The sequence below is a fragment of the Agelaius phoeniceus genome, chromosome 9 (assembly GCF_051311805.1).
Source record: "Agelaius phoeniceus isolate bAgePho1 chromosome 9, bAgePho1.hap1, whole genome shotgun sequence".
NCBI lineage: Eukaryota > Metazoa > Chordata > Aves > Passeriformes > Icteridae > Agelaius > Agelaius phoeniceus.
This window is the reverse complement of record NC_135273.1, coordinates 1,192,389-1,260,734: the sequence shown is the minus strand read 5'-3', so window position 1 is coordinate 1,260,734 and position 68,346 is coordinate 1,192,389. Positions and strand designations below refer to the sequence as shown.

At 47.6% G+C, this 68,346-nt stretch overlaps 2 protein-coding genes across 12 annotated transcripts; one reads left to right on the top strand and one right to left on the bottom strand.

The window, feature by feature from the left end:
- Positions 1 to 6: 6 nt before the first annotated feature.
- Positions 7 to 17,981, bottom strand: C9H10orf143 (chromosome 9 C10orf143 homolog). Of its 10 annotated transcripts, none has more exons than XM_077182764.1 (5): positions 17,842 to 17,981; positions 13,989 to 14,129; positions 13,057 to 13,122; positions 12,150 to 12,375; positions 7 to 1,569 (listed from the first exon to the last, which is right to left on the bottom strand). In XM_077182764.1, exons 1-4 carry the CDS (start codon positions 17,908 to 17,910, stop codon positions 12,346 to 12,348), a joined length of 306 nt encoding a protein of 101 aa, XP_077038879.1. In that variant the 5' UTR covers positions 17,911 to 17,981; the 3' UTR covers positions 7 to 1,569; positions 12,150 to 12,345. The 10 variants fall into 10 exon arrangements, with proteins under 10 accessions (XP_077038879.1, XP_077038876.1, XP_077038878.1 ...); XM_077182761.1 differs by lacking the exon at positions 7 to 1,569 and adding an exon at positions 3,244 to 4,088 and having other exon boundaries at positions 12,045 to 12,375; XM_077182763.1 differs by lacking the exon at positions 7 to 1,569 and adding an exon at positions 3,244 to 4,088.
- A 3,210-nt stretch (positions 17,982 to 21,191) lies between these two features.
- GLRX3 (glutaredoxin 3) lies at positions 21,192 to 37,438 on the top strand. Of its 2 annotated transcripts, XM_054637689.2 has the most exons (11): positions 21,197 to 21,359; positions 24,787 to 24,895; positions 27,607 to 27,681; positions 29,839 to 30,046; positions 30,816 to 30,988; positions 31,085 to 31,146; positions 32,487 to 32,544; positions 33,216 to 33,268; positions 33,988 to 34,027; positions 35,261 to 35,353; positions 37,208 to 37,438. In XM_054637689.2, exons 1-11 carry the CDS (start codon positions 21,292 to 21,294, stop codon positions 37,256 to 37,258), a joined length of 990 nt encoding a protein of 329 aa, XP_054493664.1. In that variant the 5' UTR covers positions 21,197 to 21,291; the 3' UTR covers positions 37,259 to 37,438. The 2 variants fall into 2 exon arrangements, with proteins under 2 accessions (XP_077038870.1, XP_054493664.1); XM_077182755.1 differs by lacking the exon at positions 35,261 to 35,353 and having other exon boundaries at positions 21,192 to 21,359.
- Positions 37,439 to 68,346: the final 30,908 nt, after the last annotated feature.

Here is a 68,346-nt window from a genome sequence, read left to right as displayed (position 1 = left end):
TCTGGAACCAGCCTGGGAACGCAGCCCATGCCCAGGTCCCTGCAGCCCTTTAGTCCTGGGGGGTTCAGGGCACAGTGACTCCCTGGACACCGTTCCAGGACACTCTGGGTGTCCCCTCAGCCAGCCCTGGGCCAGCTGGGTGGTCACTCAGGTGTGTTCCTTAAACAATGTCATTTCCTTACTGGTGTCACACACCTTCCCAGCAGGAGTGGGGATCTGGGGTGGGCAGCTCTGCCCAGCCCTGGGTCCTGCCCCCTCCCCTGGCCACAGGGATGAGCAAGTGCAGCCCCAGACCTTCAAAAGAACAGAATCTGACCCTCAATGTTCTTTTGATGAGTTTTTTGTATGCAAATAGGGTTTAATTTGAGAACTTTGAGCAGTTTGCAGGTGAGTTTATCAGGGTTGTGTTATTCATTTTGTACTCCTGGGTCAGCTCCAGGCATTGGGAAAGCACAGCAAACATTATCTACATTGTTAAACAAAGTCAAGGAATTCAGGCATCTGCTAGTGGCCAGGAAAACAGACAATCAAAAGAAAGCCACGTTTGTAATCATGCTCAGCAGTCTTTTTAGGAGAGGTAATTACTGAAATAATCGACAGGCATGGATGGGATTATTGATGACACCACAGCCTGGAATATCCATGCCTCCCTTGCACAGAGCAGCTGGGGGTGGAATGAGCAGCTCTGGGGCTGCTCACATCTGCATTTTGTGTCTCAGCTGAGGAGATCTGAGGGGAGCAGTACCAGCCCTGCTGCTGCCTGGGCCGGGTGGGGATTCTGAACCCAGCACTCTCCTATCCCATGCACTGATTTTGCTCTTGCTGCTCTGAAGAAACTAAATGTAAGTTATTAATTAATTCCTTTTAATATGAGCATTTATATGCATAGAGCTGGGGAAACTCAGACTAAGGTGGAAAACATCCAGGCTGCATTACCACAGGGATGGGACACTGAGATGGGTACGAGTGGGGGGCTGCACAGGCTTCCCTGGGCCCAGGCTGGCACCCAGTGCCTGGAGGGACAGGGCTTGGACAGCCTGGGACAGTGGGAGCTGTCCCTGCCATGGCAGGGGTGGCACTGGCTGGGATTTGAGGTCCTTTTGCAGTCAAACCACTCTGGGATTCTGTGACATCGTTGGTGATGCTCACTATGCTCCGCAGAGCTTACCCAGCCCCACCTGCCAAAATGATGAGGTGCAAAGCTGTTTTAGAGAGAAAACAGAGCTACAGACACACACCAGGTCCAGCTGCAGCTCCCGAGCCCCGCTGGGTCTTCATTCAGGGCCAGGCTCTGCGCTGGGAGCCAAGGGAGGAGAGCAGGACTGGGAGGAGGTGGGAGCAAACCCCTTCCTCGCTTCTGGAACAGGAGCAGCGGGAATAAAGTGCCACTTTTCTGGCACTAATGAACGTGTGGCAGTGCAGGAATAGCTCTGTGCCCATAGGAAGTCTGGATTTTCAGCTACTGTTTAAGTTCCTTTTCTTCCAAAAGGGCTGGTGAGGCTCAGTCCTGTCATCCACTTCCTCTTACAACCGCCGCCGACTTCAAAGGAAATCCTGCTGGCAAAATAGCTACAGAATTGTGTCAGGAGTTTATTTGCTCCCAAGATTAGATAATTAATGAAGATAGAATATTAAAATTACATTTACATAAAGCTAAGGGTAATCTTAAAGCGTTCTATTATTTTGTAAATGACCCGAAGTTTGTAGCGCATTTATAATGATGGATCGGGAGACGAGGCCTTTCAAATGAGGAAGTGCAATTTATAATCTCACTTTCCTTCATTATTTATTCATCCTGCTGTTGAATCATCTGCTCTTCAGAACCTGAAAAGCCACGGAGCTCCCTTTACCTGCCACTGTTGCTCTAGAAGGAAACCAAGTTTTGTGTTTGAGTCAGTCCCAACCACAGGGTGAGGGGATCCACACACAGATCCTCTTCTTGGGCCCAGTGAGTCTGAAATTCCTACAATTCCAGCCTGGTTTGGGCTGGAAGGGACCTCAAAGCTCATCTCATCCTACCCCTGCCATGGCAGGGACACCTCCCACTGTCCCAGGGGCTCCAGCCCCAGTGTCCAGCCTGGCCTTGGGCACTGCCAGGGATCCAGGGGCAGCCCCAGCTGCTCTGGGCACCTGTGCCAGGGCTGCCCACCCTGCCAGGGAACAATTCCTGCCCAGGGTCCCATCCATGTCCTTGAGCTGAAGGCCACAAATTCCAAAGAACTTCTGCCATCTGGCTTTCCCTTCAGGCTCTGACTTTGCTGCACCTGAATTGCTGAGGATGTAGTGATGGTAAAACCAGATATTTTCTACTTTCAGCATAAACCCAAGGAAACAGTGATTCCTTTCCACTCTGGTACTGTGTTTGTGGCAGTATGAACTCATAGCTCTGCTCCTTTCACACCAGCCTCTCACCCAGCAGAGCTTTATTGAACCCCACTGCCCATTCCTGGGTGCAGCAATTTCCCAAAGCTTGGGAGTGCCCAAGGCCAGGCTGGACACTGGGGCTGGAAGCACCTGGGACAGTGGGAGGTGTCCCTGCCATGGCAGGGGTGGGAATGGGGGGGATTTAGGGTCCTTTCCACCCAAACCATTCCAGAATTTTATCCCAAGTGTGCTGTGCTCTCAGTGGGCACCAAGGGCTCAGGAGGATCCCCCCAAGGGAATCAGGGCCTTAACCCAAGGGCTGCTCCAGGAGCATCCCCTCATCCCAAGCAGAGCAGTAAGACCCCACATTCCCTGCTCTAAAAGCTGGCACTGAACCCAACCCACCCCACTGCTCTCAGCACAGAGAGCAACGCTGGGCTCAAGAAATGACAGAAAATCTTCTCTCCCATGCCCTAAAGTCACTGTCCCAGCCTGGGGAAGGGATTTGCTGCACACAGGGACTGAGAAAGCAAACCTTGGACAGGGCAGGATTTTGTGACTCAGCTTTTGCCAGAACTGGAATTACTTCAACAGGATGCTCAGCACAAGTGGTGGAACCCTGGCCATAAATTCAGACAGAAAACCAAGAATGTCATTTACTAGCTACCCTAAATTAGCCAATCTTCAGTGAAATAGCCTCCCTTCACCAAATAACTCACACCAGCTATTTCCCTTTCCTTACAAACTCTGTTAAAAACTACTCAGAATTCTTTCCCTTCTCAGCTTTGCCCAGAAATGCACATTTGAAAGCTTCCCAGGCTTTTTCCTTGCTGAGCTACTGAGTCAGGGACTGAAGCATCTGGCGCTTGCTGGGAGGTGTTGAGTTCAGAGAACTTAACTTTTATTTAAAGGCTTTTAATGTTCAGGACTCCCTGCTGGTGCAGGGATTGGAGATGGATTCTTGCCCCTCTCCCTGTGGCTGTGAGGATGAGGGTGGTGAGGATGAAGGCTGGTGCTCAGGGAGGTGCTCACGAGCAGAGGGAGGGTTTGGGAGGCTCAGGGAGGATTTTAACTCTGTGATTTTGGCTGTGCTCTGCCCTGCTGGAATATTCACATTCCACTGAACTCTGGCTGTTCCCAGGGCATGGACAAGCCTGGCCTAGGGCACCACTGACAAAAGGAGAGGGGTGTTGACACTTCGTTATTAATTAAGGCCTAATTAATAAATTAGGATTCAAGTTGTGGCTGCCCCTGGATCCCTGGCAGTGCCCAAGGCCAGGTTGGAGCACCTGGGACAGTGGGAGGTGTCCCTGCCATGGTAGGGGTGGCACTGGGTGGTCTCTGAGGTCCCTGCAACCCAAACCAATTTGGGGTTCCATGTAATGGAGAGGTAAACATTAATGGTATGAAGGGAAAATCTTCCCAAGGAGCTGGATGGAGCTGGAGCATGGCTGGGCTTGGAGCAAGTGGAAAGGGGAAGGAGCTGGGTGTTCCAGTCCTGGCAGAATTCCATCAATCAGTGACCACGGGGCCTGCTCAGAGCCATCAGTGGCCAGCACAAGTGACAGCACAGCTGCTGGGGAGAGGTCCCAGGGGGATCTGCACCTGGGGACACCTCAGGCTGATGCCACAGGCCTGGAATCCTCCAGAGATGAGGAAAAAGCTCGGTGCTGCTGTAGGTCTGTGCTCCATCTGAGCCTTCCCGAAACTTCACAGGCCTCTCGCTGTGCAATTACAGGAGGATTTTAGTCTGATTATACATTAAAAACTCCCCTCTCCAAAGAAACTCAAAGATCAGAGACATTTCCTTTCAAGTATTACACTGAAATTTGAACACTCCTGCTGCTTATTACAAAATGTTTCTGCAAGGCACTGTGGAACTCTTCCACTCTATACTTTTATTGCCAGGATTGTTTTGTTTTCTCTATAAATCCCAGCATTTCGCTCCCATAGCCTTCTTTTTTACGGAAATGTTGTTAGGGAAGTTTTAGTCACAGCTTGAGCAGGATGCACAGTCACAAGCCACTGCTGTGGGTACATTAGCAGGACCATGAGAATCACAACCAAACACAAAATAAATGACATGTTTGTCCTTCAGCTGGGTGAAAATGGGAATGCAAAGTCTAGAGTCTTATTTTTCCTGATCCCCACGATTCTCTAATCTTATCAAATATACATTCCCATATTCCAAGGCAGCCTGGTAAAGCAGCTTGCTAGAAATAAGTTGCATTAGATTGTGTAGAGCACATTTTCCTGGGAAATCCAATTTCACAATCGTGTTCTGGTGACATTTAGCCATTGCTTAGTACAGCAAGGGTTCCTTGGGTATTTGAAATGCTGAGTCCTGTGGCAGCAGGGCCGGGGCAGGGATTGTCCCCCTGTGCCACCACAGGGACCTCGAGGGCTCAGTCCAGCTCTGGGTCCTCACTGCAGGACAGCCCTGGAGGGGCTGGAACATGGCCAGGGCAGGGAATGGAGCTGGAAAGGAGCTGGAGAATCCCTGAGGAGCTGGGCAGGGGCTGCAGAATCCCTGAGGAGCCGGGCAGGGGCTGCAGAATCCCTGAGGGAGCTGGGCAGGGGCTGCAGAATCCCTGAGGGAGCTGGGCAGGGGCTGCAGAATCCCTGAGGGAGCTGGGCAGGGGCTGCAGAATCCCTGAGGGAGCTGGGCAGGGGCTGCAGAATCCCTGAGGGAGCTGGGAAGGGGCTGCAGAATCCCTGAGGGAGCCGGGCAGGGGCTGCAGAATCCCTGAGGGAGCTGGGCAGGGGCTGCAGAATCCCTGAGGGAGCTGGGCAGGGGCTGCAGAATCCCTGAGGGAGCTGGGCAGGGGCTCAGCCTGGAGCAAAGGAGGCTCAGGGGCCCTTGTGGCTCTGCACAGCTCCTGCCAGGAGGGCACAGCCGGGGGGGGTCGGGCTCTGCTCCAGGGCACAGGGACAGGAGCAGAGGGAACGGCCTCAGGCTGGGCCAGGGCAGCTCAGGGTGGGCAGAGCAGGAATTTCCCCATGGAAAGGGGGCTCAGGAACTGCCCAGGGAGGGTTGCAGTGCCCATCCCTGCAGGTGGCACCTGGGGGTGGCACTCAGAGCTGGGGACAGGGTGGGGATGGGGCAGTGACAGGGTGGACTCAGGGGTCTGGGAGGTCCTGTCCTGTTGGGGAAGATGAAACAGGAAAGCCTTATCAATATGATTGCCTGGCAAAAGATGTTGAGAATATGGAAACTGTAAGTGAGATTGAAATGAAAGCAGCTTTGAGATCCCTCAGCTACTGAACAACTGGAAAACAATGGTGTGGCTGCTGAAGGTGATCCCCTTTTGATGGAACAACACCCTCTGCATGCAGACAGGCCCAAGGGTCAGAGCAGACCCTACAGCTTGGCAGAAGGGGCCCAAAGAGGAGTTTGTAGGGTTTAAAATGTAACCCAGGATGGTAATGTAATGATTCTTATGGGCTGTTTGTAAATGCTATAGGATTTGTATATTGCAGTAGATTGGTTAGTGAGAATCAGAATATTCAGCACAGAAGAAGATTTATGGTAGTGGAACAGGAACCTTGCTCTCTTACCTCTTGTCTCAGCTCTTGCCTTTTATGCTCTTACCCCTTTTACTCTCTTATGCTTTTGCTCTCTCACCCTCTCATCCTCTCTCCCCTTCTCTTCTCTCAGGCCTGCTCCAGCTGTGCCTGGCAGCTCCCAGCAGGGCCCTGCACCCAGGCCCTTTGCAATGAACCCCAAATCCCAAAAGGCCCCTGCACCCAGGCCCTTTGCAATGAACCCCAAATCCCAGCAGGCCCCTGCACCCAGGCCCTTTGCAATGAACCCCAAATCCCAGCAGGCCCCTGCACCCAGGCCCTTTGCAATAAACCCCAAATCCCAGCAGGCCCCTGCACCCAGGCCCTTTGCAATGAACCCCAAATTCCTGGCCTGGCTGCAGAGATCTCTGCTCTCCATCCATCCCCCCTGTCCTACCCTGTCCCAGCTCAGGGATCCTGTGCACTCCTTCCCCAGCCCCTGCTCTTCCCTGGCTTTACTCCCCCCACAGGCAGGGAAGGATCGCTGCCCCTCAATCCCACATTCCCAGCAAATCCCAGGTTCCAGGGGCTGCCTGGGCACGGCACAGCTGCAGAGGGAGCGGGGCTGTCCCTGTTTGTCTGGCAGTGGAGGTGCCTCCAGGTTCATAAATCTGTATGCAGTGGTAGGGGTTCTCTACCAGCAATTCATTTTAATTATGTGAGACATAAAAAGACCACCTACAGATGAGACAATACAGCTGTAAGATTCTCAAGGTTACTGTGGGGAATACTTCATAACTGAAGTATGTTTTCCCCGAGGAATTTGACTACCATTTGATTTAATTTTTAATTTTTACATTTTAATCAAAAATAGATCAAATGGTGGTGTTCTCCCCTGGGAACCATACTTCAGATATGAAGCAGTCCATGTTCCTTTTAAATATGTAAAGCTGCCATTTATGTATAACTCATGAATGACACCCTGTGTTGCAAGCAAATATCACGCGGCAATTTCGGGATCGCTGCAGCAACAACACCACAATCACACCAAAATATCCAAATATCCCCCAGCACCCGGCCTGCAGCACCCAGGGAGGCCCTGGGAGCCCATCCTGCCCATCCTCAGGGGAAGGCAGAGCCCCAAGGATGGAGGATGTGCCCGTGGAGGTTGTGGTGGTCCCTGTGGCGTGGAGAAGCTGCTCTGGGAGGGTCGGGAGCAGAGTTTGGGACATCAGAGCCAGGCACGGCTGCTCCAGGCTTGGGACAGGCTGGAGAGGGGCTGGGGACAAGGGTGGAGGGACAGGACCCAGGGAATGGAGGGACAGGAGCCAGGGAATGGCTCCCACTGCCAGGGAGTGGATGGGAGATTGGGAATTGGGAATTGTTCCCTGGCAGGGTGGGCAGCCCTGGCACAGGTGCCCAGAGCAGCTGGGGCTGCCCCTGGATCCCTGGCAGTGCCCAAGGCCAGGCTGGACCCTGGGGCTGGGAGCCCCTGGGTGTCCCTGCCATGGCAGGGCTGGGATGAGCTGAGCTTTGAGGTCCCTTCCAACCCAAACCAGGCTGGAATTCTGTGACAAGAAACAGCCTCGAGCTGTGCCAGGAGAGGTTCAGGATGGATCTTGGGAAAATTCCTTCCTGGAAAGGGCTGGAGTGCCCATCCCGGGAGGGTTTAACAGCCCTGTGGAGGTGGCACTTGGGGACATGGACGGTGGTGGCCTGGGCAGGGCTGGGAAAGGTTGGATTTGATGGGCTCAGAGCTTTTCCAACCTGAGCAATTCTGTTGTTTATGTGGGACTCTGAATCAGGGTATCACACCAAGCTCCCAGGAGAGGGCTGAGGCTTTAAGCAGCAAATTTAAACATAAACACCACGGATTTGAAATCTAGTCAATAAATTATAATATCTAAAATAAACAAAAATAAATATATTATAATATTTAGATATTAAATATCTAAAATTAACAAAAATATAATATATTAATATATACTATATATATATACACAGTTAACTATATATATATAACTATATATATATTTAAATATATTAACTGCATTTATTTCAACACATAAGTCTTGGCTTGTCAGATCTAAGTTGGCTTTAAACTCCACTTATCCCAATATTTTGATTTTTCATGATTTTTTGGCAGTCAGGATGCCAAGTGAACCTCTAATTGCCATCAAATTAATAAAGCGAACACCTAAACCTACTAAAAGGATTTTACATGACATAAATAATATATTTATTCTCCTAGTTCTTATTATTCTCATAATAATATATTTATTCTCCTCGTCAGAGGTTTTATTTACCTTTATTCCTCAGAAATCACTCATGGAATAACACAACCAGACAATTCCATGCTGCAGCCAAAGTGGTGTTTAATGCTTCTGCTTTTGTAAGGAACAATTTACAAAATACAAAGTTAAAAATAAGAATTAGATCATTTAAACCTGAATTAAAAACAGGCCAGGGGCCTTTCTCTCTATATACAGGTAAATAAAGCATCACTGGTTATTCTTTGTACAAACCACAGCAGCAGGAAATAGAAAATTTATATATATTTTTTTTTCATCAAGAAAACAAAATTTCAGAGTTCTACAAGGCATACAAAAATAACTCTGTGGTTCCACTGCAGATTTGACACAAATCTGCTTTAAAGGAATATTCACTGCCCCAGCCTGTGCCAGCTTAATGATCCTGGAAAATCCCAAAATAAATTACAAACACATCTATTTAAAAAAATATCACTATTAAAAGCCTTCAGTGGAGCAGACAATTAAATTCCAATTTGCTGGCTGATTTTAAAAAAGCACTCCTCGCCCTGTTGGAAAACAGGGAATCACATCTGAGAGGAAATGTTCACTTTGGAATTGATCCAGGAGCTTCTGCCTTCCAATTTGGGGAGAAAAACAGGGATAATGGGGAGTCTGAGAGGAGTTAGAGGTGATTTAATTCAGAGGAGAGTTTGGGAGGAGCCAGGGCAGCAGCTGCCCTGCCCTGGAACACCCGGATGTGAACCCCAGGGGTTCCAGGTGGGGAAGTTCCCCCAGGACAGAGCTGAAATGTGAATTTCTGCAGCCCCAGGTGGGCACAGGTGCCCAGAGCAGCTGGGGCTGCCCCTGCATCCCTGGCAGTGCCCAAGGCCAGGCTGGACACTGGGGCTGGAGCACCTGGGACAGTGGGAGGTGTCCCAGGTGGAGCTGGATGGGCTTTGAGGCCTTTTCCAGGCTGGAATCCTGCAGGGAAATGGGGATTGGGACAGCTGGAAATGAGGGCAGACTCCTTTCCACTGCCTGCTGTCCTGTTTGGGGCTCACTCCTAGCAGGAGAATGTATTTTATTTATTGATTGAAACATCCGACCTGACTCGCTCTGCTTTCCCCTCTGTGCTCCTGCAGGAAGCCCAGCACAGAGAGCCCTGTTTGAGATCAGGGCCCTCAGGGGAACACCTGGAATCCCCCATGTCCCTGCCAGTCCAGGCTGCACTGGGCATTTGGGACAGGGGAAGGACATCCCTGCTCACCCCGAGCCCAAAGCAGCATCAGGGGCTCCTGCTCTCCTCAGCAGTGCCCTGAATGAAATGCACAGAAACCCCTGCTCCCTGCCCAGTGACAGTGGGAAATGCTCATGAAATGGATGAGCAGCACACAAACACTGAGTTACTCAAGTAACACGTGAGGAAATAAATTTAAACCAGACCTGCGCTAAATAAGCATCCGTATTTTGGTTCAAAAAATAAAAGTTCCCAAAAATCCCATTAAAATTCTGCTGCAGCCAGCCCTAGGATTCACCATGGCGCTTCCAACAAATGCTGGAAAAGCAGGAGAATTTAAAAGGATTTCAAATTCTTGCCACAAACCCCACCAGGAGCAGAAGGAAAACCAGAAAGGAACCAGCTGGTTCTTGGCTTTACCCCAGATCCAAGTTGAAAGCAAACAGAGGAAATGTTGACACAGGTATCTGTGCACTCCTGAACACGATAAAACGGGAGTTATTTAAGGAAAAAACACTTTTTACTTTCATAATCCATGTTTTCCCTGTTTTAAACTTGATCCTGTATTTTGCCTGAGGAATTCTGGCAGAAAACTCTTCCATCACAGACTCTGAGTCCAGTTTTGGTATTCCCCTCTTTGAACACCTGAAATTTTGACCATATTTGACCAATTTTTGACCAGTCCTAATCATTACTTGTCACACCTGAGGTTTTGAGTGATTTTGCAAGAACTAAACCCTTTTAGCCCTTTACATTTACTCAGATATTTCAGCTTTTGCTGCACAGAAACTGCTGTCCATCCACCTTGTTTTTTAAATACTGCTTTGATTACCAGGATTTTTAAAAGACAAGGGTGGGGGATGCAAAAATGAATTCCCCACAAATTCTGACACCCCAGATCTTGGTATCAAGTATGGAAATACCAACTTGAAAGTATTTATTCTTGATTTAACTAAAACTTTTATTGGCTTGGAGGAAACTTATTTTTTAAACCAAAATCTGAGTGCCAATTAAGTGCAGGTCTGCTTTTAGATTTATTTCCTCATGTATTACTTAATTAAACTCAGTATTTATGTGATATTCATTTATTTAATGAGACTATCTCAACTCAGTGCTGACTCCAACTCCACACACAACATGGGAAGGATTCAAGGCCTGCAAAAAACCTTTGCCTGAGGATTTTGCAGCCTGATAACCCCCAAATTAACCTTTCAGAGGTTAATTAACCTGTCCTTAGATCTGTGCCAATAAAAGCCTGCTGGGTGACGAGGTCAAGCCTTTTTAAACAGATTTTTTTGAGATTTAGATGTAAGCTTCAATTGGATTTTTCCTGGACTTCACAGCTGCAAAGCCACTTAAAAATGAAAATCTGTGTCCTCCCATTGCTGCCTGTGGCCCTGCACAAGGAGGATTTTCCAAAGGAGCATTTTCCAAGGGGGTCAGGGCTGTTGGGAAAACCTTTGGAATCAACACGGGCTCTGGCCCAGTCCCAGGTGAAGCCTGGGCCCAAGGCCAGCTCAACTTAATCCATCTAAAACATTAAATTAGCCTTTGCTTGTCCTTTTAAAACAAATTCTGCACTACCTAAACATGAAATCTGCATTTTCTTGTCCTTTTTAGACTAATTCTGAGCTAAACAAGAAATCTGCATTTTCTTGGTTCTTGTACAACAAATTCTGAGCTACCTAAACATGAAATCTGCCTTTCCTTGTCCTTTTTAGACAAATTCTAAACTACTTAAACCTGAAATCAGCCTTTTCTTGTCCTTTATGAACAAATTCTGAGCTAAACATGAAATCCGCCTTCCCTTGTCCTTTGTAGACAAATTCTGAACTACCTAAACATGAAATCAGCCTTTGCTTGTCCTTTATGAACAAATTCTGAGCTAAATATAAAATCTGCCTTTCCCTGTCTTTTTTAGAGAAATTCTAAACTACCTATACAGGACATCTGTCTTTCCTTGTCCTTTTTAGAGAAATTCTGAGCTAAATATGAAATCAGCCATTTTTTGTCCTTTTAAAACAAATTCTGAGCTAAATATGAAATCAGCCCTTCCTTGTCCTTTTTAGACAAATTCTGAATTACCTAAACATGAAACCAGCCTTTTTTTGTCCTTTTAAAACAAATTCTGAATTACCTAAACATGAAATCAGCCTTTTTTTGTCCTTTTAAAATTAATTCTGAGCTAAACAAGAAATCTGCATTTTCTTGGTTCTTTTAGAACAAATTCTGAGCTACCTAAACATGAAATCTGCCTTTCCTTGTCCTTTTTAGACAAATTCTAAACTACTTAAACCTGAAATCAGCCTTTTCTTGTCCTTTATGAACAAATTCTGAGCTAAATATAAAATCTGCCTTTCCTTGTCTTTTTTAGACAAATTCTGAGCTAAATATGAAATCAGCCATTTTTTGTCCTTTTAAAACAAATTCTGAGCTACCTAAACATGAAACCAGCCTTTTTTTGTCCTTTTAAAATTAATTCTGAGCTAAACATGAAATCTGCATTTTCTTGGTTCTTTTAGAACAAATTCTGAACTACCTAATCATGAAATCAGCCTTTCCTTGTCCTTTATGAACAAATTCCGAGCTAAATATGAAATCTGCCTTTCCTTGTCTTTTTTAGACAAATTCTGAGCTAAATATGAAATCAGCCATTTCTTGTCTTTTTTAGACAAATTCTGAATTACCTAAACATGAAATCATCCTTTTCCTTGTCCTTTTTGGACAAATTCTGAGTTACCTAAACATGAAATCAGCCTTTCCTTGTCCTTTATGAACAAATTCTGAATTACCTAAACATGAAATCATCTTTTTCTTGTCCTTTTTGGACAAATTCTGAGCTCTCTGAGGAGCAGCAGCATTTTGGGCAGTGGCAGTGGCAGGGAATGGTGCCCAGGGTGGGGTGCTGAGGCAGGCAGGGCCCAGGAGCAGCTGCATCCTGGGGGTCCCAGCAGGAAATCAGAGCTGCTCCTCTGCTGCTCTCCTTTTCTAGAAGCCCAGGATGTGACTGAAGTGGCCCTGCAATGAGAGAATCTCAGGTCACTACAAAGGAGCTTGGCAAAAAGGCTTTTCCTCACTCTTCGTTTTCAAATTTTATTTGAATTTGCTGAGTACCACCACAAATATTCCCTTTTTTCTTTTTCTCCAGGGATGAGTGGAAATAAATTAACACAATCATTGTCACAGCTTCTGGTGGAAACTCTGATGGAAACTTTGCCTTTTGATTCCATAAATCCGAGATTTTGCTATGAACATCCAACATTCCCTCACACCTCTCCTCATTTTGGCTCTGGAAGGAGCAATATTTTCAATACTTTATCTATTCCTTAGAAAGGAAATATCCAATTACAGAAAATAAAGGAGATAGAATGAGATTCCTGAGTATTTTATTACAATCCAGTAAATCAAGGACAAGTAAAATTAGGTAGGGGAAGTGTTATGTTATTGTTTCCTTCAGTTACTTCCCAAATTCTGCTTTTTAGAGAGAATTTGAAAAATGTGTTGAGAATCTCCAGATTTTCCAACTGCTGCTGGAAATATTAATTTGTGCTCTGCTGAAATGCTAAATCCATCTCCTTTATTTTTAATTTCCACACTTTATTCGCAAGCAATGCAATTGTGGAGGTTCTTAACTTCATGTTTTAATGGGGAACAAGCCTCAGTCCTTTTTGTCCCAAAAAAGCAAATTGCCACACTTACAGATTCTCCAGCAACACATCTTGGGCAGGGCTGGGAAATGCCTTTGCTCCCATGGTTTTCCAAAATCTGAGGAACAAAACCAGACACAAATTAAATTCATCAAAATGAAGGGAAAGGGAAGGGAAGGGGAAGGGAAGGGGAAGGTGAAGGAGAAGGGGGAAAGGGGAAAGGGAAAGGGAAGGGGGAAAGGGAAAAGGGGAAAGGGGAAGGGGAAAGGGGAAGGGGAAAGGGGAAGGGGAAAGGGGAAGGGGAAGGGGAAAAGGGGAAAGGGGAAAGGGGAAAGGGGAAAGGGGAAAGGGGAAAGGGGAAAGGGGAAAGGGAAAAGGAAAGGGGAAAGGAAAGGGGAAAGGGGAAAGGGAAAGGGGAAAGGGAAAGGGGAAAGGGAAAGGGAAAGGGAAAAGGGGAAAGGGAAAAGGGGAAAGGGAAAAGGGGAAAGGGAAAAGGGGAAAGGGAAAAAGGGAAAGGGGAAAGGGAAAAGGGGAAAGGGAAAAAGGGGAAAGGGAAAAGGGGAAAGGGAAAAGGGGAAAGGGAAAAGGGGAAAGGGAAAAGGGGAAAGGGAAAAGGGGAAAGGGAAAAGGGGAAAGGGAAAAGGGGAAAGGGAAAAGGGGAAAGGGAAAAGGGGAAAGGGAAAAGGGGAAAGGGAAAAGGGGGAAGGGAAAAGGGGGAAGGGAAAAGGGGGAAGGGAAAAGGGGGAAGGGAAAAGGGGGAAGGGAAAAGGGGGAAGGGAAAAGGGGAAGGGAAAGGGAAGGGGAGGGAAGAGAAGAAAGAAAAGGGGTAAAAAAGAAAGAAAAGAAAGAAAAGGGAAAAAACTAAAGAAAAAGGGAAAAAAGAAAAAAAAAGAAGAAAACGAAGGCGGCAATTATTCACAGCTTTATGGTAAAATGCATTTGAGAAGTGATTTTGCAGCAAGCCCATGGACAGTGCTAACTTACCATGGAGTTCTGCTTTGCCTTTGCAGCCCAGGGAGCAGAGTCAGGGAGCAGTTTCTGCCTGGGCTCCAGGTCCATGGCACAGTCCACGAGCTGGGCAGCAGCCTCCCCTGGAATGGTGTCCAGCAGCCTGCAGAGCCGCTTCTGCAACAGCCAGAGGCCACATTCACATCTCTGTGCAGGCCCAAACCCTGGGGATGCTCCTGCCTGTGCCTCCCAAGGATCACACATCCAGTGGGAAGAACACCAGGACAACAATGGGGCATTAGGGCAGAACCCCCAGGTTTGGGGCTCCCAGTGCCCCTTGTGCTGGGAGAGCAGGAATTCTGTGTGTCACACCTCAGTGTGCCCCTGGGAGCAGGGATTCTGTGTGTCACACCCCTCTGTGCCCCTGGGAGCAGGAATTCTGTGTGTCACACCTCTCTGTGCCCTTGGGAGCAGGAATTCTGTGTGTCACACCCCTCTGTGCTCCTGGGAGCAGGAATTCTGTGTGTCACACCCCTCTGTGCTCCTGGGAGCAGGAATTCTGTGTGTCACACCTCAGTGTGCCCCTGGGAACAGGAATTCTGTGTGTCACACCCCTCTGTGCCCCTGGGAGCAGGAATTCTGTGTGTCACACCTCTCTGTGCCCCTGGGAGCAGGGATTCTGTGTGTCACACCCCTCTGTGCTCCTGGGAGCAGGAATTCTGTGTGTCACACCCCTCTGTGCTCCTGGGAGCAGGAATTCTGTGTGTCACACCCCTCTGTGCTCCTGGGAGCAGGAATTCTGTGTGTCACACCTCTCTGTGCCCCTGGGAGCAGGAATTCTGTGTGTCACACCTCAGTGTGCCCCTGGGAACAGGAATTCTGTGTGTCACACCTCTCTGTGCCCCTGGGAGCAGGAATTCTGTGTGTCACACCTCAGTGTGCCCCTGGGAACAGGAATTCTGTGTGTCACACCTCTCTGTGCCCCTGGGAGCAGGAATTCTGTGTGTCACACCCCTCTGTGCCCCTGAGAGCAGGAATTCTGTACCTGGGAGCAGGAATTCTGTGTGTCACACCCCTCTGTGCCCCTGGGAGCAGGAATTCTGTGTGTCACACCCCTCTCTGTGCCCCTGGGAGCAGGAATTCTGTACCTGGGAGCAGGAATTCTGTGTGTCACACCTCTCTGTGCCCCTGGGTGCAGGAATTCTGTACCTGGGAGCAGGAATTCTGTGTCTCACCCCTCTCTGTGCCCCAGTCCCCTGCAATCCCTGGCAAGAGGCATCCCTGAGCCTCCACCCCAGCAGGACGTGGCACGGGGCTGATCCAGGGATCCAAGGAATAGTGTAGAAGGAGTGATTAAACCCAGGAAACAGAAGGAAAAGTGATCCCAGTGACAGGAACACCCTTGGAGAGGGGATCAGTGTCTTCCCTGAACACTGGCACCTTTCCCCAGCTCTCCAGTGCTCTCCATGCACTCCCTCCTCCTGCAGCTGTGCCCTGAGCTGTGCCCAGCACTAAGGGAACCTCAGTTGGGCTGTCCTGGGAACCCAAGGGTTGGGCTGAGCCCTCCCAGGGCCCTGTGAGCCCTCCCAGGATCAGGGGCTCCCAAAAATGCTGCTCTGAGCAGCACGGTAGCCCTGGGCAGGTTAAACTGCAAACCCACAGAAAACACCACAGAAAACCCACACAACAGTGGAACCCTCCAGAACAACATCCCTGGCCTGAGAGAGCCCGTGGAAAGGGACCCCAGGGCTCCTTGGAACTGCCCAGCAAATTAATACAAGCATGGGAATTACAAAAGTGACCCAGATTTAGGGCCTGAATTCCAGAGGGACGCTCGCGCACTTGGGATGTTCTTCCCCAAACAAACTTTGTTTAAGGAATCCCAACATTCCATCTCTCTCTCCAGGGAGAGGATGTGCTGGCACAGAACTGACAGACTACTGAAGCACAGAAATGGAATTCAAAGCTGGAATAAGTTATGGAAAACCAAAAATGGATCAACGCACCAGGAACCTCAGCAGGAAAGAGCTGAGATGGGATCAGCAGGAAGGGAGGCAGGATAGCAGGAGGGGAAGGGAGTCCAAAAGTGAAATATGTACTGTAGTAAGAAAGAGAATAATGGGATAAAAGTCTGGGGAGGTCCTCTAAATCCTTGAGATTGGCTCCCATTGGGAAAATATCCTCTGCCTCTGCTGCTGCAGAACTCCTCCTTTATGGCAGGGAAAGGCCAAGCGCAGCAGCAAACTGGGAATCTGTGTGAGATGAGGGGGCAAAGGGAAAAATGACTCCATGCCCAGCACCAGAAGGAATTTGGCTGATTAAAAATAAACTCCAGGTATTGTTTTGGGAGGTTTGCTTGGTGTCAGTGCCAGGAATAGGAGTTCAGCACATGGAGGAGACAAACTTATCCCAGCAACGCCAGCCTGGGGAGCTCCTTGCCTCTGGAACCCTCTCCTGGGGAAGAGGCAGCCCTGGATCCTGTGACTGACAGGGACCCACCTGCTCCCAAGGCGAGCAGGGTCTGTTTGCTTGTGCCAGGGAATGCCCTGGCAGCTGGGAAATGAGCAGGACACGAGCAGGGGCAGGAGCACATCGCCCTGCAGGGCAGTCCCTCTCACTCCCTTGTCCAGCTGGAAGCCCTGGGAAATCCCACTCGTTTTCAGTGATGGGATAAAGACCTGAGAGAGGAAACCAAACTGCTGCCAAACCCAGCTCCACCAGACAGCCGACCTGAAGGAGTTGTAGGAGAAGTTCTGCTCATTTCTTGGGGTATTTTGGGTACAGTTTTAAAGATTTCCTCCAAGTTTAATGTGTTCTTGTTGTGCATTTTCTGCGTTTTGACCCCGTTTTTAAAGGCAGGCTGTCTCCTGTTTGGGATTGCACTCACCCTGTGCCACAGAGCCCAGCTCTCCCTGGATCCCTAAGGAATGATGGCCCTGGGGAGATGCTCCTTGCTTTTTGCCCTATGGAAACATGGCTGGGAAAGCAGAGGGAGTGTGAGATCCACCTGGGAAACTCTCCCTGAAGATCAATCCAAAACAGGACACACTGGGAGCTCTGGCCTTGAAAATCTGATATTCCTCTAAGTCCAGATGCCTTAAAATCCAACCTTCCAACCCAAACCAGGCTGGGATTCTGATTCCTCTCTCTGTCATCTTGGAGCCAGGAGAGCAGCAAGAGATGGAATTAGTGAGGCTGCCTGGCAAAGAGGGTTTCAGCCAGAAAGAAAGAAAAAAATTAAAAAAAGAAAAGAGGAACAAAAAAAAGGAAAAATACCAAAGAGGGGGAAAGGGAAAAAAAAAAAAAAGAAAAAAAGGGAAGAAAGGGGAAATAAGTGAAAAGAAAAAAAGGAAAAAGAAAAAAGGGAAAGAAAAAGGAGAAACAGTAATTAAAAAGGAATAAAGGAAAAGGAAGAAAGGGAAAAACGAGAAATTCAAAAGGAAAAAGGGAAAAAATGAGAAATTCAAAAGGAAAAAAGGAAAAACCAAGAAATTTAAAAGGAAAAAAAGGAAAAGCCAAGAAATTCAAAAGGAAAAAAAGGAAAAGCCAAGAAATTCAAAAGGAAAAAAGGAAAAGGAAGAAAGGGGAAAAGACATTAAAAAAAAAAAGAAAAGGGGGGAAATAAAACGCGAAAGAGAAAATGTGGAAAAAGAAACTATGGAAAAACAGGAAAAAAGAAGCGAAACCCTGGAGCCTGTTGAGCGCAGTCCCCGGCCCGGCTGTGCCCGCCCCCGAGCTGGCACCGCCCGCGACAGTCGCGACACGGCCCAGGCGGCGACGGGACCGGGACCGGGACTGGCACCGGGCCCTGCCCCAGCCTCTGCCCCATTCCCGTTCCCATTCCCGGTCCCGCTCCCGTTCCCGATTCCCATCCCCGTTCCCGACTCACACATTCCGGCTCCCCGGCTGCCCCCGGCCCGAGCGCCCCACGCCGGCCCCGCACCGGCACCGCGGCCATGGCGGCACCGGATCCGCCCCGGGACCGCCCCTGGAACCGGCACCGCCCCGGGATCCGCCCCTGGAACCGGCACCGCCCCGGGGCCGCCCCTGGAACCGGCACCGCCCCGGGACCTCCCCTGGAACCGGCACCGCCCCGGGATCCGCCCCCGGAACCTCCCCCCGGCACCGGCACCACCCAGGGAACCGGGATCAACCGGGATCCACCCCAGGGCCGCCCCTGTAACGCGGTCCCGCGAGGCGCTCCTGGAACCGCCCCTGGATCCAGCCCCGGAGCCTCCCCCGGCACCGGCACCGCCCCGGGATCCACCCCCGAGCCCGGGATCTGCCCCCGGAGCCTCCCCCGGCCCGGCCGGGGATGCGGCCCCGGTTCCCCGGTTCCAGCACCGAGCTGGGCCGACCGCGGCCGCTCCGCGTACATCGCGCAGCGCTGAGCCCGGCCCCGTCCGGATCACGGCATGGCCACACTTGGGAGGGACCCCAAACCCCCCCAGTGCCAGCCCTGCCATGGCAGGGACACCTCCCACTGTCCCAGGTGCTCCCAGCCCCAGTGTCCAGCCTGGCCTTGGGCACTGCCAGGGATCCAGGGGCAGCCCCAGCTGCTCTGGGCACCTGTGCCAGGGCTGCCCACCCTGCCAGGGAACAATTCCCAATCTCCTATCCAGCCCTGCCAGGGAACAATTCCCAATTCCCAATCTCCCATCTAAATTTACCCACTGTCAGCTTAAAGCCATTGCCCTTGTCCTGTCCCTCCATCTCTCAGCTCCTTCACACTCGGCTCACCCTGGATCCTTCTCCAGGCTGAACGACCCCGATTGTCCCAGCCCTTCTCACCGGGTGAAGCTCCCTCCATCCCTCTCTAATAAAGCACTTCCAGCTGCACCCAGCGGTTTTGCAGGAGAGGACACAGATTATTCCCTGGCATCCATCCCCTCTGGAGCTCTGGAACACTGCCTTGACCTGAGGCTGTGGAGAAGCTTCCAAAATGGAATGGCAGAACTGGGATTGTGGGTGTGGAGTTTGAGTAGAAGTGTGTGATATCACAGGCTGGGAAACTTGGAGTTTAATGGTTTAGAATACAGTAATATATATATCTAAGGTAAAATGGAGGGTTTAGGCTGGTCCTTCTTCTTCACCTTCTTCTTGACCTTCTTCTCCATGGGTTTGGGTGGTTTTGTGTAATTGGATAAAAAGCCCACACTGCAGATCACAGGTGGTTGGGTATTGGGTTAAAAGTAAAAATAATTGAGGTGTCATTTCTTAATTGGACAGTTTATTCTTAAAAGGCCTTGTAGAGAGAGAGAGATGGGGCTCTATTTCTAGTTTGTTGAAGTGCTGCAGAACTCAGCGTTTGTGAGACTGTGACAGAGATAAGAGCTAACAAACACCTGAGTCCCAACAAGAAATACCCTCTCACAATTTAATCCCAGCCTTGGCAGAAAGGAAACAAAGAATTCATTAGAAAGGGAACACAGGATTCTTTGGGAAAGCTGCTGGAAAACTGCAGTGGGATTTGGGAGCAGCTGGGAGCTCTCACCCAGCCTCTTCCCTCGGGGGTTTTCACCCCAGTTTGGGCTCCACATCCATCTCTCTTTGGGGCTGCAGGTGAGCAGGGCATCACCTGGCACTTGTCCCCCAGCCTGTTGTCACAGACACATTTTATGTAAAATCCATTCCTTAGGATTTTTCCTCCTGAGAAGCTGAGAGGCCTCAGGAACAAAATGTAAATAATAATTATTTGCTGCTGTGGAATGCAACAGGTGCATCTGGGATTGGTCTCATGTGGTTGTGTTTAATTAATGGCAATCACAGCCCAGCTGTCTCGGACTTGCTGGTCAGTCACAAGCTTTTATTATCATTCCAATTCTTTCCTTTGCTTTCAAGCTTGCTGATGAAATTTATTCTTCTATTCTTTTAGTATAGTTTTTTTAAAAAATATTATTATTATAGTTTTATATATTATTTATTATATTTATTTAGTTTAGCTTATATATTATTATATTTATTTATATATTATTATATTATTATAGTTTTATATTCTATATATTTTGTATAAATATATAACAATACATTTATAGATATACATAATATAATTTTATTTATGTTAGTATAGTTTCAAATATATATTAAAATATATAATATTAAAATATAAATATTAAATATAGTAAATGATAAATATTAAATATATGAAATATTAAATTATAATATTAAAATATTTTACATATAGTTTATTATATTTATTTAGATATTAATATTATTATAGTGCTATATGTAATACACATATATTATATACATATATAATAATATATTTATATTATTAGTATTTTAAAAATATCATATACATCATAAAATAATAAACCAGCCTTGTGAAACATGGAGTCAGATCCTCATCTCTTCCCTCTTCCTGGGGCCCCTGTGAACACGGCCACAGCCTGCTCCACCCCGAGTCCTTGAAGCTTCCCTGGGATGCTCCTGCCAAGGCTCCATATGGGATCCCAGAAATACAGCTGGATGGGAGGCAGATTTAGCTGTCCCCTGGCTCCAGGCCTATCCATTTGGAGCTGCAGTCCTCGCCTCTCCCTTCCCAAGGAGCCTGCAAAGGTCTCGGGGAGCTCTCTCAAGGCTGAGCTTTGATTTACAGGCAGAGCTGGAGCTGACGTGGGCCACAGAGGGAAGAGATTTATTTCCAGGGGTTCCATCTGTCCCACTCGGAGCGGAACCGTGGCTCAGAGCCTGGGCCTCCATCCCATAATGCCTGGGCCCAGAGCCTTGGGATTCCTTCTGCTGAATTCCTCCACAGCCCAAATCCAGCCCTGCTCTTTGGGAACCCACCAGGAATGGGACTGGGACAGGAATCCCAAAAAAGAGCCCTAAACCCAGGAAAGATTCAGGTGTCCTGTGGCTGCTATCTGACTGTGAGTCCTTTCTTTAAACAAGTATCCTACATAGCATCGTTTCTATTTTAACATTTTGTTATAACCTAAAACTATATTGAGCACACTGTGTAAGAAAATGCATACAGCATCACTTTCTAGCACAACACATATAATATTCATTTGAATATCTGTGAAAAGCCAATCATGAAATACGCATTTTTCACCGTTACCAACTATTTTACAACAGTTCCTGATCCATTTTTATCAATTGGAACGGCACGACCGCCACGGGGGACACGTCACACGCGGGACACGTGACACGGGGGCACGTGACACAGGGAGGGAGGAACACGTGACACGGGAAAGATACGTGACGCGGCGGGACACGTGACGCGGGCGGGACACGTGAGGCAGGAGGAAGCGCGTGCCCAGGGCGGACGCACGTGACCCGCGGTTGCCGCCACGTGACCGGCGGTGACCCCACGTGTCCCTGGCTGGGCCCGGCCATGGCGGGCGCGGTGGCGGCCGCGGGCTCCGTGGAGCAGTTCCAGAAGCTGCTGCAGCGCCCGGACAGGTGAGGGAGCAATGGGCCCGTCCCTGTGTCCCTGACCGTGGCTCCCGTCCCGCCGTGCCGTCCCTCAGTCTCCTCCGTGGGGGCCATCTCCGCCTGCCGTCCCTCCGTGCCATCCGTTGGGGCCATGCCGGTGTCACCTCTGTGGGGTCCAGCCCGGGTTCCCCATCCCGGTGTCTCCTCTTTGGGTCCCGTCCCTCGGTGCCATCCCGTTGTCCCCTCCCGGTCCCCGCAGGGCACAGCTCGGGACGGGCCGGTGCTGCCGCAGCGCCCGGTAAAAACTGCGAGGGGAAGATAAAAAAACCCCAAACTGGGGACAAACCGAGCCCCGAGCTGCTCAAAGGCTGGGCTTTGGCCTGGCTATGGACAGGCTTAGGCTTAGGCTTAGCTTAGGCTCGGGCTTAGGCCTGGCTTAGGCTTGGCTTTGGCCCGGTTTATGCTCGGGCTTTGGCCAGGCTTAGGCCCGGGCTTAGGCTCGGCTTTGGCTCGGCCTCTGCCAGCCCCGCGTTCCCCTGGCTCAGCTCTCGGAGGTGCCGCCCTATAGCAGGTCCTGCCGCAGGGAATTTGGGGCCAAATTGGGCGAATCGTCTGGAAAATCCCATTAACCAGAGCTGCCCTGAGAGCTGGGATTGTCCTCCAGCCGTGGGAGTGTCACCAAAACCGCCGGGACACTTCAGTGGGAACAGCAGTGACACTTCAATGGGAACAGCAGTGGAATTTCAATGGGAACAGCAGTGACATTGCAGTGGCACAGCAATGGGAACAGCAGTGGAATTTCAATGGGAACAGCAGTGGGAACAGCAGTGACATTGCAGTGGCACAGCAGTGACTTTGCAGTGGAAACAGCATTGACACTGCAGTGGGAGCAGCAGTGACCAACTATGCTGTGACCAATGTCACAGCAGTGACACTGCAGTGGGAGCACCATCATTTGGGTGTTTATTGACACAGAAGTGGCTCTGAATTATTCTTCTCCCACCCAGGGTCTCATTAAGCTGGTTTTGTGCTCTATGATTAATGACAGGGCTCTGCTTTTCCTACAACCCCAGCCTGCTCTGGGATCTGCAGGCCCATCCAGGGACACCTTGCAGTGTCCCAGGGTGCTCCCAGCCCTGTCCTGAGCAATCCCAGTGGTTTTATTCCAGTGCTCCATGCACGTGTTTAACTGTGGGAGGGGAGAGCTGCACTAAGCACCTCTGTAATTACAGATTTACAGTGATTTAAAGTGTGGGGGGATACCAGCATCAGTTCTGAGAGACAACCAAAGGAAATGCTGTTAAATGATGGTTCTGGGAAAAAGGAACAGAATTTCTTCCAGACTTGCTGTAGGACCTCCACTTTCCCTGCTGGAATTGTCCTTCAGCTGGATTGTTTTGTAGGGACATTGCAGAAGGAATTCGTGTGCCCAAAGTAAAGTGGCTTCAGGAACAAACACGATATTTTAAGGTTATTTAAAAAAACCCACCAGTAATTTTCTCATTGCCTTTGTCACAGAACATAATTCAGTTTTCTCTCTAAAGGAATTGATGATTTTATCCATGTTCTTGGACCCAAGATGAGCTGATAATTCTGATAACTCTTCTTCTGCTTCCTTTGAAAACAGCATTTATAATTACATGTTAATTTAATAGCATTTCCTGTTTCAGAAAATTAACATTTCTTGCATTAAGTTATCAGTAAGTTTGTGTTGTAGAATGAGTGTAAATCTTGATATTTAAGGAGAAAATTGTGGATTTGTCATAACCTTTTTGTCCCTGCCCTGTTTAATAGTGGAGCTTTTTTTTTTAACCTTGACTGAACACAGGGAACACTTTTTGTTAGGAGTTACTTAAGTGCTTCATTTTGCCAACTCTTTATTTTTTATCTCTCTTAATGTTTTCAAGTACTCTTTTTTTTTTTTTTAAAGTGAAATTGAAGTGCTCAGTGAGCAGTTTGGTTGCAAAATCTGAATTGTTTTGTGAATGAATTTTAAAAAAATCAAACAACTGAAACGATACCCTTAGTGCAATTGAATTTAAAATATGTTCTTCCTGAAGCTAAAAATGAATATATTGCAGCTGGATGTTGGTAAGGAAGGAGCAGGCTCTGGTGGGATAAGGATGAAATAATCCTGTGGTGATTTGCCCTGAGGCCCATCCCTGTGGCCAGGTGTGTCCTGCTGTGAGCACAGACTTAAACTGAGGACTTGTGGGGAAAGAAAAGTTGTTCTGTTGTTTTTCTGCCAGAATTTTCTAGAGTTTCACTGAAAAATCGAGTTTGTGAAAGCATCCAGGGTGTGTGACCAGGTCACAGGAACTGCTCCAGCAGGGATCTTGTGCTGCCCACGCAGCTGCTACAATTTACAATGAATTTCCATTATTTAGGGATAAAAGGCATGAAGTGGCTGCTGTTGGATGGGTGACTTGATTTCTCTATTTTTCTAGAGTAAATTAGTACTAGTACATTGTATCTTTAATTCCTTATTCCCATTCTCTGGGAGTGCAGAGGGTTTGACCTCTGCAAAGATGGAGAATGGAGTTGAAAATTCCAATATCTTCTCACTGCTGCCGTCCCAGGTGTTTAAGCCCATGGGAGCTGGTACCCAGTGGGATGGGATTTCTGCTCACACCTTTAAATGCTGTGTAGAACCAATCCCAAACATCCCAGCAAACCTGCAATAAGAAGTTGGAGCTAATGCAAGCAGAAAAATAACATTGCAGTGTGACAGGCTCTGTACTGCATGGCCTCAGCACTGCTGCCTGGGCTCGGAATGGTCCCTTGGAAAGGAAACTCCTGGCTGTGCTTTAAAGGGGTTTTTTTATCTCAGGTGATGCCTCAGGTTTGGCTTTTCTATTTTCCCATTCTGTGCTGCTTTAGTGTGCAGGTCTGAGCTTCACATCAGGGGATGCTGAGCTCTGTGCACAGAGCAGGGACACAAAACAATTCCTGCTCCAGCTGGGCACCAAGGACAAATGATCCAAATCTCAGCCCAGGAGCACAAACCCCGTGGGCTGGAGAGAGAAAAACAAGCAGGGTGGGACTGCAGGGGCTAAAGCTGGAATGGGACAATGAACTGCAAGGTGCAAATGGAGCAGAACTGATCCCAGGGACAGAGCCCGTGCCCGGCCGTGCATTTTGGGGCCATTTTGGTTCATCTTGGGTGCAGCCCTGGCTGGGCTCTGGTGCTGCCCAAGGTGGATCCATGGAGGGGATGCTTTGAATAAATCCCTGCTTTATTCTGGAGCTCTGCCCAGCATCTCTAGGGCAGCAGGTGGTGGGGATTGATGGGTTTTCATAGAGTGCCCATCCCTGGAGGGGGCACTCTGGGCTCTGGGGACAAGGTGGCTGTCGGGGCCCTGGATGGTGATTCTGGAGGCCTCTCCCAGGCTCAGGGGTTCCATGGTGCAGGTGTTTTTTGGCAGCTGTCCCCAGCAGTGCTGTTTCTCCCCAGGTCCCTGGTGGTGGTGCACTTCTGGGCACCATGGGCTCCGCAGTGCGCGCAGATGAACGAGGTGATGGCAGCGCTGGCACGGGAGCACAGCCAGGTCACCTTTGTGCAGGTGAGCACAGGGACAGCCCTGGGGCAGGGAAATGTTCCACAGCAGGGGCAGCTTCCTCTTGGGCTGCCTCTGGGGCCTCACATTTCCAATGCCCCTCTCACATCTGGTGTCCCAGAGGTGCTGCTGCTCTCAGGGATGGCTCAGACTGGGAGTCCTGGAATGCCTTGGGTGGGAAGGGACCCCAAAGCCCATCCAGTGTTATCCTAGAGGTGCTGCTCTCAGGGATGGTCAGACTGGGAATCCTGGAATGCCTTGGGTGGGAAGGGACCCCAAAGCCCATCCAGTGTTATCCCAAAGTGCTGCTGCTGTCAGGGATGGCTCAGACAGGGAATCCTGGAATGCCTTGGGTGGGAAGGGACCCCAAAGCCCATCCAGTGTTACCCTAGAGGTGCTGCTGCTGTCAGGGATGGCTCAGACTGGGAATCCTGGAATGCCTTGGGTGGGAAGGGACCCCAAAGCCCATCCAGTGTTACCCTAGAGGTGCTGCTGCTGTCATGCATGGCTCAGACTGGGAATCCTGGAATGCCTTGGGTGGGAAGGACCCCAAAGCCCATCCAGTGTTATCCCAAAGTGCTGCTGCTGTCATGCATGGCTCAGACAGGGAATCCTGGAATGCCTTGGGTGGGAAGGGACCCCAAAGCCCATCCAGTGTTATCCCAAAGGTGCTGGTGTCATGGATGGCTCAGACTGGGAATCCTGGAATGCCTTGGGTGGGAAGGGACCCCAAAGCCCATCCAGTGTTACCCTAGAGGTGCTGCTGCTGTCATGCATGGCTCAGACTGGGAATCCTGGAATGCCTTGGGTGGGAAGGGACCCCAAAGCCCACCCAGTGCCTCCCCTGCCATGGCAGGGACACCTCCCACTGTCCCAGGGTGTCCAGCCCTGGGGATGTTCCTGGTTAAGGGATCTCAGGGTTCCCAGAGGATTCCTGTGGCACTGAAATGACACTTCAGGAAAGTGAGCTCACTCCCTGCAGGGCTGTCACTCTGCTCTGTGAGACCCTCTGCACATCTCCTGGGATCCAGGGGAAGGAGGAAGGAATTCCCTTCACGTGCTGTTGGTTTTAAACCAAATTTCTCTGGTTAATGAGACACTTGTGGGATGATGAGGGCAGGGAGCAGTGGAGCAGCCAGCTGTGTGTGAGTATTTTAATGTGATTTTTACAGCCTTTAGGATGTGTGTATGGGTTTTTTTAATGATTCCTCTCAGTTGGTATTTGTAAAACAGGTCAGAATTATTTTAATGGTATTTTATGACTTAAAGCTCCAAAAGACTAATTTTCGACATATTGCAAATTCAAGATGCTTACATTTATCTAAAGTTTAGTAGCTTTTACTCAGCCCAACAAAGTCTGCAATCTCTCAATTGCCTTTTTATTATTCCTATATCATTTATTTATGACCTTTATTATTCAGCTGTAATTTATATTTTAATAACAAGGTTCCAAAGTCATCCAGGGCTGTGAAACCAAGGTGGTGGCACATCCTTTCCCCATCTTCCCTCCTCCCAGCAATTTTAATATTACTGGTGTTCTTGCTCAGAGAAAATAAGCTGATGAAAATTCTTGGGTGAATTTTACTGATACATTTTGGAGGGAGGAGCTCCTCCAGAGGAATATATTTGATTTTGGCAGTCCTTGGTGGGATTTTTGTGTTCCAGAATATCCAGCCTGCCTTTGAATTGGCAAGCACCTGTTACCTCCCGAGATGTTTGGTTGAAATGAATGTGTTCATATCCCAGAGTGCTCACAAACAACATTTAGGGAAGCTGTGTCAATGAGAGCAAGTTCCTGAAATATGAAATGAAATCTGTTCTGTGTTATATGGAACAGAAATATCCAGCAGGAAATTTTGCTGGGAAAGAAAATGAGTATTAGACATGGAAGTCATCATTTGCCCCTGGAAAAAGAATCAATAATTGGAATTACCTATTCTCTTTCAATTATGTACAAGCTTTCAGTTCAATTTCAGTTGGATGTAAGCTTTCCTTTTCTAGCTGTAGTTTTCCAGTTGGTTCTCCTGGAGTGGTGATTTCCAGGAGGAGGCTGGGGCTCACTTCTGATGCTCCTGCTTTGCCTCTCTAATTAGTGGCTTCATTAGGAGCCCGTGTGGCTGGAGCAGCTCGAAATCTGAGCCAGTGAAGATAAATTTTCATAGCAAATGCCTCTGTGATGGAAGTGGGAGCAGGAATCCCAGGCTGGGCACTCAGCAGCCTTGCAGGAGTTAAAAATCAAGTTCAAAATCACCCTCAGCTGAAGGAGCAGCTCCTTTTCCCTTGCTAATTTGCAGGGGGCTGCAGATGGCAGGGGTGATGCAGAGCCCCCCAAGGGGGCACAAAAGCACCTCTGTGGTGGTGACATCACTGGGGCCAGTGATTTATGGCTTCCAATATAGCAGGAGCTGCACAGCATTGAGAATTTACTGGGTCAGGAGTGCACCAAAAATTTTATTCGCAGCCTCCGGGCGTCTTTTGAAATGTGCAACAAAATAAAAACCTCTGAACCTGTTCTGACACCGTGGAGGTTCAGCGGGTGCCATGCAGCCCAGAGAGTCTCATTTAAATGCAAATGTCTCCCAGACTTCAGCAGCAGATCCTGCTTAAATGTATAAAATGCCAGGGAGAACATTCCAGGATTGACACTTGCAGTGAAACTTTAAAGAAGATTATGAAAATAATCCAGTTCTTTTTTTTTTTTTTGGTTTGGTTTTTAGCTGGAAGCTGAGGCTGTGCCTGAAGTGTCTGAAAAATATGGAATTAGTTCTGTTCCAACGTTCTTGTTCTTTAAGGTAAGAGGAAATGGATTTAAGAGGAGATGAATTTAAGAAAAGTGGATTTAAGGGAAAATAGAATCCATGTGGACTCTTAATACTTATACTTTTGTAATACTCTACCAGAACCTTAGGAGCTTTCTCAGTGAGGAAACACCTCTGTAACTGATTGAATTCTATGCAGTGGAACCTAAAAATGGAAATAGATATGGTTTTTGCACTTTATGTGGAATAGTTCAGGGCTTCCTTAAGTGCTTCGGGACTCATACATAGTTTTTATTTCACTTGTTGTACTTGGGTCAAAAAATTTACAGCAACATTTCCTTGTGTTGTAGTGGGGGAAAAGACCCAAGTAAATATGGTAATAACAGAAATAACAATTCTGTTTGGGTGCTATTTGCCTGTGATGATAAAATGGATAATATTTTATGAAATAAGTATTTCTAGAGGCAAACTTGGTGCTGTTACTGAGGCCTTGCAGTGGCTGCCCAGAACAGAGGCTAGACAAGGTTGGGAGGATAAAGTGGGTATTTATTAAAGGCCTTCCACAGGTGCACCTTGGGCACTCAGAGCCTCAGAGCTACACCAGGATGAGCCATGGGTTTGTCAGGCAGATGTGAGTTTGGGCTATTTACATAGCAGGGGTTCATCCTCCAGTTCAGCTTCAGGTGATGAAGTTATTCACCCCCAGTTTGCTCCTCCCAATTCACTTTAGTTTATTCTTTTCAGGACCTGAGGCTGTAGGGTGTCCTGAGTTTCAGGCCTGGAGGGATTGTTTAGTCTGACCAAAATGTGAAGACACTTAACTACACTTTGTATGGAGTTCAGAGTTAGGCACTAATGCAGCATAGGATCTGAAAAACACAAAAGCTGAAATCCCTGAGGCATCATTAGTGCCAGAAAGGCACGAGCCTGGCAGTGCAGCTCCTCCCTGGAAAGCCAGGCTTGGCTGGCTGGCTTTGCTGTGCTTGAGCCTGGGCTGGACTGAAGGCTGTGAGTGCTGTGCTTGAGCCCAGCCTAGACTGAAGGCTGTGAGTGCTGTGCTTGAGCCCAGCCTAGACTGAAGGCTGTGAGTGCTGTGCTTGAGCCCAGCCTAGACTGAAGGCTGTGAGTGCTGTGCTTGAGCCAGGCCTAGACTGAAGGCTGTGAGTGCTGTGCTTGAGCCAGGCCTAGACTGAAGGCTGTGAGTGCTGTGCTTGAGCCCAGCCTAGACTGAAGGCTGTGAGTGCTGTGCTTGAGCCCAGGCTGGGCTGAAGGCTGTGAGTGCTGTGCTTGAGCCCAGCCTAGACTGAAGGCTGTGAGTGCTGTGCTTTGAGCCCAGCCTAGACTGAAGGCTGTGAGTGCTGTGCTTGAGCCCAGCCTAGACTGAAGGCTGTGAGTGCTGTGCTTGAGCCTGGGCTGGACTGAAGGCTGTGAGTGCTGTGCTTGAGCCCAGCCTAGACTGAAGGCTGTGAGTGCTGTGCTTGAGCCCAGCCTAGACTGAAGGCTGTGAGTGCTGTGCTTGAGCCAGGCCTAGACTGAAGGCTGTGAGTGCTGTGCTTGAGCCCAGCCTAGACTGAAGGCTGTGAGTGCTGTGCTTGAGCCTGGGCTGGGCTGAAGGCTGTGAGTGCTGTGCTTGAGCCAGGCCTAGACTGAAGGCTGTGAGTGCTGTGCTTGAGCCCAGCCTAGACTGAAGGCTGTGAGTGCTGTGCTTGAGCCTGGGCTGGGCTGAAGGCTGTGAGTGCTGTGCTTGAGCCTGGGCTGGGCTGAAGGCTGTGAGTGCTGTGCTTGAGCCTGGGCTGGACTGAAGGCTGTGAGTGCTGTGCTTGAGCCCAGCCTAGACTGAAGGCTGTGAGTGCTGTGCTTTGAGCCTGGGCTGGGCTGAAGGCTGTGAGTGCTGTGCTTGAGCCCAGGCTGGACTGAAGGGTATGGTTTAGCCCACCTGGACTGAAGGCTGGGCTTTATCCCCTGTGTCCTGCAGTCTGTGTGTGCTGTGTCTATGCCTGTTCTGGGGCAGTGTGTGCTGTGTCTGTGCCTGTTCTGAGGGCAGGCTGTGCTGTGTCTATGCCTGTTCTGAGGCACTCTGTGCTGTGTCTATGCCTGTTCTGAGGCACTCTGTGCTGTGTCTGTGCCTGTTCTGCACTCTGTGTGTGCTGTATCTATGCCTGTTCTGCACTCTGTGTGTTATTCCTGCAGAATTCCCAGAATGTGGACCGCCTGGACGGCGCTCACGCCCCGGAGCTGACGCAGAAGGTTCAGCGGCACGCGGCGGGCACGGCGGGCACGGCCGGCCCCGGGGGCGCTGCCCCTGCCCAGGAGCAGCTGCACGCCCGCCTCAGGGGGCTCATCAACGCTGCCCCCTGCATGCTCTTCATGAAGGGCTCTCCCAAGGAGCCCCGCTGTGGTGAGCCAGCCTGCCTGCTGGGCCTCCCTGGCACAGAGCGCTGCGGTGTGCCCCACCGGGCCAGGCTGGGGCCAGCGCGGCCCTGAGCCACGGTGGGGTCAGCACGGCCCTGAGCCACGGTGGGGTCAGCATGGCCCTGAGCCAGGCTGGGGTCAGCGCGGCCCTGAGCCAGGCTGGGGCCAGCGCAGCCCTGAGCCATGGTGGGCATGGCTGGGAGCCAGGGTGGGCATGGCCCTGAGCCAGGCTGGGGCCAGCACGGCCCTGAGCCAGGGTGGGCATGGCCCTGAGCCAGGGTGGGCATGGCCCTGAGCCAGGGTGGGGCCAGCACAGCCCTGAGCCACAGTGGGACCAGCACGGCCCTGAGCCAGGGTGGGCATGCCTGAGAGCCAGGCTGGGGCCAGCGCGGCCCTGAGACAGGGTGGGCACGGCCCTGAGCCTGGCTTGGGGTCAGCAAGGCCCTGAGCCAGGGTGGGGTCAGCACAGCCCTGAGCCAGGGTGGGGTCAGCACAGCCCTGAGCCAGGCTGGGCACGGCCCTGAGCCAGGGTGGGCACGGCCCTGAGCCAGGGTGGGCACGGCCCTGAGCCAGGCTGGGCACGGCCCCGAGCCAGGGTGGGCACGGCCCTGAGACAGGGTGGGATCAGCACAGCCCTGAGCCGGGGTGGGCACGGCTGGGAGCCAGGTTAAGCCTAGCTGTGAGCCCAGCTGTGGGCCAGGTTGAGCCCAGCTGTGAGCCCAGCTGTGCTGAGATCCCAGGGGGTTCCACTGCAGGCTTCAGCAGGCAGATGGTGGAGATCCTGCAGAAGCACGGCGTGGCCTTCAGCAGCTTTGACATCTTCTCTGACGAGGAGGTGCGCCAGGGGCTCAAAGCCTTCTCCAACTGGCCAACCTACCCCCAGCTCTACGTCAAGGGCGAGCTCATCGGGGGCCTGGACATCGTCAAGGTGACACCACGCAATTTCCCTCCTCTCTGGCTTGCCTGAAATGTCCTTGTCTTGCTTCTTCCACCTCATGTTTGCTTTTTTCCCTAATTTCCCCAGGAGCTCGAGGCGTCAGGAGAGCTGGACACAATCTGCCCAAAGGGCCAGAAGCTGGAGGACAGGTGGGGGAGTTATGACAATTTTTGAGGTTTTTTTCTATGCTTATACAGGGGAAACCCTCTGTGAATTTCTGCTTTATCAGAAGTGCCTCAAGAATTCATTTACTTGCAGAATTCTTGCAGTTTTTCAATGTCTTTTGGGGTTTGTACATTTAAGTCCAAGAATCTTTACTTGTATTTGTGGTTTAATTTCTGCTTGTTGCAAGAATCTATTTTTATATATATATATCTGTAGATATATATATCTATTTATGCATTTATATATCTATATCTATTTATATATCTGTATTTTTCTACATATTTATAAATACGCCTTTCTATATTTCTATATCTCTATTTCGATATTTCTATATCTATGTATATATTTATAAATATATATCTATATTTCCATATTTTTCTTTATTAATATATATATACTTATATATCTACTTGAATATTTATATATCTATATGTATCTATATGTATATATATATATATGTGTTTATATATCTGTATCTGTAGGTGGATATATAGATATAGATTCATTCTTGTCTCTCTTTAGCAATTTATTATTTAAAAATAACTGGGAAAATCATCTTTTTAAGCTTTTTCCAGCTTTATTTGCCACAGATTTCCAACTCTGGTGTCACTGGAAGGAATCCCTGCCTGGTTCTTCTCCCTGCTCAGTGCAGTGCACAAATAATTTAATAAATCCCATGTAAAAATGGAGATAAGAAATAAACGCACCATTCTAAATTCTAGGGATTTATTCATTCCTTCCAAATTTATCCCACGCCTTGGGTTGCTTTACTTTGAAATTGTTTCCCTGAGCTCACAAACCCCAATTAATGCTTTTAGCAGAGATTAAATTGGAGATAAAGATGAGATGGGCTCATCTTTAAAAACTTACTTTTGGTGGCCTTTAAAAACTTACTTTTTAAAGCCTTTTAGCCCCTTCCTCTGCTTTTTAAGGAGTTTGTTAAGAAATTCAACATTTTTTGGTCAGTTCTTGACGAAGTTTGCAAATTGCACAAGCAGCAACCCCATTTACACAGATTTTTTTTGCTCGGCACAAACTTTTGAGGGAAAGAAGGGAATGGGAAATGTCCTGTGTCTCCCAGAGGGTTTTAAAGTTTCCCTAAAGTTTTTTTTTGGGTTAAAGTTGTCCATGAGATGTGTTTGTAAGGAGCAGCAGCACCTCTGGGGAGGCTTTAGTGCCATTTTCTCCATGGGAGATGGGTTCCTGCTGGGAGTGCATTCCCATCCCAGGGTGGAATTCTTGGAGATTGATCCGTTGGAGTTTGCATTCCCAATTCTGCATTTTGTTTGGGCTGATAACCAAGGTATTTTATGTCTTTTTCTAGGCTTAAATCCTTGATAAACAAAGCTCCTGTGATGCTCTTCATGAAGGGAAACAAACAGGTAATATGGAATGTTCCAGAAAATTGTGAATTTTACCTTGTTCTTACTTAATTCAAATCACTGCAGCTGCAAAAGTTCTTTCTCTTTTTATTTTGTGCTTCTATAAACCATAAAACAGCCCCTGCTTTTTATTATTGCTAAATATTATCTATTAGATATTTCTATTAATATCAATTAATAGAAATATCTGATGCTTAGATATTATAATAGATATATCTAATATCTTGGATATCTTATAGATATCTATAGTATCTGTTAATATCTAAAAATTGCTGGGTGTTCATTGTCTTCATGTCAAGAGTTTGCAGTGGATACGAATTATTAATTAATTATAATTCCAATTATAATTAATTCTAGTTTAATTATAATTCCAATCATAATTAATTTAATTATAGTTTAATTATAATTAAATTAATTCTAATGAGAATAAGTATGACAAGTTGCTCTTCTTGTTTATTATAGTTTATTATGGTGAATCCAGGCAAGTGATGCCTCAAAATGCAGCAGATTTATTCCATAAATCCATAAAAATCAGGAGATAAAGGATGGGAAAGGGATTAGGGAGTGGCTCATCCAGCAGAAAAATGGGAGTTGCTGTAGTGCAGCTGGAATTCATAGATTTAAAAAGCAGAGACATTTAATATCTGTGTTTTATATATTTTATATTTCAGATGGCAAAATGTGGCTTCAGCAAGCAAATCATAGAAATCATGAATAACACTGGGTAGGTAATGGGGCTTGAGTTTGGGGGGGCAGTTTTGGGGTAAAACTGCATTTTATGGAAAATGTATTAGAAAATAGCAATGGAATTATTCCCCAAATGTAAGTTTTTATTTTTCAAGAGGATTTCAAGCAGTGGAAGGGTTATCTGAGAATTTTATTGGGGCTTTTTGAGATAATTGAGGAGTTTTTTGAAAATTTAGAGGGGTTTTTGAAGATTTTGAGTATTTTTTCAAGATTTTGGGGTTTCTCTGAGAGAATATTGAAGGGTTTTTGTGGAATTTTGAGGACTTCTTGTGAGAATTTTGAGGGGTTTTGAACATTTTTAGGGTTTTTAAAAAATCTTGAGGTTTTGAGACTTTTGAGGGTTTTTTTTTGAGAATTTCAATAGTTTAAAAAAAAATCTTGATGTTTTAGAACTTTGGGGGTTTTTTGAGAATTCTGAGCGGGTTTTGAGAACAGTGAGGAGTTTTTGATAATTTTGAGGATTTTTTGAGAACTTTGAGGGATTTTTCCAGCTTTTTATGGGTTTTTAAAAAATCTTGAGGTTCTACAAATTTTGGGGGGTAATTTTTGCAGTTTCTGTGAGAATTTTGAGGCGTTTCTTTACAAATGTTGTGCGGTTTTGTTGCTTTCTGAGCATTTCTCCCCAGCTGCAGTGTGAATAACATGAATATCCCATTGTTTCCATGAATATCTCATTTTATCCCTCTCTCTCCCCAGTGTGGATTACGAGACCTTTGACATCCTGGAGGATGAGGAGGTAACAGCAGCTGCCCCTCCCTGGGGATCCATTCCCTGCTGCCTTTCCCAGGGCCAGAATTCCCCAATAATTCCTGTTTGATTCCCAGATTTCATTTGGCCAGAATTCCCCAGTAATTCCTGTTTGATTCCCAGATTTCATTTGGCCAGAATTCCCAGTTAATTCCTGTTTGATTTCTCAGATTTGATTTGGCCAGCATTAATTCCTGTTTGATTCCCAGATTTCATTTGGCCAGAATTCCCCAGTAATTCCTGTTTGATTCCCAGATTTGCTTTGGCCAGAATTAATTCCTGTTTGAATCCCCAGATTTGATTTGGCCAGCATTCCCAATAATTCCCACTTGATTTCCCAGATTTGATTTGGCCAGATTTCCCAATAATTCCTGTTGGATTCCCCAGATTTGATTTGGCCAGAATTAATTCCTGTTTGATTTCCCAGATTTGATTTGGCCAGAATTAATTCCTGTTTGATTCCCCAGATTTGATTTGGCCAGAATTAATTCCTGTTTGATTTCCCAGATTTGATTTGGCCAGCATTCCCAATAATTCCTGTGTGATTTCCCAGTTTGATTTGGCCAGAATTCCCAATAATTCCCATTTGATTTCCCAGTTTGCTTTGGCCAGAATTCCCAATATTCCTGTGTGATTTCCCAGTTTGATTTGGGATTAAACAGAATGAATTCCTGTGTGGTTTCCCAGTTTGATTTGGGATTAAACAGAATGAATTCCTGTTGGATTTCCCAGATTTGATTTGGCCAGCATTCCCAATATTCCTGTGTGGTTTCCCAGTTTGATTTGGGATTAAACAGAATGAATTCCTGTGTGGTTTCCCAGATTGATGTGGGATTAAACAGAATGAATTCCTGTGTGATTTCCCAGTTTGATTTGGCCAGCATTCCCAATATTCCTGTGTGATTTCCCAGTTTGATTTGGGATTAAACAGAATGAATTCCTGTGGGATTCCCAGTTTGATGTGGGATTAAGCAGTATTAATTCCTGTTGGATTCCCAGTTTGATTTGGGATTAAACAGAATGAATTCCTGTGTGATTTCCCAGTTTGATGTGGGATTAAACAGAATGAATTCCTGTGGGATTTCCCAGTTTGATTTGGGATTAAACAGAATGAATTCCTGTGGGATTTCCCAGTTTGATTTGGCCAGAATTCCCAATATTTCTGTTTGGTTTCCCAGTTTGATGTGGGATTAAACAGTATTAATTCCTGTTTGGTTCCCAGGTGCGCCAGGGGCTGAAATCTTTCTCCAACTGGCCCACGTACCCCCAGCTCTACGTCAAGGGGGAGCTGGTGGGGGGCCTGGACATTGTCAAGGTAAAAACTCCATTTTATTGCATTTATTTGTTGCATTTCAAAATTGCATTCATAGGAATTTTCCTGCCTGCCCCCCACCGAATCCCTGCAGCCACCCTAGGATGCTTTTCCAGGGAAAGGAGCTTTAATTCTCCAATGAATGACTGGAAAAAAGCTCATTTTCACCTCTTTAATTTTTCTCATCCCTAATTTTGCTCCTGATGTTGGTTTTTTCCCAGGAAACATTCCTGGGGAAAAGGAAATTTTCTTGGAGTTGTTGGAGCAGCCCCAGAGTTCCCAAATCCTCCTGAGCCCATTCCTGCCTGGATGGTTCAGAGCCAGTTCCTCAGACTGGGACTCCTGGGAATGCTCAATCAATAAATCCCATTTAATTCTAAAAATCCTGGGACTACTGAAATTAGAGAGATTTGTTTGATTTACTTAAGAAGTGTGAGGGATTGCCTCAATTACATAGATTAATATTATTTACAAAGATTAATTTTACTACAATTACATAGATTAATTTTATTTATATAGATTAATGTTACTTAAAGGATATAGATTAATTTTATTTATATAGATAAATGTTACCTAATGTACATGGATTAATTTTATTTACAAAGATTAATTTTACTTCAATTGTACAGCTTTATTTTATTCATATAAATTAACTTTACTTCAATTATATAGATTATATAATTATAGATTATATATAATTATAAAGATATAGATTAATTAGATTAAAGTATATAAATACTTTATATACTTTATATAGATTAATTTTACTTAAAGTATATAAATTTTTATTCAGTTAACAAGTGTAGGGATTGCTTCAATTCTTATATAAATTTATTATTGAAATTATTATATAAAATTATTATATAAATAATAATTTGATTTATAGATACTATTTTTACCTAAATTCTGTAGATTAATTTTATGGATGTAGATTAACTTTACTTAAATTATATGGATTAATTCTGTTTATATAGATTAATTTTACCTAAGGTATATCATTAATTCTGTTTATTTAACAAGTGTAGGGATTGCTTCAATTACATAGATTAATTTTGCTTATATTATATAGATTAACTTAATTTAGAGTTTAATTTTATTTGTTTATTTAGCAAGTGTAGGGATTAAATCAATAAAATTAATCTAGATAATTTAAGAAGTGTGGGGGCTTTTTCAGTGTCAGGAAGAGGAGTCTTGGGCATTGTGAGATGCTGTAAAATCCCTTTTTTTTTTGCTATTTCAATGTAAATTCTCCCTTGGCATCCTTGGCTGTTTGAGTTCATGACTCGTATGGTGGATGAGCGCTGTCAGGGGTTTACATTTTACATTGCATTTTTTAATGCAGCATAGTATGGAATTATTGCAATAGAGCTGTTGACTGCAAGATGTGGGAGAAGAGCAGCATTCCACGTTGTTTCCCAGGTGTCTCCTGGTGCTCCCGAGGCAGCTGCCAGCCCCAAAATGGGAATTTCAGTGCCCAGGATTGAGGGATGAGCAGGGCAGGCGCCTCCTGCTCAGAGTCCTGAGGATTTTCATTTCCTTGTTGGGGTTTAGGGGTGGGAAAACAAAACCCATCCATGGGTGGTGAATTCCTCCTTTGGGGTGTTGGAAAGTTCTGTGCCTGGAGTGTCTGGGATTCCACCTGGCAGGAGATCAGGGACACCAAGCACAGCTCTCAAGGTGTGATTGTCCACTCCTTTGTCTTTTGCACGAAATGCACCCAAAGCAGAGTTTAAATCCTGTCTAAAGCTCGGAGTGTTGCCCAGGAGGGAGCCCTGTGAGGCATTCCATGCTGCCAGGGAGTGTTTCCTGCTGGAATCCCCTTGGATCATCCCAGCAAACCCTTCTTGTGTCTTGCAGGAGCTGAAGGAAAGTGGGGAGCTGCTGCCTGTGCTCAAGGGGGAGAATTGATGGGGAGAGAAATCCCTGCAACAGCCTGAAACACTTGAGAGATTCTCCTGGAGAAACAGCCAACTGCACCCTGAGAGCATCAGGAGGGGAAGCAGACAGGAAATAAACACAAATATTCTCTCTGTGGAAATGGTTTCACTGGGGACACAAAAAGGTCAATTAAAATTCAGTGCTCCAGGATTTGTGGTGTTGGGGTTTCATTATTTGCACCCCTGTCCATCCCAGAATTATTTAAGGTGAAATTGGAACTTGCTTTTTTTGGGCTCAGCTCTCATTAGGGGAATATTAATGGAGCACCATCTTTTCCTGCCCCCATTAATTGTTTCCATGTCTAATGAGCAAGAAAAACACTTTGGGAGCCTTGAGCCAGCACAGCTTTAGGGAGTTATTAATGAGCTGCAGCTTTGTCCTCTGCAAACTCGTTAAGTGGGTGCACTAATTGCTAATTTGGGGTGCTCAGTCACAAACGTGGGGTTTTGGGAGGGTTTCAGTGGTTTTGGAAGTGCTGGTGAATCCTCAGCTCTCGGGTTCCTGTGGTTGAGATGACCCTGAGGTATTAGAAAGTCTCTTTTTTCCCAGCCCCATGACCAAAGAAGCTGAGATTCCTCAGCTCTGGTTCTCAAGGTTGTTCATTTTCTCTTATCTGTTCCATCCTCTCTCTGACCTGCTGAGATCTGCCCAGAGGTTGGGTTGTGGCTCAGTCCTTGCCCTTGGCGTGGTGTTGGCTTTTGACACTAAAAACTGCCTGTATTTATTTACAATAATTTCCAATACCCATCACCTATGTCAGACAGTCTGTCTGTACTCTAAACCAATCCAGAAGTGCCACCATCCCAGCAGAGGATGGAGGACAAGGAGGACAGCACACACCCAGATTCCTCCATCTTGCCTCCAGAACCCCCATTCTAAATCCCCAAAATTCTACTTTTCCAAAATTCTGCTTTTTCCACACCCTCAGGCTGCTGTTAGCTTTTTATACTGAAAACTGCCTGTACTTTATTTACAATAATTTCCCAATACCCATCACCTGTGTTACACAGTCTGTCTGTACTCTAAACCAATCCTGAAGTGCCAACATCACAGCAGAGGATGGAGGACAAGGAGGAGGAGGAGGACAGCACACACCCAGACTCCTCTATCTTGCCTCCTGAACCCCCATTCTAAAAACCCCAAAATTCTACATTTTCACCCTGTGATAAATTCACTCAAACCCTTGTACCTCCTCACACCAAGTTGGGAATTGTTTCCATGGGCTAAAATCCAAGGCACAGAGCAATGTCCTGGCTCCAGCAGTCAGGGATCCTCCAGGGCTGTGGAGAGCTTTCCTGGGCTGCTCCTGCACTGCTGGGATTTCATTTGGGACCAGCCCTTCTTGCAGCACCTGAGCCTGGGTGCATTCCACGTCCCCAGATGCTGGCAGAAGCCTCTCCTTGCTGGGAGGGCCAGCACTGACATTCCCAGGTGTGCCTGGAAAAGGCTCCAGGTGAGGTGCAACCTTCGGGGAGCAGCTCTGGGGCTTTTCCCCTAAATCCTAAATATGATCCCAGTCTCAGAACTAAACCTAATCTGGTGTTAAGCTGATCCCAATGTGGAGAAGGTTGGCTGCAGGGAAGCAGGTCCTTCCATGTGCTAGAGGATTCCTAGGGATGGATATTTAATTTTCTAGGATTAGTTTTAGTAATTGCTATCAAATATGTGTTATAACTTTAAACCCGATTTTAATTGCTTTAAAAAAAATCCTTGTCATGAAAACAAGCCTTAATTAATCCTCTTAAGTGAATTGCAAATGCATTCAGGTAGTTTTCAGTAGGAAGAAAATAATTTATTACAGCAAAACGTAGCACCCCTGTGGTGAAGTAAGGAGTTAGAAGCTTTAATTAAATACTAAATACCAAATGCTATTTAGTTTTCCTTCAGAATTCAGTGTAGTGGAATTTATTTGGGGTTTATGGAGTCCTGTTAATGGATTTATAGACGTGCAACAGAGCAGCAGGGAATAGCAGTTGATTCCTGACAATTTGTATTTTTATTTATTCCAGTATGGGATATTGGGAAGGAGTTGTTCCCTGGCACAGGGTGCCCAGGGAAGCTGTGGGTGCCTTGTCTGTATTTCCCTCCTTATTTTGCGTTATTTCCCTTGTTTGTCCCAACATTTCAGCTGGATTATTTTTTCCCTGCAATTTAATGTTGGGATATTAGGAAAAAAAACCCCAAATATTCCTAAGGAAGATGAAGAGAGGAACAGCCAGTGATTAAACCCTCTGTGCTACTAAATACCTGAAATAACTTCACCTAGCAGATAATTGTCACCTCTGTCACCTCCTCAGTGCTGGGATAAGAAATTCCTTCCAACCTCCATGAAATATTCCAGGTTTGAAATGGAAGTGTCACCTGGTTGAGATCGGGGATGCAATCAATACCTGGGATTTAAATTAAAAGTTAACCTGGCTGCATGTGAACATTGAGGGCTTCTGCCTGGCCGAGGGGAAATTTGGGTTGGTTCATGATTTTAATTAGGGAGTATTTTATGGGTAAATTTGGGTTAGTTCACGATTTTAGTAAGGGGGGTATTTTATGGGTAAATTTGGGTTAGTTCATGATTTTAGTTAGGGGGGTATTTTATGGGTAAATTTGGGTTAATGATTTTAATTAGGGGGTATTTTATGGGTAAATTTGGGTTAGTTCATGATTTTAGTTAGGGGGTATTTTATGGGTAAATTTGGGTTAGTTCATGATTTTAATTAGGGGGGTATTTCATGGGGAAAACCAATCCCGGGGATTTTTCCTGGCGGCGGCAGCGCCGTGCATGGCCACAGGGCGGTGCTGGGCACCGCGAAGCGCGGGGAGCGGGACAGAGGGATAATGGGATAGAGGGGATAATGGGATAGTGGGATAGAGGGATATCGGGACAGAGGGATAACGGGATAACGGGACAGAGGGATAACGGGATGGAGGGATAACGGGATGGAGGGATAACGGGATAATGGGACAGAGGGATAATGGGACAGAGGGGCAGAGAGATAACGGGATAATGGGATAACGGGACAGAGGGGTAATGGGATAACGAGATAGGGGGTAACAGGACAGAGGGATAACGGGATAGAGGGGGAGAGTGAGATAGTGGGAGAGAGGGATAACGGGAGAGAGGGATAATGGGGTAGGAAAGATAGCGGGATAACGGGAGAGTGGGATAGAGGGATAGCAGGAGGGAGGGATAATGGGATAGAGGGATAGAGGAATAGCAGGAAAACGGAATAGCAGGATAACGGGATAGAGGGATAATGGGAGAGCAGGATAAAGAGATAGCGGGATAACAGGATAGGGGGATAATGGGATAGAGAGATAGCAGGATAACAGGGCTGGGATGCTGCTCCAGGATAATGGGGCCAGGATAGCGGGATAATGGGATAACAGGGCTGGGGATGCTGCTCCAGGGTAATGGGGCTGGGATAGTGGGATAATGGGATAACAGGGCTGGGGATGCTGCTCCAGGGTAATGGGGCCAGGATAGCGGGATAATGGGATAACAGGGCTGGGGATGCTGCTCCAGGGTAATGGGGCCAGGATAGCGGGATAATGGGATAACAGGGCTGGGGATGCTGCACCAGGGTAATGGGGCCAGGATAGCGGGATAATGGGATAACAGGGCTGGGGATGCTTCACCAGGGTAATGGAGCAGCATCCCCAGCCCTATTATCCCCAGCAGGATAGAGGGATAACAGGACTGGGGATGCTGCCTCGGGATAACGGGATAGTGGGATAATGGGACTTGGAATGTTGTGCTGGGATAATGGGATAGAAGGATAATGGGACTGGGGATGCTGCAGGGTGGGATAACAGGGAATAACGGGGCAGGGAATGCTGTGGGGTGGGATAACGGGGAATAAAGGGGCAGGGAATGCTGTGGGGTGGGTGGGAAATGGGGACAAGAGGAGGGGCCACAGGGCTGGAGCTCCTTAGCCCAGCATCCCCTGGTCTCACAGGGAGCTGTCCAACGTGGCTTTGTTGGGGATTCATTTAAACTTTCAATTTAAATTCATTGGCTGCTGTTCCCAAGACAAATCTGGACTTTTCAGCCATTTCTCAGATCAAATGCTTGGGAATAATAGTAATAATCATAATAACAGTAATCCTAATAGTAATAATAATAATAGTAGTATAATGATGATGATGATGATGATGCCAATAGCAGCTGATGTTGCTGCTCAGTCTGAGTGCCCCAGGGAGCAGCTCTGAACCCGGGGTGCCACGGGTGCCTCTGAAGGACGTGCAGGAGCTGAGGCTTTCCTGCCACCGGGAAGGTTTGGGTTAAACTGGGAATGCTGCCCCGGGCAGGCTGGAGCTGTCAGGAAGATTTGAACTCTCAGGGATTTCGGGCTCCTGGCAGAACCAGCCTGGCATTTCTGCCCTCAGTGTCGGGGCTGAGCCCTCCCTGAGTGCCTGGGCCTGGCACAGTCTGGCAGTGCCAGCTCTGCCCCCGAGGGCTGCTCAGATTCCTCCTGGATGTGGGTCCAGTGCTGGTCCCAATGCAGATCCTGGGGTGAGCAATGATGCCAGCAGAATTCATGGACCACGTGTGAGCCATCAGAGAATCCCAGAATGGTTTGGGTGGGAGGGACCCCAAACCCCCCCAGAGCCACCCCTGCCATGGCAGGGACACCTCCCACTGTCCCAGCTGCTCCCAGCCCCAGTGTCCAGCCCGGCCTTGGGCACTGCCAGGGATGCAGGGGCAGCCCCAGCTGCTCTGGGCACCTGTGCCAGGGCTGCCCACCCTGCCAGGGAACAATTCCCAATTCCCGATCTCCCATCCAGCCCTGCCCTCTGGCACTGGGAGCCCTTCCCTGGGCCCTGTCCCTCCCTTTTCCAAAGAAAGCCACAATGGAAGATCTGGTCTTTGAAGCTGCTGTGTACAGAAAAGCACGGTAGGAAAATAATTTTACTTTTGCTTTTTTTTGTTGTTGTTGTTTTGTTGCCAGGGCATCTTAAAAAACCCATAGCAATTATTATCCACTGCCTTTCGCCCCCTTTTCCCCCTTTTTTCCCCGGGAATGTGCCCGTGTGACACTAGATGGAGCCTTCTGTGCGCGGCAGGAGCTGGGGAGTTCAGCAGCGCTCTCTGTAAATCTGTCAGTGCCATCGCCGCCGAGCCGGGGCTGCTGTTCAGCGGGAGAACACGGTGGGAAAGGGCTCCTTACACCTGCAGGGGGCAAAGCTCACCTGCACTGGGTGCCTCGAACTCCCTGCCACATCTGAACCGAGAGGCAGCGCTGCACGCCGCATTTTTAAAGTGGATTTTTAGGGCTGGAATGAGCTGGGCTGGGAGGTCCCTTCCTGCCCCAACCAGGCTGGCATTCCGTGGCCCTGCAGGGCGTGGAGAGGCAGAGTGGTGCTCGTGGCTTTGGCAGCAGCCAGGGATGTACAGAACCTGCTGTCCTGCGGACACCTGGCTGTTTGTCACTGTCCTTCTTGGGAAAATCCTTCAGAGTGGGAGAAAGGTTTGGGGATGTGGCTTTGGTGGCTGTGCTGTGGTGGGTGGGGAGCCCTTCCCAGCGCTCTCCTTGCAGCAGCAGAGCGGTGTCACCATTCTGAGCACAGCCTCAGCCCCTGAGAGCACCCTAAAAAGCAGATTATGGGATGGCAGGGTCAGGGCAGGTGGAGCTGCAGCATGGCTCTGGGTGGGCCTGTGCCATCTCCATTATCCTCTGCCAATTTTGATAGTGGAGCCCTGGAAAATGTTAAAGAAAGTCTGAAAATATTGGGGTTTGTGTTTTCTCAGGTCACTGCACCTGTGTAAGCAGTATGATAAATGATATAATTGTTAGATGTGATGATTGTTTAGTAATTAAATATAATTATTATATAACCATAAGAAGAATCATGAGAAACTATGTTGGAAATTTAAAGGGGGCTATGTTTAGCTGAAATCTGTGTATACAGTAGAACAATATAAGTTTAATAATTAACATGAAAGTTATATAACAATAGAATATAAAACACGTTCACCTCAAATGTATGGTGGGAGTCAGATTTGGGTGGAAACCACCCCGATTCCCAGAGCCCTTGAATAAAAAGCACCACATATAATGGCTGATGTGATTATGTGTTTTTGAACTCTAACAATTTCATGGTGGGTGTAAACAGCCTGGACACTGCTGGCACCCAGAATGATGGGAGGGTAATGAGAAAATGCAATTATCAAACAAATTTGGGGCATGGCATCTCTGTTTTGACTGAGGATGAGAGGCGAGATGGGATTTCCTGTGGGAAGCTCTGGGAGAGGATGCAGGGGCTGATGGAGGGGAGATCCTCTGCCCCAAGGCTTCCAAACTGCAGGAATGGATCTGCCCCATCCCTGGAAGTGTCCTAGGCCAGGTTGGAGGGGCTTGGAACAACCTGGGATAATGGAAACTGGGAGAGGGGTGGATTTGACAGAATCACTTCACTCTGGCCCGTTCAGTGGGAGAACAGAAAGTGAATTCAGTCCTTGAAGAGACCTCCAGGATCCTCGAGTCCAGCCCAGCCCCAACACCTCACCCACACCCTGGCCCCCAGTGCCACATCCAGGCTTTGTTAAACACACCCAGGGATGGGGACTCCACCACCTCCCCGGGCAGCCATTCCAGAACTTTCTCACCCTTTGAGAGGATGTCCAGGCTGGCACAGGGATCCCCCAGGGCTGGCACAGGGGTCCTCTGTGCCCTGAATCACTCCCAGTGCCACCCCAGCCCAGCCCAGGGCTGGCACAGCCAGCTCAGGAATTCATCCTTGTTAAATTCCTCGATAAATTCCTTGTTGAATTCCTCGATAAATCCCTCCAGGAATTGATCCTTGTTCTAAAAGCTCCGTCCCTGGTTCTGCTGGGGGCCCAGGGTGTGTGCCCAGCCCTGGGAATGTCTGGGAACAGGGAATGGGCCTGGAGCTGGACAGCCCCAGCCTCCAGCAGGGAAGGAGCTCCTCAGGCCACCCCCTCTGGCATTTTTGGGATCTTTTCCTGCTGCTCAGGCTGTGTTTGCAGCCCTGTTTGCCCAGGGAGGGTTGGAGTGCCCATCCCTGGGGGTGCCCAAGGAATTCCTGGAGGTGGCACTCGGAGCTCAGGGCTGAGCCAAGGTGAGCTCAGGCACAGCTGATCCTGGAGTTGTCTTCCAGCCTGAATGATCCTGGGATTCCATGGCTCTGTGGCAGCTGGGTACCTGAGCAGACCTCATTAACTTCAGATCAAATGCAACACAAATTCATGCCCTGAAATGGTAATTTTCAAAACATGTTTTGTGTTAAAAGGGGTCTTTTTTCTCCTCCCGCTTCACTTTCATCCAGAATTCATTTCCAGTCTCTCTGCAACCAGCTCCTGTGTTTCAGGAAATGTTTCCGAATTCCTGAGCTCAAACACCATTTGAAAACCTCATTTGAATTTTTAAACAGCTTTGCCTGCCCCAAATGGTTTTTTGCCAAATGAAAGAGCTGCACCTGAAAAGTTTTTCCCAGCTCCGGGGAAGAGCTGGGTGTGCTTGTGGAAGCAGCTGGGATGCTGAGGGAGAGCAGGGGGAGAGGAACAGCACAAAGGGAGGGAAGGATGTGGCTTCCTATCGCTGAAACCTCCACCTTCATCTTCAAAGCACAAATAAACCACAGCAGCCCTTTGGGAACAGCAAAGTGTGGAGCAGGAACACGAGGCTGGAACACAGGATCCTGCTGTGCTCAGGTCTGGGTTAAATCAGGATTTATGCCAGAGCTCAGCGCCGTGGTGGGACCTTGGTTACCTTGGGCTTTCCAGGGTTTTTGGGTGGAAAGGGAAAGGGCTTCAAACTGAGCAGGTTTAGGTGGGATTTTGGGAATTAGGAATTGTGCCCAGAGCAGCTGGGGCTGCCCCTGCATCCCTGGCAGTGCCCAAGGCCAGGCTGGACACTGGGGCTGGAGCACCTGGGACAGTGGGAGGTGTCCCTGCCATGGGTGGGGTGGGATGAATTTTTAGGTCCCTTCCCACCCAAAGCAGGCTGGAGCTCTATGAAAGCTGCTCAATATCTCAGGACAAAAGGAGCTGGAATCATGGAATCTCTAAGGCTGGAAATATCACATTAAAACAATCAAATCCCTCCAGCAAACGCTGCCCTGCATTGTTTGTCATTCCCCTCAGAGGAATGGGGAGCTGGGTGTCACCAACCCAGCACCTGGCTGGGATCCTGTGGGGTGAGCTGACCTCAGGAGAGCTCCCAGCTCAGGGGCAGAGGCTTTAATTCAGATTTTAGATCATTTAAAATGCATAAAGGAGTTTGGTGCAGATGCAGCAGAGCAGCTGGGAAGCGACTGCAGCGTGGTACAGGAGCAGGGCCAGGCCTGCCGGGGTGGGAGATGTCAGGGCTTTGGCCAAGCACACCAAAAAGTGGCAGAAAATGACAAAAACGCCCTCGTGGCCCGTGTTCAGGAGGCTCAGGAAATGAGTGGCTGAAGGAAACACAATTTCAGTCCTCAGAGCTGGCTCCCGGCCCTGAGCTTCTCCTGTAAATGGGATTTTTCTGCTGGGGGCAGAGGAATGCTGGGTTTAGTGCTGAAAGCTCGTTAAGATCTGATGTTAAACAATTAATGCTCCGAGGGACAAATTGGTTCATGGAGCAGGCCTGGCTGTAGCCAGAGGAAAACACAACATCCAGGGAAATTCCAGGGCTCTCAATCAGCCTGGTGCCGCCTGCAGGGGCTCGGGGCTGCTCGGGTTCCCGGGACCCTGCCAGGACCCAGGGCAGAGCTCCCAGCCGCTCTCTGGGGCATTTCCTGCTGCAAAGGCTCTTCCAGCCCCGCACAGCATTCCCTGCTTCCCTCAGAAAGCCAAGCTGCCCTCAGGGTGTCTCTGACTCATTTCCCCCTTTTATGGGCAGCATTTTGAGTAAGTCCCAGCATCTCCCATCCTTTCGGTTCCTGGGAGCTCTGCAAAACCCCGATTTTTATGTCTGGAGTGAGATTTCCAGCTGGAATGGGCTCTGGCCAGGCCGGGCCGGGTGCTGCGAGGGAAATCTCAGTTTTGCAGGGAGGGATTCTCTGTGCTCTCCCAGATGAGGACGCAGGATTTCCCAGGGGATGAGAGGTGCAGGGCTGCACTGCAGAGGGATCTGGGCAGGAATTGTTCCCCAGGGGCCTGGGAGGCCCTGTCACCCTGAGTTTTTAAGTTTTTCCAGGCCTTCTGATGTTGACATTCTTGTAAGGAACTTTCTCACACAATTCCTGTAAATAACTCATTGTTTTGCATTCCTTTATGGGAGAAATTAGATGGGCTGTTGGTTTGTGCAGTGTCATTGGAGAGGTGGCACTGTCACCCTGCAACCCACTGTCACTTTTGGAAATCTAGAAATGTTGGGGTCAGAAGTTAAAAAGTCTCTTTTTGCCTTGAAAAAGCAGCATGTCCACATCGAGTTATTTCCTGTCCTAGTGCTGATAGTGGAGCCCTGGAAAATGTTAAAAATAGCCTTTGAAAATGTGGGGCTTTGTGTTTTCTCAGGTCACTGCACCTGTGTAAGCAGTATGATAAATGATAGAATTGTTAGATATGATGATTGTTTAGTAATTAAATATAATTATTATATAACCATAGGAAGAATCACGAGAAACTATTGGAAATTTAAAGAGGGCTATGTTTAGCTGAAATCTGTGTATACAATAGAACAATATAAGTTTGACAATTAACATGAAAGTTATATAACAATAGAATATAAAACATGTTCACCTCGAATGTATGGTTGGAATCAGATTTGGGTGGAAACCACCCCAATTCCCAGAGCTCTTGAATAAAAAGCACCACACATAATGGCTGATGTGATCATGTGTTTCTGAACGCTAACAGTGCCACAACAGGTGCCCACAAATAAAGAAGATTTTCCTCACACTCAGGTGGATTTTCCAGGGCACCCCTGGCTCCTGGCAGTTCCCTGCCCCTCTCCAGGGTGCCCAGCCCAAGTTCAGTTTGTGAATTTATTTGTGGGTTTGTGTTCAAGGCTCAGCAGAGCCTGGCTCTGAGCCCCCACAGCTGCTGGCAGCTCCTGGCACCTCCATTTCTGGATTCCGTTCCTCAGGCTGAAGGGAAGGTACACTGGAACTGTCATCCCAGTTTTTAATTCCTTTTTTTTTTTTCTTTTCCCCCTCCTGTAGACATCCCACAAAGCTCATTTATGGGATCAGCCTGATTTGGGAGATTCTGCTTTAAATATTTCAGTTTCCATTTTATCACCTGCAGCTCCAATCAGGCTTTGCACGGTGCCAAGTCTGATCACAAATAATTTTTTTTGCTACCAGACATCTTTAGTCCCCAAAAAAATGACTTTGAGAAAATGAGCAGTGATGCATTAAAATGCATTTTACAGAGAAATTATCTTTATATGCTTTGTCTTCTTTTTTTTTATTATTGTTTTTGGTTAAAAAATATAGCTGCTGCAAAACCACAAAAATACAAAAAAAAATCTGCTACACTTGGAAAAAGGATTTGCAAAATATCCCCATGAATGTCTTGGAATCATGAATGGATTTAATAACCACACATTGATGAGGGCACGCTGCAGATACTGATTAATTATTAACGTGTTTACAACAATTTTGCAAATAATGGGCTAATCACTGCAATTATGTGTTTTCCAAGGGGGCAGGGCTGTGCTCCCAGGCAATCCTGGAAAACTCCCTGGCCAGGGCTCTGCTTCCCAGGCTGCTGTTTATTTTTGTGGGCCATTGATTTCCTGCCAGGATGGAGTGGATTTAATTTTAACTGATAGTCCAGTGGTTGATTCTGGCTGTAAATTATGGGTGAGCCGCCTGTTTGCAGCATTCCAGTGCCTGGGAAGGGAGGGGATTCCCTGCGAGCACCTGGGCAGGGAAAGGGAAACCCTTCCCTGTGGGATTCCTGCAGAGCTGGACTGCTGCAGGGCAAAGGCAAGCTCAAATGATGGATAAATGGAGACACAAATCCTGCTGGAAGTAAGGAAGGAGCACAGGCAGAGCTGGAGTGCTCAGCTTTTAAACTCCTTTAGTTTGGTCCTGCAGGCCACAATCAGCACCGAGCCCCAGCAGGGTTTGGGATGGAAGGAACCTCCAGGAGCATCTCATCCCACACCCTGGGACACCTTCCAGGAGGGGCTGGGCAATATTCCAGAGCATCTGGGCACATCCTGTGCCAGTCTGAACACACCCTGTGCCAGTCTGGGCACACTGACCCAGCCTGACCCAGGCTGGGATCTGCTGCTTCTGGAAAATGGCTATGGAAAATGCTGAGGGAATGGTGATTTTCTGTTATAGATGTTCAAATGCTGAGGGAATGGTGATTTTCTGTTATAGATGTTCAAATGCTGAGGGATTGGTGATTTTCTGTCCTGGCCATGGAAAATGCTGAGGGATTGGTGATTTTCTGTTCTGGCTGTTCAAATACTGAGGGAATGGTGATTTTCTGTTCTGGGTATGAAGTGCTGAGGGAATGGTGGTTTTCTGTTCTGGATGTTCAAATGCTGAGGGAATGGTGATTTTCTGTTCTGGGTATGAAAATGCTGAGAGAATGGTGATTTTCTGTCCTGGATGTTCAAATGCTGAGGGAAGGTGATTTTCTGTCCTGGGTATAGAAGTTCTGAGGGATTGGTGATTTTCTGTCCTGGCTATGGAAAATGCTGACGGAATGGTGATTTTCTGTTCTGGTTTTGGAGTGCTGAGGGAATGGTGATTTTCTGTCTTGTCCTGGATGTTCAAATGCTGAGGGATTCATGATTTTCTGTCCTGTCCTGGCTATGGAGTGCTGAGGGATTGGTGAATTTCTGTCCTGGCTATGGAAAATGCTGAGGGATTGGTGATTTTCTGTCCTGGATGTTCAAATGCTGAGGGAATGGTGATTTTCTGTTCTGGATGTTCAAATGCTGAGGGATTGGTGATTTTCTGTCCTGTCCTGGCTATGGAGTGCTGAGGGATTGGTGAATTTCTGTCCTGGCTATGGAAAATGCTGAGGGATTGGTGATTTTCTGTCCTGTTCTGGATGTTCAAATGCTGAGGGATTGGTGATTTTCTGTTCTGGATGTTCAAATGCTGAGGCAATGGTAATTTTCTGTCCTGGGTATAGAAGTTCTGAGGGATTGGTGATTTTCTGTCCTGTCCTGGCTATGGTGCTGAGGGAATTGTGATTTTCTGTCCTCTGTGCATGTGCTGTATGAAATTTGTTGGGATTTTTGGGTTATTTTTTGGGAGGTGTCAAATCCTGAGCAGCCTTTTCCATGAGACACCCAGTACTGACCCCAAACCCCTCTGCCCACCGCTGAAATCTGCAGAAACCCCACAAAGCTCTGATGCCAGCACCCCAGCCCCTCAATAGCAGGATTATTGCCAAGCACACAGGCAGCACAATGAGCTGGGTGTTGTAATGCCTGATTAGAGGCTGGATTTAGGGCTGGAGCAGCATTAATGCACAGCTACAATGTAACTGGGTTAATAACAATCAGCTGATTAATGTCATGCATCTCCTGGCAGCCCGAGGAGAGCAGGCTGGGCTGATTAGCAGGGATGCAAATGAGCAGAGCAGGCTGAGGCAGGGCTGCAGAGATCCGGGTGGCCAGGGAGCCAAAACAGGGGTGAGAGCCTGGATGAGAGATGTGGGACTCCAGGCAGCTCTTCAAAATGCAGCTTATTGTGTACAGAATGCAGTTATTGTATACAAAATGCAGTTTCTTGTATACAGAATGCAGTTTATTGTATACAACCTGCAGTTTATTGTATAAAAAATGCAGTTTATTGCATACAGAATGCAGTTTATTGTATACAAAATGCAGTTTATTGCATACAAAATGCAGTTTATTGCGTACAAAATGCAGTTATTGCATACAAAATGCAGTTACTGTATACAAAATGCAGTTTATTGTATACAAAATACAGTTTATTGCATACAGAATGCAGTTTCTTGTATACAGAATGCAGTTTCTTGTATACAACCTGCAGTTTATTGTATACAAAATGCAGTTTATTGCGTACAAAATGCAGTTTATTGCGTACAAAATGCAGTTTATTGCATACAAAATGCAGTTTATTGTGTACAAAATGCAATTTATTGCATACAAAATGCAGTTATTGTATACAAAATAAAGTTTATTGTATACAAAATGCAGTTTATTCCATCCAAGAGGTTCCAGCAGTCCCTGTCTCCCCAGGGAATTTCCAAGCCATGCAAGTGTGGCACATGGGACACAGGTTGGTGGTGGCCGTGGCAGGAATGGCTCTATCATATCCCACATTGAATAAACTCCTGAAATGCAGTTTCCTAAAGCAGGAGGGAAGAAAAGTTCTCAGCTACAATGGCACCATCAAAACTTTATGAGACAGAGGAATAAAAGGTGTATGTGACGAGGCTGAACCTGCAATAATAAATGAACAACAAAGCAGAGGGAATAAAAGGAGAGACTTGAAAGAAGTGCACGGGGTTTAAAACCCCAAATAGAACTGCAAAAGTTAAATTGCCACAGCAAAGAGAGCTCCCAGCACCCGTGGGGAGCATGAGAAGAGTCAGCTTGTGCCTGGATGGGGATTGAGGAGGGGAATAACCAGTGTGTGGCTGTTATCCAGAACTGGGGGTGTTCTTTTAAGGAAGGAGGGAGCGCCTGTGCAGCTGGGGTGTGGCAGGAGGTATTTCTGTGCTGCTGGTTTGTTTGGGGTGATCCCCGTGGTCCCCTCGACCTCCCAGGCTGTGGTTTGAGCACAGCCAGGCTGATTTCTCATTTCTCCTGTCATTTCCTATCTTTGAAGGCATTACAGAGAAATTTGAGCAAGCTATTTTTAGTCAGGCTTGAAAGCACCTATTTTATTTTATTTTATTTTATTTTATTTTATTTTCCCGGGCCTGATTCTTGAGGGGCAGCTTTGATTCTGTTTCCTTTTGTTTCTGCTCTCAGTTCTGGCTGCCTTGAAGTGCAGCTTTCCTTTGGCCACCAGGCTCCCCAGGGCAGGGACCCAGGCACCCCTGGCAGCCCAAGGTGAGATCCAAAGGTGTTTCTCACCTTGCAGGAGCAGCCAAAGGCAAGAACTTGGTTCCAGCTGCAGGGAAAACGCTGGAACAAAGGACAGGCTGTGTCTGAGAAGGGAAATACCAGGAAATAATCCCCATCTCATCAGTTCTGATCCCAACAGGAGTGCTGGAATTGTCACTGAGCTGAGCAGTTTCACCCCTGGCTTTTGGAGGCCTGAGTTCACCTTCTCTGCTTGGATTCACAGTGGTGTGAGTGGGGCAATAAATCTGGAGAAGTCAGTGCCAGCCCTGCCCTGTGCTGTGAACTGGCACCACTGCCTGGACTGGTGCTCCAAAGGGATCTCCTGTCCCCAGTGCTTGACCTCACCCTGCTGGGATTTCAGCTCTTTCTCTTTTCCATTTCCTCCCATCCTTTGTCCTGAGATGGAAGGACCCTTACCAAGCGCTTTCTTGGTATTGCCAATCATTAGAAGACAGGAAAATTAAATTAAGTTTCTCTAAACCCAATATGTCATTGTTTCATGGTGTAAACTTCCTTCTCCTGCCCTCACTCATCAATCCTGAGGTCTCTGCAATTCTCTCCTCCTCAGTGAACCCCTCCACGTGTTCTTTGGTTTCTCATCTCGCCATCATTTCCCCTCTCCAGGGCTCCTGTAACTGGATCCAAGGCCCCATTAGCAGTGATCTGTCTCCCTCCCCTGGCCCTGAGAGCAGCTGATTTTGGAGCTGGGCTGATGAGCAGTTTCTCATCTGGAGGGAAGATGGATGGTGGGCACAAACCAGATTATCCAGGAGGCTCTGATCAGAGAGCTGAGAAAGGGGGAGTTTCTCATTTTGGGGGGATCATTGATCAGGCCTGGTGGAGGAGAGTGGAAACCCCAGGAATATTGCAGCTAGGGCTCCCCATGACTTTCCTCTGCAGGCTTTGCTTGGAGCAGGAGGGATTCACTCAGGGAATGCTGCTGGCTGGGCAGGGAGCAGGGAGAAAAACCTCATTTGTCTAAGAGTCTCAGAGATTCAATTCCAGCTCTATTTACTTCTCATTCCTGCTCAGAAGGACTAAGCCCTCTCCTTCCCAGGGCACACAAACCCCATCATGCTCTGCTGTGCCTTCACTGCTTTTAATTTCTAGGGGAGAGTGAGGCTGCCTCTGTGCTGACTGCAGCTCCTGAGATCCATGCATGTCCCTGGGACAAAAACCCTGGGACAAAAACCCTGAGATCCCTGGGATAAAAACCCTGGGACAAAAACCCTGGGATCCCTGAGATAAAAACCCTGGGATCCCTGGGACAAAAACCCTGGGACAAAAACCCTGGGACAAAACCCCTGAGATCCCCAAGATAAAAACCCTGGAATCCCTAGGACAAAAACCCTGGGACAAAACCCCTGAGATCCCTGGGATAAAAACCCTGGGACAAAAACCCTGGGATCCCTGGGACAAAAACCCTGGGATCCCCGAGATAAAAACCCTGGAATCCCTGGGACAAAAACCCTGGGATCTCAGAGACAAAAACCCTAAGATCCCTGGGACAAAAACCCTGGGACAAAAACCCTGAGATCCCTGGGATAAAAACCCTGGGACAAAAACCCCAGAACCCCTGAGACAAAAACCCTGAGACAAAAAAACCCTGGGACCCCTGGGACAAAAGCCCTGAGACAAGAACCCTGGGATCCCCGAGATAAAAACCCTGGGATCCCTGAGAGAAAAATCCTGGGATCCCTGGGACAAAAACCCTGGGACAAAAACCCTGAGACAAAAAGAGAATGAGAGCATTAATTTCCAGAGTAGCAGGGGTTTGCTCCTTACTGATGACAGAGCCATCCCGGAGCACTAAAAATCTCATTTCTTTCCCTGTGTTTTGGAAGGTTGGGATGCAAATTAAGAAAAGTTGAGGCTGGGATTTGTAGCTGGGATGGCAGCAATAATGCCACATGGCCTGCCCTGTGCTGAAGGTGTGTCTGGGGCTCACCAGGGCAGCTCAGGATAAATCCCTCCATTCCCACCTGGAATGACTGCAGACATCATTTGATTAGAAAAGTACATGAGGAACAATTACTGCTTGGGAAAACCAAGGGAAATTGGAGAAATGCATCAATATTCCAAACCACAGCTTCTTTAAATGCAAAACCCAAATTCCCAGGTGTGGCATTTAAATCCATTTCCTGTGGTGGAACTGCAGCCTGGAGAAACGTTGGCACCAGTTCTGGTTTGCAGACTTGGTGTTGGAATAGAAAATTCAGAAAATCCAGGAAATTCCTTTGCCATCAGGAGGAAATTTGGATTTTTCCTGTGCTTGACTCCTGCTGCTCTGTGCCTGGAAAAGCAACGGAGCTGGGAATGGGTGGGATGGTACCAAACTCCTGGATGTAACCAAAATTAACAATAATTGGATGTTCTTTCATCTTAAAGTGGACAAAAGCTTCAGGGAGAACTTTGAGGACATTTCTGTGGCACAGCCAACTGCTCAGGGGTCTGAGATATTCCAAATTTCCCTTTTAGAGGGAGCTGAGAGCTTTCCTCCTCCCTTCAGCCTGGGTGCTGGGAAGGAGGGAGGAATAAGGGCTGAACTTGCTGTCAACCCTCTTAAAAGGTTTTTATTGCAGCTGGAATGTGTGATAATGGCCCCCAGAACCATCATTACAGTTAATTAAAGGTCTGTTTCTTTTTTCTAATGTGAGGGGTTTATTTTCTGCCGTTGATAACACAGCAATAAAACCTTGCTTTAGGCAAAATCTTGGTAGGCAAGGTCACAATTTAGAAGTAATTTGGAAATTGAAAGGAAAACCAGAAAGCAGCGTCTGGTTCCTGTTATTTCTGAGTTGTGGAAGTCCAGAGGGAATGATTTAGAGTTAAAAGGGGAGGAAAAGAGGAACATCAGGGTCTGTGCACTGAGGGGATGGTCATGGGGAAGAGGTGAAAGGAGGACAGGGAATTTGGAGCAAACATCTACTTAAATGTGAAAATTTGTCAGATCCTGGTTTAATTTGGGTTGGAAAGGGACAGGAAAAAGTCAGGATGGAGGCACAGAGGTGTCAGGATTTTATTACTTTTGTGTATTTTATGTAAATTGGAGATTTGCATCTGCTGGGAATGGAGCTGATGTGGGGCAAGGAGCTGCCACGTCCCAGAATTCGCTGTTGAGGGTGAACCCATGCAGTGCTTGGAAGCACCTGGGATTCCTTAAGGATCTTTGGCTCAGAAATCCCGGGATGCACATGGAGAACATGTGGAATCTCCATCCCTGGGGATGCTCCAGCCCCCTGGAACAGCCCTGAGCTGGGGGCACCTGGGGAACTCAACCTCTCCCTGAATATTCAGCCCAGATTGTGCCTTTTAGCTTTATGATTCAAACAACATTGCTGCACTTTCATTCCAGGGCCGGCTGAGAAGCAGCAGGAGCTCAACTGGTCAAAAAAAAGTCATTTCCTGAGATAAGAAATGTAAAATAAGTGCCAGTGGTGGAGATTTAATTGCTGCAAATCTGTTGAGTGGGAGCTGAGCTTTCTGTTCTCCAAAATAATCACGTCCAGCTTCCAGCCAGCACAGCTGTGCTTCAGATGCCTTCAAGTTCTGCAGTAAATTTGTTGTGGATATGTAAATTAAAAGGTTAATTATGGTCGAGATGTTCTGGTGCTCAGGTTTGCTGCTGCTGCTGTGGGGTGCAAATGCTCCTCACCCCAAATCCAGGGGAAAATGGGGAGGCCCTGGGAGATTATCCAGGGAAGCTGGGGCTGCCCCTGGATCCCTGGCAGTGCCCAAGGCCAGGCTGGACACTGGGGTTGGAGCACCTGGGACAGTGGGAGGTGTCCCTGCCATGGCAGGGCTGGCACTGGGGGAGTTTGGGGTCCCTTCCACCCCAAACCATCCTGGTGATAGTGGAGCCCTGGAAAATGTTAAAGATGGACTTTGAAAATGTTGGGCTTTGTGTATAATAAATGATATAATTGTTAGATGTGATGGTTGTTTAGTAACTAAATATAATTATTGCATAATCATAAGAAGAATCATGAGAAACCATGTTAGAAGTTTAAGGGGGGAACCATGAGAAGCCATGGTTGACTGAAATCTATGTATACAATAGAACAAAGTATATAAGTATATAATATATATATTATAAATATATAAATAATAATAAAGATATATTATATAATAATAAATAATAAATATATATGATAAATCTATGTATACAATAGAACAAAGTATATAATATATATAATATATATAATATAATATAATTATTAAATATAAGTTTAATTATTACCATGAAAGTTATATAACAATAGAATATAAAAACACGTTCACCTCGAATGTATGGTGGGAGTCAGATTTGAGTTGAATACTCCTGACACCCAGAGCTCTCAATAAAAGCACCTGCATATAATCTCTTATGTGATCCTGTGTTTCTGAACGCTAACCCTGGGATTCTCTGATTTTATGACAGGACATCAGATTTTATGAGGAGGGCTCTCGGGTTTTGGTTGTTAATTGTTGTCCCCGAGATGTGCAGGATGTCTCTGCTTCAGCCCCACAACTGAAGAACGAGTCTGGACTCTTCACTTTTCACTCTTGAGGTTGTTTATTAATTCTCATCTATAAAATTTTCTCCTGCCCAGCCAAGATCTGCTCAGCAGGGCAGCCACAGGCACTGTGGCTCCAACCAGGGTGGTGCTGTCCTTTTATACTGCAAACTATATAGAACATATTGACACTGAATTCCAATACCTATCACCTGTGTTAGACAGTGCACTTCTACTCTAAATATAACATATTTACACTGAATTCCAATACCTATCACCCATGTTAGACAGTGCACCTCTACTCTACATATAACATATTTACACTTAATTCCAATACCTATCACCTGTGTTAGACAGTGCACTTCTACTCTAAATATAACATATTGACACTGAATTCCAATACCTATCACCTGTGTTAGACAGTGCACTTCTACTCTAAATATAACATATTTACACTGAATTCCAATACCTATCACCTGTGTTAGACTGTGCACTTCTACTCTAAATATAACATATTTACACTTAATTAATTTACAATTAATATAACATATTTACACTAAATTCCCAATACCTATCACCTGTGTTAGACAGTGCACTTCTACTCTAAATATAACATATTTACACTTAATTCCCAATACCTATCACCTGTGTTAGACAGTGCACTTCTACTCTAAACCAGTCCCAAAGTGCCAACACCACTGCAGAAAATGAAGAACAAGAAGAAGAAAGGCTGGACATGCCCAAGTTCCTCCATCTTGTCCCCAAAACCCCCATACCAAAAATCCCAAAATCTACATTTTCATGCTGTGATCATTTTATTATTACACTATTTAAACTTCTGTGACTTTCATGCCCTCATGCAAAGCTGGTAACTCGCTCCAGGGCTCACAATCAAACCCCCAGGTGCTCTGGGCTGTGTGCCAGGGTCTCTGAGCCCCTGGTGGGGTCCCAGCAGCTCTGGACACCCAGAGGGATGCACTGAGTTCTGACAGAGGACAATCAGTGGTTCCCAATGCAGAACATCCCAAAAGGATGGAAGGCAAATGATAATGGTAAAGGATTTAGGGTCCTTTCCAAGCCACACCAGTTTGGGGATCTGTGACTTGGGGCTGAACAAGGATGAGGTGGGAAGGGTTTGCTCTGTGTGTGGTGCCAGGGACACCCTGGTGCTCCCAGAAATGTGTGATGTGACCCTGCCACTGCAAACTCCATGAGAAACCAATCCTGGAAACACAGAAGAAAAAAAAATTAGAAAAGGAGGGAAAGGTGTCATCTGGTGATAAGGAATTTCCCAGCTGGTGGCAGAAAAGCTTCAGTGGTGATTAACAGTGAACCGTTGAGATTTCAAACAACTTTTGGAATTGATAAGGCAAGAGTAAACAAAACAGAGTCCAATCCCCAGAATTTAATCCTCAGAACTGCAGCTCTGCATCTCTGAGGCGGTGCCAGCGAGTTTGGACCCTGGGAAGGACTGGAAAATAAATTCCCCAGCCTCCTTCAGCAGCACCAGGTGCTGGAAAAGCCTCCTTGGTGCTACTAATGAATCCCTGGGGACCCTGCTGCAGCTTGGGATGAAAAGCAAGATTAAGCTCTGGAGCTCTTTGAGGAAAAGCAGAGTCTGTAAACAAGATGCATTTCTGGGAGCCTGGTTGGCAAAAGTGGATGAAAATCTGGGTTCCTGGAGAATCTGAGGAGTTCTGAGTGGTAACCTGACTGCAGGCTGAGGGTTAAATGGGAGAAACTCTTTTTAGGGCCCCAGAGGTGCCACATGGCCCCAAATCTCCTGAAATCTGCACCATTTGAGCAGCATTCCACCCTCTCTGGAGCAGGGAGCAGAGCAGGAGCCAAGATCCAGTGAGGCCATGGAGAGGCTGCAGGGCCTGGGCTGCTGCTCCTCCCCAATTCCCTGGCACCAGGGAGCAGAGGAAGCCCCAGGAGAGGGGTGGGAGAGCCAGGGGTGCCTCCAGTGCCCAGGGTTAGGGACAGTCCTAACGCTTCAGTGCCATTAAAACAGGGATAAAAGGGCTCTATGCTGCCTACAGTGCATGGATAATGAATGAAATGCAGGATAATCAAATGAGGATATTTTCAGGAGTGCAGGCTTTGGTGGGTTTGGGAATTTATTCCATGGAAGGTTCGGTTCTGTGTCAGGGAATTGGATCAGTGAGCCCTGAAACAGCCCTGCCACGAGCCCAGACACAGCCTGCCCTCCTCTGGAATGTCTGCTCTGGAGCCTGGCACCCTCGGAGGAGCTGATGGATCCTGGCTGGACAGGGCTGGAGCACCTGGCACAGTGGGAGCTGTCCCAGCCACAGCAGGGGTGGCACTGGGTGGGCTTTAGGGTCCCTTCCCATCCAAAGCACTCTGGGATAAACATGAAACTACAGCAGGATTCACACGAACAGATCCAATGTTCCCTCTCCGCAGCAAACCCCCACCCCCATCCCTCAGAATTTGCCTTTTCTGCCAAAATTTGGAGCCTGTCTTGAAGCCACAACAAGCCTGACTAGAAAGACTCTTTCTGTTTGAGACAGCTTCAGAAAAGAGCACAAGTTGCAGAGAGAACTGTGCAAGTTCTGGCCTCCAGGGTGCTTTTAAAATGCAGGAGTTCTGGGATGTAGGGCTGCTTTAATGGGATATTTATCTCCCTTGGAGAAGTTCCTGCTGCAAACCTTGAAGTTGTAGCAGGCTGCAGTAATAAGACTTCTCTATTCATTAAGAGATAACTTCCACTTTTCCATCTTTTTTCTATCAGAGATTTGTTTCCTAGGGCAGAGTCTTTTTTTCCCCCTCCTTAATTTCCTAAATTTTCTCATTTCAGGAAAACTGAGGGAAGTAAATTTCCAAGAGCAGCAACTGAAGCCCCTCGGGTTGTTCATTCCCAGGGCAGTGTCCCCGTGTACCACCCACACCTGGGATGAGCTGTGGTGCTCAGGAGCACCAGGGAGGGTTTGTGGGAGCAGAGATTCAGGCAGGTGATGGTGTTCACAGGGATCCAAGGATGAGGGGAGAGACCAGGATCTGACTCCATGTTTCACAAGGCTGATTTATTATTTTATGATATATATTACATTAAAACTATACTGAAAGAATAGAAGAAAGGATTTCATCAGAAGGCTGGCTAAGAATAGAAAAGGAAAGAATGATCACAAAGGTTTGTGGCTCTGACAGAGAGTCTGAGCCAGCTGGGCTGTGATTGGCCATGAATTAGAAACAAGCACATGAGCCCAATCCCAGATGCACCTGTTGCATCCCACAGCAGCAGATAACCATTGGGTACATTTTGTTCCTGAGGCCTCTCAGCTTCTCAGGAGGAAAAGATCCTAAGGAAAGGATTTTCCATGAAAGATGTGTGTGACACAGGCAGGTGTGTGTGTCCCTGGGAGCTCCAGGAGAGCAGAAGGTGCCCAGAGCTGGAATTCCCTCCCTGGAGGAGCCTCACCCATCCTTGGATGTGCTGAAGAGCAGTTTGAGGTCTGTGAGTGCTCCAGCATCATCCAAACCAGAAAACTGGTTGGTTTGATTTTATTTTCCTCTCTCTCCTGTAATTGTTGATCCATTTTTAGCCCAGCTTTCAGTGTGAGCTCTGTTTTTATTCACCTGTCCCACACCAGTGGCTGTTCCTGCTGGGCAGGCAGCACCAGGATGCTCCCAGATTCCAGAGCTGCTTTACCCAGCCTGGACCTGCAGCAAAACCCACAGTAAATTTGCATAATTCTGAGTGTTTGCTGCTCCTTGAGCCATTGAACAGAGGCCACCCATGGAAATCCATCAGTGTGTCCCACCCAGGTGCTGCAGCCTTGCTGAGGGAGCTCTCCCTGCTTTCCTGGGAGCAGTAATTGATAATCCTGGCTCCCTGAGCAGCCACATTCACCTCCCTCAGCAAGGAACCACATAAGGAAGCGCTGCTGGGGTCACCACAGAGCTTCTCCTTGTTTACAACTGGAAAAGGAAGAAGGGGGAGCTGGGGCAGTGGCACCAAGGGAGCTGCAGCTGCAGCTTTGTCTCTCTGCTCATCCACTCTGCTCTGGAAACCCTTCCCAGGAGTTTCCTCTCCAGACTGAGCTGGAGAAGGAATTCTTTAAAATCAGAGCCCATGGAATGAAGCACAGCTGGACTTCAACGGGATGCAGAGGAAAACCAGGGGGTGCAAGTGAAAAATCCAATTGCTGTCTGGAAAAGGAGGAGTGGGAGCTCAGGGAAAAGATTCCCTGGTTCAGGATAAGCTGTTGGGGCAGGGATGGGAATAGAGAAGCACAAAAAAAGCCCTTGGAAGAGGGAAGAGGGCAAGAGCCCCCTGCAGGCTGAGGGTTAAATGGGAGAAGCTCTTTTCAGAGCCCCAGAGGTGCCACATGGCCCCAGATCTCCTGAAATCTGCACCATGAGCAGCATTCCACCCTCTCTGGAGCAGGGAGCAGAGCAGGAGCCAAGATCCAGTGAGGCCATGGAGAGGCTGCAGGGCCTGGGCTGCTGCTCCTCCCCAATTCCCTGGCACCAGGGAGCAGAGGAAGCCCCAGGAGAGGGGTGGGAGAGCCATGGGTGCCTCCAGTGCCCAGGGTTAGGGACAGTCCCAACACTTCAGTGCCATTAAAAAAGGGAGAAAAGGGCTCTATGCTGCCTACAGTGCATAGATAATGAATGAAATGCAGGATAATCAAATGAGGATATTTTCAGGAGTGCAGGCTCTGGTGGGTTTGGGAATTTATTCCATGGAAGGTTCGGTTCTGTGTCAGGGAATTGGATGAGTGACCCCTGAACAGCCCTGCCACGAGCCCAGACACAGCCTGCCCTCCTCTGGAATGTCTGCTCTGGAGCCTGGCACCCTCGGAGGAGCTGATGGATCCTGGCAGCTCTCAGAGCTGCTGTGGCCACCACTGGACAGTCTGGGATGTTTGATCCAGCAGGATCTGCTGTGAGGTTGGCCTCGTGCCCAGCCCTCCTGCAGCTTCGGCACAGAATCCATCCCAACATGACAATAATATAATATAATGTAATTTAATATAATGTAATGTAATATAATGTAATGTAATATAATGTAATAATGCTCCAGGTGTGTGCAGCCCTGCCCCAGGACTCAGCCTGGCTGGATGCACAGCTGGAGATAAATTCTGGCACCAGGGAATCCTTCAGGGTGGAAAAGCCCTTTGTGAGCACCAAGTCCTGCCACCAGCAGCACCTCAGTGCCCTCAGCTGCCTCTGACTGCTCTGATCCCGCCACTGAAGCTCCCCCTCTGGAATTTGGGCTTTTCCATGGTTAGCAATCATTTTGTTTTGGTTCACAGAGGGCCTGAAATGGGGAGGGGACACGTTTGTGTGTAAAACATGACTGGGTGTCCCTGACCCTGTGTTGGGGGTTGTGGGTCCCAGGATGAGGTGAGAGATGAGAATCTGACTCCAAGCTCTCAGAAGGCTGATATTATATTATATTATTATATTATATTATATTATATTATATTATATTATATTATATTATATTATATTATATTATATTATATTATATTATATTATATTATATTATATTATATTATATTATATTATATTATATTATATCATATCATATTATATTATATCCATAATATCATATTATTGTCATATTATATTATATTATTACCATATCATATTATCTTATTATCATATCATATTATATTATATGAAAATTATATACTAAAACTATATTAAAGAAAGAGAAAGGAGACACCAGAAGGCTGGATAGGAATGAATAATAAAAACCTGTGACTGGCTCAGAGAGTCCAACACAGCTGGCTGGGATTGGTCATTAATTAAAAACAATTCACATGGAACCAATCAAAGCTGCACCTGCTGGTAAGCAACCTCCAGACCACATCCCAAGCAATCAGATAATTGTTATTCACATTTCTTTTCTGAGGCTCCTCAGCTTTTCCGGAGAACAATCCTGGTGGAAGGATTTGTCAGAAAATATCATGGTGGCAATCCTGGGGCTCCAGTGGGCAAGAACAGCTCCCCAGAGGAGTTAATTCCTTATTAATTCATTAATTCAGGAGTGCCCACCCCTGCAGGTGGCACTGAGAGCTCTGGGCTGGGGATCCAAGGCTGGACTCTGCTCCTGGAGGGCTTTTCCAACCCCAATAATTCTGTGATTCTTAAGGAAAAGCTCATTTCCAGCAGGCAGCATTCGTCCATCAGGCACGTGCAGGCACCTAAAATGCAGCGTGACAGATGAACACCCCCATAAATATGAAATTGTGTAGGTGCCACTGGATGTGACATCCCCCACCCAAAACAATCACTTGTAAATCACAGAGTTCTCGCTGCAGCCACAACTCCATAATAACAAAATGATTAGAAAGCCATAAAAAACAAAGTTGTTTTGTCAGGATCATTTCCTCCCTGATCACAGGGCTGCTGCAAAGTGGCTCTGGGCTTAAGTGATAGATGAGAGCCATTAATGGAGCCAGAGACCTTCCCAGGCTGCTTGCAGCCAAAATTAAAAGGGAACTGTAACAGTCCTGGGTGGTTTGGAAGCCTGGAGAGTGCTTGGGTGTTGTGGTGGGGTTGGTATAAAATGCAGCCTCCCACAGCCATAAATCATGCTATTATTCATGAATAATTGCATTAGATGTATTATTTAATGGTGTAAGGTTGGAAAATCCCCTCTTACTCCTCTGGTCTGTGGCTCCCTGAGACCCTCCTGCCATGAAATTATAGGATCAGAGTGGTTGGGGTTGGAAGGGGCCCTAAAGTTTTGTTTGAAATGCTTTCTTTGTGTCTCACAGATGCAGCTGGACTTCTCTCTCTCCCTGTATTTATCACTCCAACATGAAAACAATGTCACAATAGGACACAAAATGAACAACAGGCACAAGCTGAGGTGTCCAAGGTAAAAAGAGGGCAGTTTATTTCCAAACTCCAATATTTGTAGACTTTCAAAAGTGACTATGGACTGGAGGATGAAGCTGCCACCTCTCCAGCCACAGTGGTCAAACCAACAGCCCAGTAATTCTGCCTTCCTCCAGAAAGGAATGCAAAACAATCATTATTTACATGAAAAGTGTGTGAAAATCTCCACTACAAAAATGTGAACATCAGAAGGCTTAGAAGAACTTAGGAGAGCAGGGTGACAAACAAACACCTCCAGCGTTTTGGGTGATACAGGGAATGTTTGTGGCTGCCCTACAGAGCTCCCTCAGCTGGCACTGAGCTCACCAATCTGTCTCTGCAGGTACAATGAGAATAAAGAATAATTCTGTGTCATTCAGGGCATCCTCATGAGGAGGCAATGCAGGACCCCGGGGCTCAGGCCCTGCTGAGGTGAGAGCAGAGCCTCAGCAGCTCCGCCTTCCCAGGAGCAAATTCCACGTTTTTCACATGGAAACAGGGGCCCAGCTGCCCCTAGGGAGATGGGAGGGAGGGAGGGAAGGTTGCTGTGCTCCAGGCATGCTCAGGCAGTTTGTTCTGTCTGCCTTTAAAAGCTTTGGGATGTCCTGTCCAGGCTGAGGGATATTTACTGCAAAATGGGAAGGGAAGGGGCAAAGATGGGAAAATGGGAAATGTAGGGAGCTTCTTCTGCCAGGCACAGGGGGAGTGCTGCAGCTTTCTGTTCTCACTGCCACGGTACAAAAACATCATTATTATGGGCTGGAAAATCCAGCAGGAAAGGAGAATTCTGTGCACAGGTGAGCCCCACCTGCAGAGCCCAGCCCAGGAGGGACCTGGAGCTGCTGGGGCATCCAGAGGAGGCAGCAAATGCTCAGAGGATGGAGCAGCTCTGCTGGGACACCTGGGGGGCTCACCTGGGCAGGGGAAGGTTGGGGTGAGCTCAGAGCGGCCCCACAGCACCTGAAGGGGCCACAGGAGAGATGGAGAGGGACACTTTGAGTGGAGCAGGGCAGGGAATGGAGCTGGGAAGGGAATGGAGCCCCAGGAGGGGCTGAGGGAGCTGGGAATGGGCTGGAGAATCCCTGAGGGAGCTGGGCAGGGCCTGGAGAATCCCTGAGGGAGCTGGGCAGGGGCTGCAGAATCCCTGAGGGAGCCGGGCAGGGGCTGCAGAATCCCTGAGGGAGCCAGGCAGGGGCTGAGCCTGGAGCAAAGGAGGCTCAGGGGCCCTTGTGGCTCTGCACAGCTCCTGCCAGGAGGGCACAGCCAGGGGGGTCGGGCTCTGCTCCAGGGCACAGGGACAGGAGCAGAGGGAACGGCCTCAGGCTGGGCCAGGGCAGGCTCAGGTTGAAATTAGAAACGATTTCCTCCTGGAAATGGTTCCCCAGCTCTGGCACAGCTGCCCAGGGCAGGGGTAGAATCCCCATCCCTGCAGGGATTTCAAACCTCTGTGGATGTGGCACCTGGGGATGTGCTTTAGTGCTCCAGGTGTTGGTGGAGTTATTTCAGATTCGTTCTTAATAATTTCTGGAGATTTCTGTTTGTTCATCCATCTCAACACCCAGAGTTCTTTTCCTTTGTGCCATTTTTTCTCTGACTCCTGCTGGATTTCCCCCACAGAACCCCCCTGTGCCTGTTTAGCTCCCAAATACCCCCTCCCTAAAAACCCAGAGTGCTTTTCACTCCGTGTTCCTGTGGTTTCCTGAGCGTTCCTGAGGTGCTTCTCTAACTCTCCATTCCCCCTTTCCTTCCCCTTTCCCTGCAGATGCCTGGGGAGGTAATGATGGCTCAGTCTCCAATTTCCCTGATTCATCATGCGAAATCCACTGACAAAATCTTCTGCTCTCAAATCCTATAATACTGTGGAGAAAATTTGTTTTCTAGCCAGGATGCATTATGGCTTTTAGAACTTGGAAACTGCATCCTCAATAGCATTACATTTCTTTTTTTTTTTTTTTTCTTTTTTTTTTGTTATTGGGTCAGATTATTCTTTTGTTCTGTAGGAACAGAAGTCCAAGGAATGTTTTTATTTATTTATTTCCTGTCTTTTTTCCCCCTCCCCTTTTATTTCCCAGGATTAAGACCTTTCAGTCTCAAAGTCTTTATTTCAGTGAGCAGCATTCCTACCCCCTCTGAATCTCCTTGTTTTTTCCCCACGGGCTTCAGCATCAATCAAACCCCTTTAAATGTCAGTTGTGTTTCTTCCTGGGTTTTTATAGTTATTTTTACCATTTGAGATGCTACAGACTGACCTTGCATTGTTGGGAACAGTGCAAAACTGGATCACTACACCCTTGCTGGGCTGGTTTTTTTCCATGGAACAGGCTGGGAATGCTTGGGTGGGGTGGATGGGAGTGGGGCAGAATTTTGGGGCTGTTCCAGTGTGGCCTTTCTGCTTAGGCTTGGAATTCTCTGCTTAGGCTTGGAATTCTCTGCTTAGGCTTGGAATTACCAGGCAAACCTGGGCCAGGTTTGCTGCCTGCAGTCACAGCTGAATGCTCTTTGTGGGGCTTAGGAAAGGATACAAAAATGGAAAACTTGGTCAAAAATGGAGAAATTCTTCTCTCAGTGGTCCAAAGGGTGAAGGCCTGTGCTCATGGCAAGGCAGAGGAGGGTCCTGGGTGGGTTTCAGGGGGAATTTGGCTCTTTCAGGGGGAATTTGGCTGGGTTGCCTCTGCTCCCACAGCAGGTACTGCCTAAGGGCTCTTCCAAAGCAGCTGTGGGTAAGAGGAGCCTTGTTCTGGAACAGCCCTGCCCAGCACAGCCTCACTTTGCCCTCTGAAACTCTGATTTCGTGGTGCTTTCCCCCAGTGTTTGATCTAGATTGTCTCATTCTTGGAGCAAATCTCCTCCTTCCAGAGTCTGCCTCGTTTTCACTGTTTAAATTAAGGTTTCACTGTTTAAATTAAGCTGTTCTCCTAAAGTAAGAATCTGTTAATCTCTAATTCCTACAGTGGCATTAGACTTTTTTTTTTTAATTATTCCAAGAAAGTGCCACAATGACTGTGAACCTTCTGCTTAACTCCTGGTCCTGGGTCAGGAGGGGAAACTGAACCCATTGCTCACTCACTTTTACAGTTTTCACTCAGGATTACAGTTTTTAAAGGGCAAAGGAAACAGAGTTATTTAAGACAATTACAGAACCACTTCTTATCCCCGTGCTGTAAAATCAGGATGCTGAGGAGCTCCCTAGGGAATCCCTGTGCTAATTCCCCCTGTTCTCACTCCCCTGACTGTCCAGGAGGCTGTGGGGGTGAACCTGCCCTTGGTTTTTGGTGTTGCTGTTCCATGAGGAGACCCTGGCCCTGCTGGTGGTGTGGGGATTCTCTGGAATACCCAGGGAAATCAATTCTAAACTAATCTTCACTGCTTTGTTCTCCCTTTGAGCGGTGTGAGCAGGGTTAGAACATCCTTTATTTCCTGATATTTCCATTGATAAGGACATGATTTACAGCTCCTTGGGCTCTTCTCTCTGCAGGAAGCTTTCAATAAAGGATGAAGCTTTCAGGATCTTTTATAAACAACGTGTCAGGTGTGCAGTTAATAGAGTTTAGCTCTTTGTGCTTCACAGGTAGCTCCAAAACCCCAAGAATTTGACTTCCAAGGCAGAGGAATGCTGCAGTAGCTGGGTGCCAAGCCAGGCTGCCCCTCCAGCAGCCCTGGGGTTACCTGGCAGCACTGCCCTGCTGCTCCTGTCATTAATGTCCCTGCAATCAGCAGTTTAATGGATGTGAGGATGCCAGCCTGGCAGGAGCAAACACCAATTTGCCAGCCTGGCTGTGCCACGGTGCTGCCAGCAGGGCTGGGCTGGTGCTTCCCACCCAGCTGGCCCTGGCCACCTCCTGAGGGCTCCCCAGAGACCAGTGGGACAATGTGCCCTGAGGAGCTGGGTCCGGTTCGGCTGTCTGTCTGTCTGTCTGTGCCCCGACACGGGCAGGGCGGTTCTGGGGCAGCCCACGTTTCAAAGGACGAGTCTGGGCTCTTCAGCTTTTCCATCTTCAGATTGTTTATTGTTTCTTATCTACAGAATTTTCTGTCTGCCCAACAGAGGTCTGACCTGCAAGGCAGCCAAGGGCACTCTGACCACCCATGGGGCGGTCGTGTCTTTTTATACTAAAATCTACCTACATCATATTTACCTTTATTTTCCAATACTTTTCACCCATGTTGGCAAGTGCACCTTCACCATAAACCAATCCCCAAGTGCCAACATCACCACAGAAAATGGATGACAAGAAGAAGAAAGAAGAAGGACGAGACACGCCCTGATCCCTCCATCTTGTCTCCATAACCCCCCTGTACCAAAAACCCCAAAATCTATATTTCACCCTGTAAATGTGTCTTTTTTACACCCTTCACTCCCAAGTGATTCTCACGTCCTCAAACTGCTGTCACTTCCGTAGATGGATCAAAATCAAGCCACCAAACACTCTTGGCAACATTCCAGGATTTCTGAGACCCCCAAGGGTTCTCTCGGTAACTCTGGACATCGGGAACGATGTGCTGAGTTCCCACAGAGCTGTAGGAGAACCAGGGACAGGACAGAATCTGTCAATCCTCTCCCTCTCCCTCTCCCTCTCCCTCTCCCTCTCCCTCTCCCTCTCCTCTCCTCTCCTCTCCGCTCTCCTCTCCCTCCCCAACCTCTGCAGGCCTCAAAACTTGGGAAAATGGAAGGAGAACACTAAGAGGAGAGCAGGCCTGGCTGCCACGATTCAATGCTGTAAAAAATGAACGTTTCCTCTCCAGGGGAGCCCTCCCTCCCTGGCTGTGCTCATTGCCAGGCTGTCCCTGCTGCTGGGAGGGGCTGAACCCCTTGTGGAGGTGAGGAAAATCAATGCACAAACACCAGAGGTTTGTGTCAAACAGGACACAGAGGAGTCCTGGAACTTTATTCCAATACAGGCAGAGGCCACGGGGCATCCCCCTGAGGTCTCTCCCAGTTTTGGAGGATGCAGCCTCCTTTTTATCCCAATTTCCAGCTGCATTTCCCTTCTCTCTTTCCCCATTTCTGAGGTGCTTGAGAGGTTCAGACTTCCCAAAACACCTGATCCCAAAGATTCCCCTCTAATGTACAACCCTCCCTTTTCATTTTTAATTCTTATGGAATTTAGGGGGTTTTCCCCATTTCTGAGGTACTTGAGAGGTTCAGACTCCCCGAAACACCTGATACCAGAGATTTCCCTCTAATGTATAACCCTCCCTTTTCATTTTTAATTCTTATGGAATTTAGGGGTTTTTCTTCTCCACTGTTTCTTTCATCTTTCAATGTCTAATTTCATTTCTCAGCAAACCTAAAGTTGATTTGTAAAAGCAAATCTCTTTTTCCATTCATCAGTCAGTGGAACCCTTCCCATTGTTTCTTTCATTTCCCAGTGCTGGTTTTGTCTACCAGCAGAGCCACAGCTGGTTTGGAAAGACAAATCTGCCATTCCTCTCATGGAGGTTCAGAGGAGGGCTCTGACACTAAATTGGGCACCTGGAGATGCTTCAGCAGCTCCCCAAGTCCAGGGGATGGTTCAGAGCTGCTCTGCTCTCAGTGCTGTGGCACCACTCCAGGATACTAAATTCACAGTACAATTTAAAATATTTATATAAATATATATATATATATATTTATATATTTATATTTCTGTAGCTTTAAGAGTTACAAACTCCCCCCCATGATTCTCTGATTTGATGGACTTATGTGGTAATTTTTTCACCTGCCTGGGAAGATGTGCCGTATGAAACCCCTCTTTGGGTAAAAGCTGCTTTG

Bases quoted from the DNA above. Each gene is read 5' to 3' on its own strand.
- GLRX3 (XM_054637689.2), top strand. From the start codon at position 21,292: ATGGCGGGCGCGGTGGCGGCCGCGGGCTCCGTGGAGCAGTTCCAGAAG. The intron at 27,682-29,838 runs GTAAGAGGAAAT...TTATTCCTGCAG, and splicing joins CAACGTTCTTGTTCTTTAAG to AATTCCCAGAATGTGGACCG. The intron at 31,147-32,486 runs GTGGGGGAGTTA...GTCTTTTTCTAG, and splicing joins GGCCAGAAGCTGGAGGACAG to GCTTAAATCCTTGATAAACA.
- C9H10orf143 (XM_077182764.1), bottom strand. From the start codon at position 17,910: ATGGCCGCGGTGCCGGTGCGGGGCCGGCGTGGGGCGCTCGGGCCGGGG. The intron at 14,130-17,841 runs GTGAGTCGGGAA...TGGCTGTTGCAG, and splicing joins CAGCCGGGGAGCCGGAATGT to AAGCGGCTCTGCAGGCTGCT. The intron at 13,123-13,988 runs GTAAGTTAGCAC...TTTGTTCCTCAG, and splicing joins AGGCAAAGCAGAACTCCATG to ATTTTGGAAAACCATGGGAG.